We start from the raw sequence: 60948 nt of genomic DNA on the forward strand, positions 1-60948 counted from the left end.
TATGAAGATTAAAGAATTGCTATTTTTTATTTTAAAAAATAGCTATTCATAACTATTTCTCATAATAAAAATACAATCAAACAATGGAAAGGTTATTTTTACTTATATTTTTTAAAAAAATGAATGGTTATTCTTAAAAATTACTATAATAAATGATCCATTACAATGTATCAAATGAGTCCCTAGTTTTTTTTGTGGGGGGGGGGGGGGGGTGTGTTAGCGGGAGGGAGATATGGTCTATTTGGTCATCTAACTTTTCTACTGCTTGTGCTTGTTTTAATCCAGTTATATTCCTTTGTAAAACTACAAAAAAAATTATTCATTAATTACCAATTTAACTCAATTATGTGATCCACAATATTATAATTATTAACCACAAATCAACAACTCGCCATATCATAAAGTAAAATAATAAAAGTAATAAAAGCATGAGGCACACAATGTGTTGATGAGGTAGAAAATTGATGGAGAATTCTCCAAGGGAATACCAATACACACCTACCCAAACTAAGAAAAAGTTTTACAATCTAGAATAAAAACCTATGTACATAAACCCTAAAGTCCTAGTTAGTGATAAAGTAAGGATTTACCTTATGACTTATGGAGGCAAAATTTATAACGACTATGCATGTCTCTATATAGTTATGAATATAGTAGATACGCATATTATGCATTCGCATACATCAAATATGTAAGGCCTTAGAAAGTTAGGGCTCAAGCCCACTGAGAATAATGGTACCATGCCTCTCAAATTAAGTCCAAACAACAGAATTTTGTAAGAAAATGGGTAAATAACTCAAGTGCAATACAAGTATATGGCTAAGTCTTAGATTGAAGAGTCCAAAGTAGTAGATAAGTGCAACTGGAACAAGAATTAAGGATAATATCCTTCTCGAGAAAGTCCAAGGATCAGTTTCTTGTATGTAAGTTTAACATTGGTTTGGGGCAACAATTAAGGATAATATCCTCCTTGGGAAATTCCAAGGATTAGTTTCTCGTATATAAGTTTAGTGTTGGTTTGGCGCCTACTCAAAGAGAGCAAGAGAATCAGGACAACTATAATTCCTTAGAGCCTTGAGGATACGAGAGGAGCAACGGCTGGAGTAAGGTTGGTGGGAGAAAGTTTCTTAAAAGAGATACCTCCCACCTCCACATTGAATACTCTGCACCAACCTTATCAGCTGCATTAATGAAGAAATGATCCCTGAACAGTAATATCACAGCTAACAGCTCTCTCTACTACCTCCAAAAGGGCCCTGATGGGACAATTATCTTAAGTAATCGCCTGAAACTTATAGATGAATGGCTGAGATGCAAGAAAAGAGACTATAAAAGGAAATGAACTCTCCAGAAAAAGTGGATAAACAATTTCTAAGTAAAAGGAGACTAGTGAGGAGAATACAAGGTTACCTTGTAAAGAACCAACACTAAACCTATATACAAGAAATTGATCCTCAAACTTTCCCGAGGAAGATATTATCATTAATTGTTGTTCCAGTTGCACTTATTTGCTACTTTGGACTCTTCGGTTTGAGACTTTGCCATATCATTGTATTGCACTTGAGTTATTTACCCATTCTCTTACAAATTTTGTTGTTTGGGCTTAATTTGAGAGGCAAGATACCACTGAGTGGGCTTAGGTCCTTTCGTTCTGAGGCCTTATAATATATAATATTTTAAGACCAATTTAGGTATAATTTTTTTTTATATACTCATGTGAATACTATTTTAACTTTATAAAACCCGTAAAAATATAACAATCCATTAAATTGGAATTTTTTGTAAGGGTTTAGGGTTTAGTTAGGTTTTACACCTTTTAAGTAGTACCGTCCAATCTAATTATACATTTAAAAGATTAAAGTATCCTTGTTAATAATCTTATTTGAGAAAGGAAAAATCCTAGAGTTTCTATAACAATTTAGTTAATAATTTCGAAAAAGGAAAAAACCTAGAGTTTTCATAACAATTTAGTTAGTGTTTTGGTTTCAAAAGATTTTTTCGGTGGTTATAACTTAAAAACTATATTGGATTTTAAAATTTTAAGTATTTTTTTAGTGGTTAATATTATAAATTATAATGACAATGAAAATTGAGTAGCTAGATTCTGGATATATTTGTATACTATAAATACCGTTCAGTTTAGTGTATATATACATACTAATTCTTAAATTTAGTTAAATAATATTTTAGATATATGATTAAACTTACACATAAAAGGTATTTTTAACTGCCACATAATGGGGTGAAGGAAAATTCCTCTTAGCTAGTTTAGAGGTAATCTTTTTTATCCATTAATATATTACGCAGTTCAAACTGCAAAAACATTTACTATTCTAGGCAACAAAGGTAACAAGAGATTGTAGAGAGAGGCACAAACTTTCACTGGCCATAGATCCTTAAAACATTAACTAGTATAGTCCAGCGCCCCTATACTCTCTGAGATACAGCAAGTCTGGTTAGGAGTCACACAGGCAGGACGGAAGGTACCACACGACATTTTATTTATATGCCACGATTCAAAGTTAAGCAGCTGGAACCTTTCTTCCATCTTCAATAAAGAAAATTGCAGTATCTGGCACCTAAGAAAAGGGAGAACGAAATTGAGGTTTAGATAAACATACCACGGATATAAGTTTAACTTCTTTGACCAAAAAAGAATCCTATGAAAAGAATATGCAATATGATCCTAAACATAACTGGAAAAAACAAAAGGGGGATCAAGCCGAAAGTAGAATTAAGATAACACATCACACCAAAACAATTAGACAAAAACATGGCAAAAAAACTTCTAAATGTTCCTTTGCCGTTACTGTTGAACATATCATATAACCAAATGACAAATACATCTCTTCAGCCAATATCATAATCAATTTCAAAATCATCACAAGTAATACCTGATCTTTAAACAGAACTTGAATATACTAGGAACTATAAATAGAATGCCGTATTCCTTTATTCTATCATTAATCCAAACTCTGGAGTAACTGAAGTCAACATTAAAAACTTCCAATTTTGGCATACCTTAGGTATTCATATAAACCATAGTTTAAACAATAAAGCTAGAGACACAACAAAAATTCCTAAATTAGGCTATCACCTAGAAGGACTATTGTGAATTTTTGTTGTGTCCCTAGAAGGACTCAAAAAGGGAGTGGTTCCTGATAATTATGGTCATATTGGGGCTCAACTAGTGGTTGTACACTGACGTCATAAATAATAAATTTTTAATTAAAGATATGTTGCTAGCCTTGATAACTTATGAGCCTTAACTACTCTTAACTTTACTTTTTCCATTTAACTGAGAAGAAAAGCTTATTAAGCCTTACATTTTGAAAATTGTTATGTCCAATATCAATGTGGAATTTTTCCATCTTAAGAATTAAAGATAAAAGTGAAGAGTGAGTCATTTAAAATATGTAAAACATTGTTAACATGTTTTCAATGTATGACTAGTTTCGTTATAAGAAAATTGTTGGAAGTCTCATACTCTCATATTAGAAACATAAAGAAGTTACGCTTCCTCCTTTATAAATATACATGTTGAAAGTCTTCCTCCCCCCCACCCCCCACCTCCCCGGCGGATTATAACCAGTCCAAATCAGTTTTGGTTTCTGATGTTAATGCAAGACCGGGCTGGTTAAGGTCCAAGATAACAGTTGAACCGGTCAGAGACTGGCCAGTATCGTCTGCTTTTTAAAACAATGATAGAAATAGAATTAGCAGCACTAGTTAAAAACAAGATTTTGTCCTTTTTGTTGGCTCTAAGTTACATGTATTGAGTTCAAAGTAGAATAAATGCATGAAAACTATGATCCTCAAATGTCCTTGCCACAAATTAGGATAACAAATCCCTAACCATGATTAGCCCATGCAAAAACCCAGTTGAGGCTATAGAGAACATGAAATTCATGTCTCATACCTCCCAAACCAAAAAGCTGGTCAACCTTTGTGTGTCTCCAATACCAGTAAAATATTTATCAGATCATTGTCAACAGAAATCAGCAAAATAAATAGACAATAAGAACAGCAAGCATTCAAAACGCATAATCATTTTGCCTAAGATCTATACTTTGGCCAGAGTTTGTTTAGTTTTAGGTTAAAGGGCACATTATTATTAAATGTGTGTTTGGATGCAACTTTTGCTAATTGCTTATTTGTTGAAAGTTGGTTAAAGTTGTGCCTAGAAAAAGTGAGGCTTTAAAAAGTTGTGCATAAATAAATAAGCTAAAAAGCTCAAAGAATAAGTTGATGAAAAACAGACCTAATATTCTTAGGTAGAAAAGCAAGGTTGGTTTGATAATATATTATCGGCAGCCAAATCTGGCTTAGTTTTACATGTTCACTCTAGTTTGGGCTGAAGTTCTCTCTTACAAAAAGGCATGACTTTCTTAAGGCAATGGCAAATAACTATAAAGTTATTGCTTTTTAAATTCAGACAAGATGAAAAAACACATACATTCAATCAACACATAATATCTAAAGAAAGAGATTAGGTATTTTACATCAGGCCAGGTGTCTGTAATGAACTCGACAATGTCATAGGATATGTCCCCTTGAACATCTATCTGCTCTTTCTCAGTCGGGCCCTGGAAGTGGAAAAAATCATTTAAAGCACCATTTTTTTATGAGTGAAAATTTCATTTAAAAGGCCCATTATCATTCAAAATATGTTAAAATATATCAGAACCATTTTCACCAGAACAGAAATCCACACTTAGTGCCAAATCCTACCATACCTTAACAACAGAGGCTCCTGTAGCAAACTTTTTCCCTAGTTTCTTTGAAGCATCACTAAGTTTAACACCTGAATGTAATCAAAGGAACAGGGTTCATTATGATGACAACATTAAAATTTTACAATTTAAAGCAGCATATCACTTACCAAAAAGTTCCAGGCCTTTTACAGTGGTGATGCATTTTCGCTTGTTACGTATAACCTTTTCAATAACGACTTCTTGCTTCTCCTACAGAAAAATCCAACAGTAATTTCAATCATATTGAACTCAATGTTTCCCAACAACAAATACTCCATTATTGGTTTCATGCAAAAGTGCTTGTTCATAAACATCAAATGGAAGAAATATTTGCAAACACTTACTTTTTTCTTTATCTTTCCACCAGGAAGACGTTTTACTTCTTCTTGCTTTGGTGCTTAAGTAACACACAACAGCCCACCAAGAGAGAGAGAGAGAGGTAAGAATGTCAGTATAGTTTGAACTTGCCAAACTCTAGGAAAGAAATAGAACTGAGTAACACCATAAAACATATATATATATATATATATATATTGTCTAAATCCACCCAAAACCAGTCAGACAACATCACAATTACAAGAAACCCATTAATGTCACATCTAAGGGCAGAGAAAAAGGCATTAAACTCCTTGAACCCTTCCTTAAAGTGCCAAAATAGAAAATGAATAAATATTTATGAACTTGAAAAGCATTGTTATCTTCTTTCGATACTAGAAAGACAACGATTTTGACATTTTAATAGCATACAGTGCATCCAGTTAAACTAATAATATACAGCTATCACCTCTTGTGCGGATGTGATTTTTTAAAACAGATATAGCTCATTCTAATGGCTGTATCCCTGTCCAACAAAACAAATCAAAGCCCAGAATCACTTACAAATGATGCCTCATGTGAATGCTATGAGCACTACAAAATTTGTTACTGTCACTCACAAAGACAATATATGTTCTCAACTTAACCCAATACAGCTATTAAGTTCGCTAGTTGTTATTCACGACCGGGTGGCTCTTTTTATGTGAGTTTGGCCAATTAACCCAGATGACTCTTAACAAAAATGGCACGGCTGATTCAGGAATCAGGAGGCATCATTATAAGAAAGGATAAGGGTGATTCCTTTTGACCTCACTCTTTCGCAGATCCACATTCTCTCAGTTTTCAACCATAGAATTGCAAATCACAAAGAGGGGTCAGCTATTTATGGCAGAGCATAGCACATATCATGCAAACTTTAGGGAAGAAAACAATATTTTAGCCAACTAAATATTACAAAATGGCATGGAAGCCAACTTGGAAGTGCCACATCATCCAGTTCAAAAATGTGGCAGCCTACATGATGACAGTGTGCTCAGCACACCAAATACATGTAAAATTCTACAGCACTAATAGGGACACAACCATGGTAGTCATTGGCAGGCCGGGCAAGGTGAGGCATTACTAAGGTGCCTCTAAGGCTCTAGGACAAGGCGCCTTTAGTGAGGTGCTTGCATTTAGAGCCTAGGCGAGTGCCTTGAACCATGAAAAAGGTGCTACGGCAAGAGCCTCAGTAATCATTTTTTTTTTAACAGAAGCCTGTTATAAAATTTATTGGAAGATAAATTATTTATTGAATTTTTGTGTAGAACCTACTGTTAGGTTATTAATTTACAAAAGCTTGTTGTAAAATCTATTATTAGATTAATTAATTTACATAAACTTGCGGTAAACCTATTGTTAGGATAATAAATAGAGCTTAAAGCCCTGAACTACGGTAAGCCTGTTTTGAAATTAATCGACCTAATGTCTTCATGCAACATATGTACAAAACACTTGATAATAATATTTCAATGTATTAGATACATAAAATTTAGCTTATCTATGTATAATAACTATATTTCTTATTTGGCACCTTGCTTTAATTGGGCTAGCGCCTTTTTGTTACTGCACGCCTCAGGCGATAAAAAGGTCTCGGTGCCTCAAGGTCACCTTCCGCCTTTAAAAAACTTGATAAGCCTTCACATGGGCTCATCACTAAGACCACTTGTATTGTGTAACAAATACAACATGCCAACTTTTTGATAAGTAATACAAGTTTTATTAAAGGCGGAAAAAGTACCTAAAACAATTACAAGCAAAACAAATAGAAGATCTTCGTATTGTTCTGTGTTGGAATTCATATATTTTGTTCATAGACCGATCTCAAGCTCGGAAAAAGGAGAGGGTTATCAAAAATATAATAATCACTTTCCATCATAATTTCATCACACATACTACTGTTACAACAATTCCATATAGCCTTATTGCATTACTAAAATATATAATATTAAAAAATAAAAATTCTCAAAATGAAAAGGAAATTATATTATGATGAAACAATAGAAAAACAGTAACAAAGGGATAATACCTGAAGGAGTAGCTCCATCTGAAGACATACCAGTGGACTGTAACTGTTCTGTAACTTTATCAGCTTCATTCGCATTTGACTCTGTGCACCAAAATAAATAAACAATTATATTTAATTTTTTAAATAAATAAAAAAAAGCAGAGAAAAATTAGGGATAAGAATGAATACGTTTGATGAGATCCGGGTAAAGGTCCGGGGCGTTATGGATCAACCAGGGCTTGCATTTCTCGAAATCGGGTCCGAATTCACAGTACTCCGCTGGCATACTGCAAACACCGCAGTACAGAACACGAACTGGTTGGGGCTTTTCCGCCATCAATCTCTTTCTCTTTCTCTTTCTCTTTCTCTATGAGTTTGTGTCGAAGAAATTTAAAAAAAGAAAAAGTGAGAGTTAGGGTTCAAAACGGTGCGTCTAAGCGACGCAGCTTGTTTTATTTGGTGCTTATGCAGTTATGCTAGCGCTGCTGTAGGCTTAGAAAGGTTGCGGATGAGATGAGGTCAGGTATAAGGTATTTCTACTTGTCGGCCCATGGGCTTGTAGTTGGGCTTTCAGAATTTCGGCGATGTAGGCCCAGTAGGCCTTTTTGTCGATTTAGTCAAACTTTTTTTTTTTTTTTTTGGGTTCAAGGTCCACTAAATCATAGAATTCATTTCATAATTAAGATTTCTTTTTTATATAAATTGTAGCAATAAATACATTTCTTTTTTGTAAATATTTAATCCAAACTATGAGTGGAGTCTAATTAACTCAGCTAATAAAGTTTTTTGTTCTCAAATAAGAAAACTATGTTTAAATTTTTTTTATACCAAAAACTAATTGGTGTCTTGACCTAATGATAAAAAAACAATTATCATAGCGCAAATACTATAAGTTAAAATTCTATTATATCTATAAATTATATATATATATATATATATATATATATATATATATATATATATATATATATATATATATACATTGATTGTAATTCTTGCATGCTAAAATATTTGAACTTGTTTCATACCATTAGATGCAAAGATATTTCCATATTAAAAGTGATTTCATACAAAAAGTACAATATAGTTACTGTGGGAGTAAAGTAGATAAAATATTTATTTGGGCCTTAGGCCTGATTTGGTAGTGTAAGTCTGTCCGAGCAAGGCTTTTGAAGCCTACAAGTCAGTGCACACTACAAAGGATGGGGGAGTCGTCCGAGGAAGAGTACCTCTTCGGACGGGCCCAGTAAAGGTCATGGGTCATGCCAAGGGGTTTAAAAATTGAATTCCGGAATATCTGTTGGGTAAAGGCATGATCCACGTACTAGATGGAAGGAAGAACATATGAGAAATATCAGAGGAGAAAAAGCTGTTAATATCGCATTAAAGGCCTTGCACCTACCTCCATAGCCGCATTAATGGGGAAATAACCTCTGAATAGTGAGGTTCAGCCTTCCAACTAATATTTGAAGGTTTCAAGAAGGTGCTGGATGGGACAAGTATCTATTGAAGAAATTGGTGATACACGTGGAAGAAGAAGAAGATGGATACATGAGAAGAAGATGGATATAAAAGGGGAGGAGGGCAAAAGAAAAAGGAGGGGAAACGGTAATTGTAATAGTGTTCTTAAAAAGAAAGAAGAGTAATACAAGTTGTCATCGGCTTACGTCCGATGAGAGTTTCTTTGCTGTTCTTATTTATTGAACACGCTAGTAACGGCAATCTAGCCTGTTTTTCTCTTATCCAACATCCATAGTCTAAGTTTCAAGCCCACACTCTACAAATTGTTATTGTATAAGGCTCTTTGGGCCTGAGTCCACCTAGCGATTGGACCGGGTACAATTGTCCACTTACAGTTACATTAAAATTCCAAGTACTCTATTTTTACTAAGGACGAAGTTTTGTTACAAATTTAGTTCTAATCAATGGTTACAACTCTTTTCAATATCTTTTTATCAGTTGTGAATTTCAATAAATACACCGTTAGATTATACTTTCTTCTTATATCTTTCCTGTTTGCAAAATTTCTAAAAGATCAAAGATCAATATTGCACAAAAAGAGATTAATGAATGAAAAATTATGATACTACCCCTAAAAAAAGCCATATCAAATTAACTAAATAACTAATTTATAAAATTCAATATTAATGTTTCAAAATGTGAGTGATTTATGGGGAAAATTTTCACACTTTATCTATATTTTAAGGAAAAAAAATGTTTAGTACAATAAAGAATGTAAGTCACAATTTTGTTAAGTTCAAGTTAATTTATGAAATAATTTTTTTTTTCTTAAAAATGTTACTATTATATTTATTATTTAGCTGGCCTCCCGAAAAAAATTTATGGCTTTGCCACTAAGAAAGCCAATAACTCAACCAAGGTAGTCTAACTTATCTCACAATGCCTTAAAAGTTATCATAATTTTTTAGTAGAATTTGTGGCGTGCCTTTGTGTCAGACCCATGGTTTTTAAAACAGGAACGATCAAAGAACTAGAAAAGAGACTAGTTCCTAGTTTTTTTTTTCCATTTTTGATCGTTATTTTTGCTGATTCTTGGTTTTATCCGGAACATTTCCTAGTCCGATTCTCAACTATCTGGTCTGGTCTGGTTTCAAAAAACAATTGTTAGAACCTCATTCCATCTCTATCTCTCTTGCATGTGTGTGTTTCTCCAAAAAAACAAAAACAAAAATCATATTAATTTAAGGATTGCCAAGTGGCACATTCCTTGAAAAGGAAAGAAAATTCTTTTAATTTAGCTTTTCACCTCATCAATTTTTTTTTTTCATTTATGTCAATGTATTCATTAATTGCTATGTGTTAATGAGGTAAAAAGCATTTAATTTCATGTATTAATTATCTATATATGGTGCAATAATTAATTATTTATTTAACATGAATTTATGTCGTTATTTTAAAATAATTATTAAATAAAAAATTTATTTGGAATACTTATTGTAGGGTCACGATTTGCACCTAAGCCAAAAAAAGGAAGGGGATAGGTCCAAAGAGCCCAATACAATAAATTTGTAGAGAGTGGGCTAAAATTCTAGATTTTAATGAGTTTATTTAACAATCAAAGTGGGCTAAAATCACAGTAGGCTAAAATCACAATAAGATGAAGCTGGAATAGTTTGTATAATGAAAATTGTCCTCGAACTTAGGCCGAGGAAGTTGATTCTTATATTTCACTCTTATAAGAACATATTACAGATATTGTTCTTGAGTCTACAGTGTTTTCTTTTTCTCTTTCTCCGATTCCCCCTTTCTCATGGGGGACCTTTTATTTTATATAGACCCTTTCAGATGATCCTGGCCTTTCATCTGTTGATTGCACAGGCCATCCCCCAAGTGCCAGTCCCATCTAGCACCTTCTTCGAATCCCTGTGAGATGCAGCAATCAAGGTAGCACTGTTCAAGGGTCTTCTCCACATAAATGCAGCCAAAAAGTTTGGTGGGATGTATTAAATGTGGTAGCAGTCACCAGCTCTTCAATCACATCAGTGCTATCCCCCTTCTCAAAGCTCTAACTACACAATACAACCTCCTCCGATGACGCATTAATGACATGATCATGAAATCCGAGGAGGTGGTCGCCTCGACCCACTAATAGTCCTTCTCAGCCTGGCCGTGACATGTGACATGATCACATTACTCGGAATCCTTGTATCCCACACTTATTATCACAACAAATAATTTATTTTAAATATGACACTTTTTTTTGAAAACCTGAAAATGACATTCTTACTTATTTTTAGTTGTTTTGGAAACAATTGAGACAAAAAACAAATTTAATAATACATGGAATCATATATATATATATATAACGGTATACTTAAATTGCTTAAATATTTTTTTAATTCATTAAAATAATATGTTCATATTTTTAACTATTGGTTATATTAGTCTTAACAATTTTCATTTCCTAAATATTTTTAAAGACATTTAATATATATATATATATATATATATATATATATATATATATATATATATTGAAAAACCCATCGTTGGATTACATGTTGTTTATTATGATAACACGTATACTAAATTTCATGTCATTCAAATGTTCTCTACTATATGATCTATATATTCATTTTATAAACATATATTTTATAAATGATATAGTTATTGATCTCTTATTATCTTAAAATTTTGCATGTATGTAAAGTATAAAAATAAAATATAATCCAATGGTGGATTTGAAAAATTATCATCCAACAAAAAATATATTGATTGATGTAATATGGCTTAATATATACCAAGTGTAAGTTGAACCCAATAAAAACAAATATACGCGAATGCATGCTATGTAATTAAATAGAATATTAATACATGTTGATGATGCAAAGAAAATTAGTAGGCTGGATGCTTCGGACTTGAAAGGACTACTGGTTCTTTCTACGGCCTGAAAAAGAAAGAAAAGCGTATCAAAGGCGACCGGGGCTGCCGGCCAAAAATCCTCCGATGGTAAAGTTAGTTTTTCCTCTAAGTAATCTGAGTTCCAACTTTTTTTTGGAGTAATAAAATGAACCTACCTTTGCCTTGTCTGAATCAGCCTTTATATAGTGCCTTCATAGACGGTTATCGAAATGGGAACCTCTCCTGGATTCGAGGCTGAAACGTAACTGCCATAACCGTCCAGGAGTTACATTTCTATTTCACAACAGATACATGACCGTTATGCGTGGGATAAGGGATTGTCACATTATATTCGGAGATTCTCCCAAGTGTGGTACCCTCGTCCTGAATTTCCTTCGTCGAGTGCACCTGCTGATTCCAAGTGTAAAATCCTAGTCCATGGATCTCCATGTGGACGAGTCCTCTTCAGGGTAAGCTGTGCGCACCCCACGGACGAGGGGTGTAGCTTCGCTATCACCCTCTGGACGTCCTTGTTCGTTACCCTCGTCTTGAGGATAACTTCTGGACGGCTGCAGGGGTGATGACCGTCCACGGACGGCTTTGGGTGGTTTGAGTGTTTTTCATCCCACATCAGTTGCCCCTCGTCCAGGAGTTATACGATGCATCAATAGATCTTAAAACGCACCACGTGTCGCACATCCATAGGAGGTTGGTCAACCGGTTTACTCCTCCGAGGCATGCGCCACGTGTCACCTTCTGATTAGGTCCGTCGTTGCGGTTACCGAGACTTTTCTGCTTATAAATAGTGGTTTCTCTCTCATGCCCCTCTCACTTTTTCATATTTTCCGCTTTGACACTCTCGTCCGTCGATTCGTCTAAGAATATCCTCAGCGTCCTTAGTGTCCCTCGTCTAGAGCCAGGTAATCTTTCTATACTCACTTTAGTTTTCCTTGTTAAGTGTTAGGGCGTTTTCAATGGCCTCCTGCTCGTCTAGCGACAGTGTGGTCAGGGCCATAGACGAGTATCACGACGACTCTAGTTATGACACCTCTAGTAACGCCAGTAGTAGTAGTGGTCACACAACTGAGGAATACACATCTGGTGTTCCTGGAATCCCTGTAGAAACTCTTCAAGAGAGTATTAGGACGAGGACAGCTTCTGGGGCTGACACCTCGACGAGCTCCCCGCCGTCCTCCCCTTTAGACGAACAGGAAACCGTATATAGTTGTGCTCTTGAGGTTCCTTCCAGGACGGACGAGAGAAGGTTAGATTCCCTTAGGACTTGGTTTCAAATTCCTGATGATCTAAACCCTAGGCTAGCTGTCCGAGGCGAGTGGTGTTGCCAGCCTCGTTTTGGAATAGGTGTTTATGAAGTCTATTTGTTAGGGGGGCTTAGACTCCCCTTAAATGCCTTTGCTAGGGAATTACTAACTAGGTTGGGCTTGGGAGTGTGTCAGCTTAACCCCAACGCATGGAGACTAGTTGTCTCCATGCAAGTCTTATGGACGAGGTGTTTGACGGGGAACCGTCCTATTACCGTGGACGAGTTCTTGTATCTTGCTAGAAACCCTCCGAGATAAATCAATCTCGAGGCTTCCATCGCACGACGGGGCAATGACCGTAGATCGATTAAATCTTTGCCCTCGTACGACGAGCGGAAGACGGAGATTTACGTCGTCTCTGGTTTCTGGGCGGGCATCCGTTGAGATTGGTAGAGATTCATTTGCTCCTTATACCGGGAGACATAGGGAACCTTCGTCCGTGAAGGTATGTCACGTTCTTCTTTTTTGTTTCTTTTATATTATACTTTCTGTTTGGACGATGGTCTGACCTTAATTTGTTTCTTCCCTTTCCAGCCGTTGGACGACCCTCTTTGAGCAAGTTCCATCGTGACCGCGTCCACAGGGTCCGTCTACATCCTGAACGAGACTTCCACTCGTTAGTGACCCTTAAGCGTCTACACAAGTGGGGACTCGGCCCTGAACCGTCCGTCGACGCCTTAGCACACGAGCTAACCACCCGTAGACGTGAGTGTTGCACTTTAAGACATTTGTTTTATTATTATTTATATGTCTTTTCTAAAGTTTTTTTTTTTTTTTTTTTTTTTTTTTTTTTTTTTTTTTGGAATGGCAACCATGAAGGGAAACAAGGGGAAGGAAGTTGTCGACGAGGCAGCTAGATCTGAGCCTCAACCCCAACCTCGTCTTGTTTCTGGTGAGAAAAGGAAAAGCTTGTCCAAGCATGTGGACTTGACTAGCTGCCAAGTCGTCGGGGAAGAAAGCTAAGTCCTGGGTCGTCCAGGCTGAAACCGCTAGGCCGAGCCTACTTCCCAACCGCCGTCCCGGTCCTTGATGTTGACTCGTCCACGCCCCTAAGCGCCACTCCGTCCAAGTCCCCCGCTATTGACTCGTCCCATCCCCCTCAAGGGATTTCTACTAACTTATTGGGAACGAGGATCCGGCTTGGAGCGTTTTCAAGAAGCCGTGAAAGGCGAGGACGTGGTGCGTGCTACAACATGTCCTTGAAAGATTTCGAGCATTCTGGCGTCCACGATCTCTTCAAGGTGACTATCTTTGCCTCGTCTTGATTTGCCTATGTTTGCCCAATATTGTTTCTATCATCTAAACTTCCTTTCCTTTTATGTAGGCTATGTCCAAGTTCGTAGCCGCGTCCGAGTGCGGGCCACCGAGTTGGACGGGACGAGGATCCTTCTAGAGAAAAGAATAGAAGAGATCAAAAACGGACCGTAGGACGTGGGCAGAGGTGGCGAACAAGGCCAAGGACGAGGTTGAGGAGTTCAAGGTTTTGGTGGGGGAGGCCGAAGTCGACACCGCCAAGAAGGACGAGCGTCTTGAACTTCTTCAAAAGGAAAATGACGAGTTGAGCCAACTTCGAAGAAAGCTAAAGACGAGGCGGTGGAGGAGTTCAAGGCGTCCAAGGAGTTTGCGGAATTCGATGGACACGAACTATGCAGCGGGGTTTGAGGACTTTAGGATGGACGCTATGGACGAGCTTTCCCTGAAGTTGACTTTAGCGTCATCAAACTCAACCTTGCTCGCTACAAGTTCTCTCGTCCACACAGGTTCAGACGATATCAACGTTGAGGACGACGCTTCCACCAGACCAGCCCAGGACGATCCTAATGCTGATGCCCCTTCCCCTTGAAGAAGTTATTGTTGTTTAGCTTTCTTCTTTTCTCTTTTATTTTATTTAAAATGTATCTGAGAATTTGAAATGTTATTCGAGTACAATTTCCTCGTCTAGAGTATTCTAGACGAGCTTATGAACAATGTCTTTTACTGTTTACTTTATAAGGGTTTTTGGACGGTGGCCGTCTACCCTTTTCAAGTTAAAGAATATCTTTTTTGTTTGTTATAATTTATGTCATTGTTCTTTTTTGTTTGTTATAATTTATGTCATTGTCCTTTAAACTATGCTCTAAGTGTTGAGTGACCGTCTACAATCTTTCTACGGACGACCCACTTAGGACTGATGACGACTGCATTACTTTGGCCCGTCCCTTAGGCAATTTTTATTCGCTGTAAGCAGTTTATAATGTTATGTCTTCTCGTCTTGACGAGTGTTCGTCTCTGGAATGTTATATCTTAAGGCTTACTTTTCCTTCTTAGACGAGTGGGCCTTGGCCTTTCTCTCTTGCTTTATCCTTTTTAAAGGAAAGTTTTGGACGAGAAGGCCTTAGCATTTTTTTTTTTTTTTTCTTTGCCATATCCTTATTTAAAGGAAAGTTTTGGACGAGAAGGCCTTAGCATTTCTTTCTTTGCCTTATCCTTATTTAAAGGAAAGTTTTGGACGAGAAGGCCTTAGCATTTCTTTCTTTGCCTTATCCTTATTTAAAGGAAAGTTTTGGACGAGAAGGCCTTAGCATTTCTTTCTTTGCCTTATCCTTATTTAAAGGGAAGTTTTGGACGAGAAGGCCTTAGCATTTCTTTCTTTGCCATATCCTTATTTAAAGGAAATCTTTGCCTTCGTCCCGAGATTTTATTTGTCTAAGGCTTTTGCCTCGTCCGTGGATATTATCAAGGAAACTGGCATTCAAGTACATAAGAAATCCAAACCATATTATTACATGAACATTGTTCACAAACTTGGCACTCGCTTATAAGCTAGTGCCTTATTAAGATATCAAGTACATAGCATCATCTTTCATAAGCTAGTCTGTAAGTAGTGCAAAAGTTTAAGAACTAGTGCACTTTCATTCATAACACACCATAATAGTAGTAAAAGCACAAGTAAATAGAAGCAAACAAGCAATTCACAACTGAAATTTTGCCACTGACTTTTTGCCACTGACTTCCCTCGTCCCCGCTCATTACTGATAGTACCTTCGCAGATGTTCCACGTTCCAAGGATGCCCTAACTTTCGCCCGTCCAGGGCTTCCAGGTAGTAGGACCCCTGCCTTTTGCAGTTGATTACCCTGTAGGGTCCTTCCCAATTGGGTCCCAGTTTTCCATGTGCTGGGTTCCTGGTCGCCAAGGAGACCCTTTTGAGGACAAGGTCCCCCATACCGAACCGTCTGGGCTTAACCATGGCGTCATGTTGTCTGACCATGAGATTTTTGTACCTTGCCGTCCTTTGTTCCGCATCCATTCTTACCTCATCGATAAGATCGATGTCGAGGCGAAGTTGTTCCCCGTTGTCTTTCTCCTGGTACTCCATCACTCGATGACTTGCCATGTGGACCTCCGCTGGTATGACAGCTTCACTCCCATAGGCTAGTTTGAACGGGGTCTCTCCCCGTTGGAGTTCGTGCGGTCGTCCTATAGGCCCAAAGAACACCCGGTAGCTCGTCTGGCCATATCCCTTTTGCCCCCTCAAGCCGAGTCTTGATGATTTTCAGCAGGGATCGGTTTGCTACTTCTGCTTGCCCATTTGCCTGTGGATGGGAGGGAGAAGAGTAGTGATTCTTGATACCAAAATGATTGCAGAAGTCTCTGAAGGGTGCGTTGTCAAATTGATACCCGTTGTCAGATACTAATACCCTGGGTACTCCGAACCTGCATAGGATGTTCTTCCATACGAAATTTTTCACGTTCTGTTGAGTGATTGCTGCAAGAGGCTCGGCTTCTACCCACTTGGTAAAGTAATCTATTCCTACCACCAAAAACTTCATTTGCCGGACTCCTATGGGAAAAGGACCTAGGATATCCAGTCCCCACTGTGCGAAGGGCCATGGGGCTGTCATTGGGGTCTGATACTCGGACGGCTGTCTGGGCACATTGCTATAACGCTGGCATTGATCACATACCTTGACATAGGCTTTAGCGTCTGCCTGCATTGTTGGCCAATAGTAGCCGGCACGGACGATCTTATGGACAAGGGATCTTGCCCCTGAATGATTTCCACACGATCCTTCATGAACTTCCCTCAGAACATAGTTTGACTCGTCAGGAGCCAGGCATCTTAAGTAGGGTTGAGAAAAGCCTCGCTTGTACAACACCTCATTTATGATGACATACTTGGCCGACCTGACCCTTAACTTTCTCGCTTCATCCTTGTCTTCTGGAAGCCTCCCCTCTTTGAGATAGATTATTATTGGACTCATCCAATTTTCTCCTCCTCCTATCTGCTGTATGTCAGGGATGTCTATGCTCGGCATGTGCGAACGTCGTCAAACTCGTCTATGACTCCTGGCAAGGCGGCTTTTGCCAAGGCGTACGCTTCGGCGTTCTCCTCCACAGGAAGTTGAATAAAACTTATGTTTGAATATTTCCGGGCAATGGGTTTCAGTTTGTTAAGGTACTTCTTCATTCGATCTTCTTTGACATCACACATCCCATTTACTTGGTTAATGACCGGTTGAGAGTCTCCTGCGATTGTTAACGACTCCGCCCTAAGGACTTGGCCAATTCCAACCCGCTTGAGTAGAGCCTCGTACTCGGCTTCATTGTTGGTAGTTGGATACTGCCGGACGGACCGCATACTCCGGCTTGTCACCCTCGGGGGACTTCGGTACAATTCCAACCCCTCCTGTGCATACAATGTGGACGATCGAGTCTACATTCACCACCCACATCTCATTTCCTTCGTCCTTGCTCGGAGGTAGTCTGGTAGGGGTGAATTCCCCGCAATGAAATCTACCAACGCTTGCGCTTTTATTGTACTCCTCGGGAGGTACCGACATCGAACTCGGCGAGCTCAACGGCCCAACCCCGGCCGTCCGGCGGCTTCCAACCTGCTCATCGCCTTTTTTATGGGATGGTCGTCGGGACGTTGATGACGTGTGCTCGAAAATAATGTCTCGGCTTCCTAGAAGCCGTGACTAACACGAAGGCTAGTTTCTCCATCATCGGGTATCGTCCTTCGCCCCTCTCGTCGCGTGGCTTGTGTAATAGACCGGCCTCCTGGACTCTTCCCTCTTCTCGATCAACGGCGGAGCTTCTTGCGTGTGGGGACACGCGAGTACAAGTACAACTCTTCCCCGGGTATAGACGGACTCAACAATGGGGCCGTCATTAGATACGCCTTCGAGGTCTTGGAAGGCCTTTTGACACTCGTCCGTCCATTCAAAAGCCTTCACGAGGACCTTAAAGAAGGTAAACATTTGTCGGTAGCTTTCGATACAAACACAGTGAGGGCGGCGACTCGTCCGATGGGGCGGACTTCCTTGATATTTCTCGGTGGCTCCATGTTCAGTATCGCCTGGATTTTATCCGGATTCGCCTCAATTCCCCTGTGCGACACCATAAACCCTAAGAACTTACCCGACGAAACTCCGAAAGCACACTTGCTCGGATTTAACTTCATGTGGTACCGTCGCAATGTGTCAAAAGTCTCTTGAAGGTCTTCAAGATGTTTATCCTCGTCCTGGCTCTTCACCAGCATGTCATCCGCATAAACCTCCACATTTCGCCCGATTTGAGGACGGAACATATGGTTAACCGGCCTTTGGTAGGTCGCCCTGCGTTCTTCAAACCGGAAGGGCATAACCTTGTAGCAATACAACCCTTGGCTTGTGACGAATAAGGTCTTCTCTGATCCGCTTCATTCGTCGAGATGCGGTTGTACCACGAGAAAGCGTCCATGAAGCTAAGTATCTTGTGACACTGCCGTCGAGTCCACTAGCTTGGTCAATGCGTGGCAATGGGTAGCTATCCTTGGGGCAAGCTTTGTTGAGATCGGTGAAGTCTACGCACATCCGCCACTTGCCATTGGCTTTTCGACCATGACTACGTTCGCCAACCGATGCTGGGTAGTGAACTTCTCGGATAAACTTCGCGGCGACCAACTTCTCGCACCTCTTCCTTAACGGCATTATCTCGCTCGGGAGCAAAAATTCTTCTCTTCGACGCCTTTGGTTTCGAATAGGGACACACATTCGAGTTGTGGGTAATGACGTTTGGATCAATTCCGGGCATGTCCTCATGACTCCATGCGAAGACATCGAGGTTTTTCCTCGAAACCGGACCAAAGCGTGCTTCGCCCCCTGCTTCCATGCTCGCCCCGCTGCGGTAGACTTCTCGGGGCTGGTCATCGTCCAAAGGGACGTCCTCTAATGCTTCGGTGGGCTCGGCCACAACCCTTTTTCCGTCTATGCTCATCGTACGCATATGCTCGTCCATGGCCGGCATGGCTGGGTAGCATTCTGCGGCGGCCACTGGTCTCCTTGTCACACGGCCTACTCAGGTGCTCGGTCGGGAATTTAATGGACAAGTGGTAGGTAGAGGTTACCGCTTTCCGAGCTTGTTCAAAGTTGGCCTTCCAATTATTGCATTGTATGACGATGCACAATCAACAACAAGGAAATTCACCTCTTTGGTTATCTGCTGGATACGTCCGACGACTACGGCAACATGATGGTGCCCACGGGTTGCACCTTCATTCCTCGAATCCTACCAACGACGAGTTCACTAGTCGAAGCCGATCTCGTCCTAGCTTCATTTGTTGGAACGCGGGGTAGTAGAGAATGTACGCAGCCGCCATTGTCTATCAATACCCTCACGGTCATGTAGTCGGGAGATGAGTAAGGTGATGACTATCGCGTCATCGTGTGGATGGTGAATTCGTCTGCCTCCTCGTCCGTGAAAGTAACGGCTGTTGGTCTACCTCCCTCGTCCTAGTAGGTCGTCCGGACCGTTGGATGTTCCTGCACCACCCTCGGTACGTCTTCCTTGATTTGGACGGCTGCACCGTCGAGCTTCCTCCTATAATTACCCTTATTTCTCCTAGTGGGGGGCGTGATGATTCTTCCACCTTGGCCTTCATTTTCTCATCCCTGGTCTCGTCCAAGGAAGTTCCTCAATTTTCCCCTGTCTAATGAGATTTTCTGTCTGTTGCTTCAAGTCGAAAGCACTCGTCGTATCATGCCGTGGTCCACTATGAAAACGGCGAGTACTTTCCTCCTATTACGCTTGTTGGGGTCTCCCTTCATTTTGTCTGGCCACTTCAAGGACGGATCATCCTTGATCTGCATAAGGACACTTTCTAACGGCATAGTCGGGGGCGTGTATTGTTGATTCCTTGCGAGAGGAGCTGGCCTTCTTACCATCCTTATCTTTTCTCTCGTCTACCCGAACCTTCTTCGGACGAGGTCCACAGTCTGGTAGCGATGGTGGCCCACTTCCGAGCGCTCTGCCCTTTTTCTTTTCTTGGCTATGATGGCGTCTTCGGCATTCATAAAATTCTGGGGCGAATGGACAAGCTCGGCCATAGTACGCGGTTCACTCATAGAGCTTATGAATAAACAAGTCGAGAATTGACCCCATTGTGGAAAGCGGCTAGCAATAGCTTGTCATCCATCTCGTCCACCGTTAAGGCTTCTCTGTTAAAACGGGTGATAAAAGATCGCAAACTCTCATTGTCCCCTTGCTCTATGGTCAACAGGCTAGAGGAGGAACGCTTGTGACGCTGTCCTCCAATGAAGTTGTTGACAAACAGCTTACTCAGTTCTTCAAATGATCCCACTGAGTTTGGGGGAATCTTGCTGAACCACACTCGCGCTGATCCCTTGAGTGTGGTGGGAAAAGCTCTGCACATGATCTCGTCTGGGACTCCCTGCAGATGCATGGTCGTCTTGAAAGTTGCAATGTGATCGCAGGGGTCGCGATTTCCATCGTACGAGTCTAGAGAAGGCATTTTGAACTTCGGGGGTAGAGGGTGACCGCTGATGGAGGCTGTGAAAGGGGAGTCCGTTCGATGGACCATATCATCTACTGGGTTTGCTCGCCTCATGTTTTCCCTCATTTCATCCATGGCTTTTCTCATCTGGTCCATTTCTTTTTCCAAATGCGGCACCCTTCTTGAAGCGGTACCCCTTGTTTGATCTTCGGACTCTACATTCTCTCCTCCTTCCTGACTTGGGGCCCTTCCCTCCATGTGTCCTTGACACTGCCTCCTGAAGTTGATCTCCTTATTCAATTCCTGGTTCGACGCGTCGCTTCGCCATAGCGGCAGCCATGGATTGTATGTGCTGCATAGAAGGCGGTGGCACTACAGGTGCTGATCTGCGATCACGAAGGGGATTGCTGGAAGCATCCCTACTCTCCTGGTGGCCTGGGCTGGTAGCCCTTGATCTTGTTCGAACCATTCAACCTTTTGTCTGGGATAGAATAACAAGTTTACCGTTTTTCCCACAGACGGCGCCAACTGATGATGCCAAGAAAATCAGTAGGTTGGATGCTTCGGACTTGAAAGGACTACTGGTTCTTTCTACGGCCTGAAAAAGAAAGAAAAGCGTATCAAAGGCGACCGGGGCTGCCGGCCAAAAATCCTCCGATGGTAAAGTTAGTTTTTCCTCTAAGTAATCTGAGTTCCAACTTTTTTTTGGAGTAATAAAATGAACCTACCTTTGCCTTGTCTGAATCAGCCTTTATATAGTGCCTTCATAGACGGTTATCGAAATGGGAACCTCTCCTGGATTCGAGGCTGAAACGTAACTGCCATAACCGTCCAGGAGTTACATTTCTATTTCACAACGGATACATGACCGTTATGCGTGGGATAAGGGATTGTCACATTATATTCGGAGATTCTCCCAAGTGTGGTACCCTCGTCCTGAATTTCCTTCGTCGAGTGCACCTGCTGATTCCAAGTGTAAAATCCTAGTCCATGGATCTCCATGTGGACGAGTCCTCTTCAGGGTAAGCTGTGCGCACCCCACGGACGAGGGGTGTAGCTTCGCTATCACCCTCTGGACGTCCTTGTTCGTTACCCTCGTCCTGAGGATAACTTCTGGACGGCTGCCGAGGTGATGACCGTCCACGGACGGTTTGGGTGGTTTGAGTGTTTTTCATCCCACATCACATGTAAATACCTTACTTTTGATGATGCAAAGAAAATTAGTAGGCTGGATGCTTCGGGCTTCAAAGGGCTAGTGACTATTTTGAAGGTCTGAAAAAGAAAGAACAAATGATTAAAGGTGACCAGGTGGACTGGCCAAGAACCCTCCGATGGCAAAGTTAGTTTCTCTCTCAAAATCTGGAGTTCCAACTTTTTAGGAATTGTAAAAACTTACCTTTACTTGATGTGAATGAACGTTTATATAGTGTGGTCTTGGAGCAGTTACTTGTCTCATAACTCCTCCTACAAATGAGGAGGTCCGAGTATTCAAGGTTAACTTCCACAACAGTTGTAGGAGATAAAATGTTCTAACTCCTATAACGGTTGTGGAAGTTAATTCCTCCGAAGGAAGTTATAATGGTGAATCCAAATAGTGACAACTGACACGTGGTCCAAATAATTTCTGGAATTATTCTAAGTGTTAGGGCTCGTCCAAGGGTTTTTCTTATGGATGAGCCACATGACTATGTACGACCGTTCTGACAAGGGAAGTCATTCTCGCCCTAGACGACCCCTATGGACAAGCTAGAGTTCATCTATTTTTGCTCATCACCAACTTTCATATATTAATTTTTTACATGGTGTACTAATTATTTATGGGAAACTAATTTTTATGATTATTTTTCTAAGATTTTTATAAGAAAAGCAATTTATTTGAAATATGACATTCATGCTAAAATTTTGCTTTGACCACAATTGAAACAGAGTGCAATAAAGATAAAAGAAAATCTCATTTAATCAATAATATCAAAAGATAATTTTCTACTTAATTAATGAAATAATTAATTATGTTTCAATTCACTCAAGTATTTAGTTCATATTCTTAGTTAATTTTTCTGTCTAATGATATAATATAAAATAATTGAAGTTAACTTCATAAATATTATAACACATAATAAGCATTATAAGTCATAATATATATATATATATATATAAGCAGGAAGTTCATATTTGGCGCTTTTTTTTTTTGAGAAAAATTCATTTTGCCTTCTACCTCGCCTTTAAATTAGTGCTTTGTGTCACTATTCTTTGAATGAAAAATATGTATTATTCATTTAATTTTCAACCTAGACAAAAGTTTAATGAATTGATTCATTCAACTTGCCACCTAAACAAAAAGGTTGAGTGAATTATTGACTTTTTATCAGAAATTTATATTCAAAAATAAATAATTTATTTTCTTAGTATTAAATTTTAATAATTTTTGGGCAACCAATTAGCAAGATATATATATTGCACCATAAAAGCTTACCACCATGTTTATGTTAGCCCAAATTTCCAACTAATAATTTTGTCTCGCGAGTTTTATTTCAGGTTGCAATAGCCTAAGATTTTGTCATGTGGCACATTCCTTAAGAAGAAAAAATAGAAAACTCTCCATTTAGCCTTCCACCACGAATTTGTTGTTTTTACAATAATTAAAACAAAAAACCAGTAAAAAACAAAAGCAAATTAAACAATACACACTATAATAAAATAATAAGTATGCAATTAAATTAGTCAAAATAATTATATATTGTGAGTTCATTCAATCATATACTAAATTTTATCAATCATAATAATTCACATTTTCCACCTTTTTAATAAGATAGTAATATAATAAATTCTCAAATATAAAACCACCTAATATATGCATGAACCATAAAGATAATATTTTACAACCAATTTTCATATAAATTATAATCTGGGACATCCACAGGTCTTATAAGTTATAAAAGACCAAATCCATATAGGAAAGAGTGACAAAGAAATATATATCCATTTGGTCCCTAATTATTAATCACAGGAACATGGCTTATTTTTAGTCTTTTTATTCTTTACTTAATGGAGGTCCGCTAATCGATTCTTTCTTATTGTTCAAAGGCTTTATCAATTTAAGGAAACTTAGCTTCTTCTTCTTTTTTATTACTATATTCAAATGGAGATCTTTTAATAGATCATGAGTTTCTTATCTAATGTCTAAAGACCTTACCAATTAAACCAACGCTCATAACGAATGTACTAGTAATAGCCATAATTTATTTCATTAATGTATTGCTAAAAAGTCAGGATCTAGTTACATAATGACATAAACATTTTTTTATAATTAATCTAATTAATTCCCCCTCAAAAAAAAATATTAGTAGTAATTAATTAATAGAACATCCTCCTCATAAACCATACTACCACGCACCCTTAGTGCAGTGGTAGCTTCATAAATATAAATGTTTGTGGGGTGTTAGGGGAAAAGACCGGGATTCAAGTCTCCAAGAGAAAACTTCACATACATATACACTTAGATTAGGCTAGAATAGAAATTCTATCTTGTATAAAAAAAAAATTAAAAAAAAAACACTCATAAATCATGTAAATGATTTAGTCATTTAGGTGTATTCCTCAATAATTAGGGCAAATTGCATTTTAACACCTTAAAATATACCCCGATTACACTTTGCATTTAAACTTTTCGAATACACATTTTGCACCATAAACTATAATCTTTATAATATTTGCACTCTGACATCAAGTTTGTTGTTAACTTAAATAGAAAAGCGTGATGCTACATAAAAATAAATAAAAATAAAAAATAAAAATCGTAATTGCCCTTTTTCTCAATCCCTTAACAACAAAGGAAAAATTTACATTTTACCACCTTAAACTATACTCCTAATTACGCTTTGTACCCTAAATTTTGAATTTACGTCCAAGTTAACAACAAACTTAATGTCAAGAGTGCAAAATGTAACAAGAATCGTAATTTGGAGTGCAAAACGTGCATTTGAAAAGTTTAAGCTACAAAGTATAATATGGAGTATAGTTTAAGATGGTAAAGTCTAATTTCTCCTGATCATTAAGAATTCTTTTACAAGTGCAGGATGATCATTAATCACTTTGAAGGGCAATTATTTATAATGTCAACCTGCAAGGACTTCTTCTTTTTTATGAAAGTAGACTTAAATTCTTGTTATAGATTATTTTTTCTTTCTTTCTTTCTTTTTTTTTTTATTCCAAACTCTTGTGGAAATTTGTATTCTAGAAAGATAATCCCAGAAGAAACCACATTTATAATACAGAAGGCTCCTTCTAAAATAATCCTCTCTCATGTTTCCTAGAAATACTTTCATACAAACATGAAAAGTTTTTATTATATGGTATTGAATATGAATTGTAACCGTTTAATATGACAATTGGCTCTTTAAAACTTCAAACCACCATATGTAATTAGCGTGATGGTCACTCCAATAAGTGTTTGTGGGATGTGAGAGGCAAGGACCAAGATTTAAGTCTCTAGGAGAGAACTTCATACATATATATACTTAGATAAGGTTATAATAGAATTCTATCTAAGAGCCAAAAAAAAAAAATGCTAAGGTTGAGTTGTGCAATATCTAACCCATTTATATCAAGATACCAAAATATTCTATAAAATCTAACGCGATCTTACTCATTTAACTCAAATTCTAAATGTATATGATTCTTTGTGTTTAGTCCCATTTTATGATATTCACAAGCTCATACCCTCACTTATATGCTGCTGTTTGGTTCAAAACAAAAACACCTATTCACATTTTCTCTTCTACTAGTTTATCTAGTAAGTACTTTTAGAACACAATGAATAGGGAAGGTGGAAATCCTTCTGCTTGCTCCTCATGTAAACACCAAAGGAAGAAATGTGACCAAAATTGTGAATTAGCTCCATACTTTCCAGCTAGTAGGTATCATGAATTTCAAAATGCCCACAAGCTCTTTGGTGTGAGCAACATACTAAAGATCATGAACGCAGTTGAGCCGAGCCAAAGACAAGCCACTGCTGAATCAATCCTAATGGAGGGTAATGCAAGGAGAAGTGATCCAGTAAATGGTTGTTTAGGTATTATCAGTAACCTTAAGTCCCAAGTTGAGTTTTATAAAAAACAACTAAATATTGTGAATCAACACCTTGCCATTTATCGGGGGAGAGAGAAGCTCGAGCGACAAAATCAGAAATTAGAAGACTCGGCAAATATTTCTTCATTTGCATCAAAGCCACCATTGGCTCCAACTCCTGTGCAACATAATCAAATTGATGAATTTAAGCTTTTGTCACCAATCCTGCCTAACCTAGTAAGATTATGATTTTAGATTTTTTATGTTATTATTAAAGAATATATGTTTATAGTTAGGCAAATCTATTATTTGATATTTATGACTTATTAAGCAATCGACATTACTTTTTCTGACCAATTTATTTTGAACAATTCCAGTCTAGTGAATATATAGGTGACAAGAAAAACTCTGATGATGGATATAATTATCCGTCAACGTTGGAAGAAGGTACAGATGTGAAACCGTTTGACATCCAGCCTATAGATCAAATGTTGGAAGATTATCAGCACGAAAACTTTATTACAAATTTTAATGTACCTGGAGAATCTAGGTACAGGTACAATCGTAATCATAATGTTTTTTTGGTTATCGATGATTGATTGCTTTGTTATTATCCTTTCGTGGCATTCGATAACTATTTTTTTTATAGCTAATTAATTATTTTTTATAATTATCACAACTCTTCTTTGTGTTATATGTCAATCTTCATCTGAAAAAAAAAAATCATTATTTTATCACTCACTAAAGATTCAAAACCTATAAAAGGAAAGGAAAAAAATTGTTGAAAAGAAATAAAATATTAAAGAAACAAGAATTTTTATTGAAATGCAAAATATATATATATATATTACCTGTACAATAATTTATTCTTCTTCATGTGAATTTGTGTAACAATAATAAAATATAAGAATGATTAGTTAATAAACTACAAAGTTTAATATTGTTTACATGTTAACTCCAAAATTTTAAGTATATATATGTTCACAATATTGTTTTGAGAAAATTACAACTTATATATCAAAATGGCTTATTTATGTGTGACATATCTCTAGCAAATAAACATAATAAAATAAGGACAAAATTTGACTACAAATTTAGTTGTAAACTATAACTAATAATCGAAAAATGACATATGATCACTTACGAAACAACACTTGAGTGATTGTATACAATCATTTTTATGTAAGTCATGTTTATTGCAGATGATATTTTCCTTTTGTTGTTTGTAGCAAAACTATATATTACTCACATAAATGATTTTTTTTTGAAAGAATTATTTATTATTTATATTGATCTCAACTACTCTAGTGTATGTGCTTATAAATTTTGTCTTTCCTGACAATAAATTCCAATTCTGTCACTAACATTACTTTTATAAGATATTTTCTTATGGATCATGTATAATAATTATTATATGTTATAATAGTTAAGAAATCAATTTAATTATATTACATGTCATTAGAAAGAGAGTAAAAGAAGTTCTCAAAAATAATAAAATTATGCTTTCTAATATTATGAAAGAATTTTTGTGGCACTAACAAAAATATCACTATGTTATTAGTTTCTTCTAATATTTTAATAATTTGTGTCAAGTCTTGTAATCCAACTAGTTAACTCCTCCCGGTGTTTTCAATGAAAACATTTAGAATTCAAATTGCCTTACCCCCCCCCCCCCACAATCGATATACGAAAAAAAAAATATTTTAATAATTTTTCTTGTAAAAAAATTGTAATTTTTACAGTAAGAAAATTGTAATTTTTACTGTTCTTTTTTATAGATAAAATACAAAGACAATACAAGTGTATAATGATTTGATCATACTATATGTGTTTTACAAATTTGAAAATTGCATGTGATGATGCCTAAAAGATCAACAGTAAGCTGCTAGTACTTTCCCGATTTGAAGCAACACCTGCGAAGGAAAAAGGTAGGTGATCGACAGAGAGCACCGGTGTGGTGCCGGCCAAAGACCCTCCGACGATCAAGTTAGAATCTTTTAAACAGCCCTAGAGTGCCAGAGTTGAGGTAATTGTGCGTACCTTTGGGTCATGAGGGTCTTGGGGTATATATAGTGGTGTGTGGCCGAAATATGCGCCTTGGTGAAGAAGTACTTTCCTTTTTAAAAGAGTAATTCGCGGATCTTCGCCTATTGTATCGAGCCCTTTCCTTATAGGAATCTTCTTAACTAAGTCGAACGCGTAGCGCAAGGAATTTCCTTATATTCACATAAGCAGAGGTCAAGATAGGCTAAAAATGAAAGTTGGGTTATTCCTTCAGCCTTCACCTGCCAAGGTCGTCAGCCCACGTGTAACTCCTATACTGTCGTCAGCTTACGTACGCCAACGTGGTCCGTCAGCCAAGGACATCAGCCAAAGACCTTACAGCCAAGGTCGTCACCCCTGACTCGTCCACGTGATCCGTCACCTTAATGTTGCTGCGTGAGGGGCATGGCCATGAATGCTAAAGGGGTGTCAATGACAGTAGTTGACGGATAGCGTATTGCCGTCAGCTTCTTAACGTGCATTCAGTATGTAACAGGTGAACTTCCGTCAGCTTCTTAATGTGCCGTCACCTTGTAATAACGTCACTATCAGCTGCCCCCCACTCCATTATCCCGTCAGCTATGGGCGACGGGTCATGGAGTTGGTGTTACTGGGGAAATGGTGTTTGCATGGTGATTTGTGCCATGTTCATTAAATGGTGGGACACATGTCATAAGCAGATTGGCTCCGCGTCTGGACGAGTGTGTCGCTTCGTCTTTCGCGCCTCCTCTCTCCTATATATATCTCACTATTTACCTTTTTTCCACTTTTTTCGCCTTGTTCATCTTGAGAGAAAAAATTCGTCACTGCCAGTTTTACCACACCGTCGATCGTGCTGATAGTGACGTTATTACAAGGTGACGGCACATTAAGAAGCTGACGGAAGTTCACCTGTTACATACTGAATGCACGTTAAGAAGCTGACGGCAATACGCTATCCGTCAAGTACTGTCATTGACACCCCTTTAGCATTCATGGCCATGCCCCTCACACAGCAACATTAAGGTGACGGATCACGTGGACGAGTCAGGGGTGACGACCTTGGCTGTAAGGTCTTTGGCTGATGTCCTTGGCTGACGGACCACGTTGGCATACGTAAGCTGACGACAGTATAGGAGTTACACGTGGGCTGACGACCTTGGCAGGTGAAGGCTGAAGGAATAACCCAACTTTCATTTTTAGCCTATCTTGACCTCTGCTTATGTGAATATAAGGAAATTCCTTGCGCTACGCGTTCGACTTAGTTAAGAAGATTCCTATAAGGAAAGGGCTCGATACAATAGGCGAAGATCCGCGAATTACTCTTTTAAAAAGGAAAGTACTTCTTCACCAAGGCGCATATTTCGGCCACACACCACTATATATACCCCAAGACCCTCATGACCCAAAGGTACGCACAATTACCTCAACTCTGGCACTCTAGGGCTGTTTAAAAGATTCTAACTTGATCGTCGGAGGGTCTTTGGCCGGCACCACACCGGTGCTCTCTGTCGATCACCTACCTTTTTCCTTCGCAGGTGTTGCTTCAAATCGGGAAAGTACTAGCAGCTTACTGTTGATCTTTTAGGCATCATCAGCATGATATAAATAAACATGTTTAATACCCACCCAAGAATGAAAATATCTTTTTGATAATATAAAAATGCAAATATCCTTTAAATATTTTTTTACATTCTTGATTTTGTGTTTTATTAGTTTTTTTTTTCTTTTTTTTGCACTTTTTTTCTATTATTGCAAAAACAACTAGATTTGAGTAAGAATATCATATTTTAAATAAATTATTTCTCATGTAAATCTTAGAAAAATGACATCAAAATTTCATTATACTTAAATAATTAATAAAACAAAGTAAATACATTTATCCTATTAGTAATATTTTAAATTTCCTAGAATAAATACTAAAATGTGGGTTATTATATGATGGTTAAGATTAATCTTAGTAAATTCACAAATGTTTAAATTTTGATGGTTTTTATGTCAATTATTGTAACTCAAAGCAACTAAATATGAGTAAGAATGTCATATCTTCCTCTTCATATCAATTTTAGCAAATTCACAAATAAAAATAGTTTTTTAATTTATAAAAGTAATTATATAAATTCCTTTAATATAAATAATTAATGTACAATTATAAATAATTAATATATGCATTTATCTATTAGGTAATTCAATAAATTAATGTTTTGATATAAATGAAAACTTTGTTAAGGTAGAAGCCTAAATAAAGAGAATATAAAAGAATGCGTTACATGACAAAATCTCATATTCTATTACATGAAATTTATGCTTATATAAGGAAAAGTTAAAAAATGCCCTAAATGCATTGGGCATTCGTTTAGGATATACTTTTAGGAACTTGTTATGGTAAAAGAAAAATTTTTTTGACTTTTTTTTATTTCCCATAAAAGTTATGTCAAAATTTTCCTTAAATGATTTATTAACAATTTTTCTAAGGACATCCATTAACGTAACTCATATATATTATAGATTATGAATTTTGTGCACAAATATACATGTTCTAATACTTTTTGTTCAATTAATATGAAGTCTCACTTTCAATAAATTTGATAATAATTCATCTTTATCATTACTTTGCAGTGCTAGCTCTAAAACCCATGGTAAGCGACCTATGGAGTATGTTGGAGAGGAATATACAAATGACATCGTCAGATTTTCTGCGAAAGGGAAGGAAGATCAAGAGGATGAATGAAATTTCTCTCTCTCTTTCTCTCTGAGATTGATGTGCAGGAACTTTTATTTTTATATGCACAAAGGAGTGTCTAAATTAAATTTTAATGTGGGTGGATCTTCACTCTGGACTTCATAGCAATTTATATAATGTGAATCAATGGATTTAATTTAAGTTTGAAATGCTTGCATCTTATTTTTCTTTGTGTTGATCTTCTTCATCTTATCTTAGTTATTTTATGGTAATATATTTATATTATACATATAATAATTTATACTGTTATAATTCAAAATAATATAAAGTCTAAATTGTTAGATCTAAATTATCTCTTTTTTCCTTGTATAAAAAAAAAAAAAGTATAGTTTTTTCTATTTACTAAGATTGAGACATTCAAAATTCAAATTCTCTCATCTCCAAATTATTGAATTAATATATATGGGTTGAGTTCAAGTTATATTTGGTGTAATTTTAAGAAATGATACACCATCTAATAACTTATTATAGAATTCATATTTTGAAAATTTCACCGTTGAATTACATGTTCTATATATTCTTAACACTCATGCCAATTTTCATGTCAATTGGATATTATTTACTATTGGATCCATAAACTCATCTTTTTAAATAATGTACAAAAACTTGAATTTAAACAATTGATTGATGACATAACTATTAATTTTTTATCACCTTAAATTTTCCAAGTATGAAAAATATACAAAGAGAATGTAATCTAACAGTAGATTTATCAAAATTTGCATCCAATTAAAAAATATTGATTGGTGTAATATTACTTAAAATTACACCAGGTGTGATTTGAATCCAATCATATATATATGGATTAGGTTCAAGTTACACTTGGTGTAACTCTAAACAATATTACACCATTCAATATTTTTTAATTAGATGCGAATATTGATAAATTCACCGTTAGATTACATTATCTTCGTATATTCTTTATGCTTGCAAAATTTTGAGGTGATCAAAAATTAATAGTCATGTCATCAATCAATTATTAAAATTCAAATTTCTGTAGTTTAAAATAATGCATAAAAGATGAGTTTATAAATTAAATGGTAAATAGCATTTGATTGATATTAAGAAAATATAGAATATGCAATTCAACGGTTGGATTTTCAAAATATTAATTCAATAACAAGTTGTTGGGTAGTGTAACATTGTTTAGAGTTGCACCACCCAATAACTTCTATTGAATTAATATTTTGAAAATCCAACCGTTAAATTACATTTTCTATATATTCTTAACATGCATGCAAATTTTCATATCAATCAGATGCTATTTATCATTCGATCCATAATTACAAAAACTTGAATTTAAACAATTGATTGATAACATAGCTATTAATCTTTGAATTTAAACACACACACACACACACATAGAGTTACACCTATTTTAGACCTTTGATTCTCATTAAATCTAATGGCCAGCAAAAGACTACATCTCACATCATTAATATGTAATTATTATTTACCATGTCTAACTCATTTAAATTAAATTCCCCACATTCATAGCCTTACTATTAATAATCATCTTCCTATCCATCAAGCAAATCACCTCGGCAAAGATTGAGGATTGGCAAGCAGTATTGATATTAGATGCAGCTAGTAGTTTCAAGAGGTTCATTGAACAAGTAAATTCAGCAAAACACCTTGGCAATGATATTAAAATTATGTACATTCAAGCAATGCAATCTGATTCTATCGACCAATAGTTCAATACTCTAATATACTAATGTGAATTCCAGCAATATATTCACCACCAATGGTCCAATATTACACCAAAGAAGGAGAAGAAAAAAGAACTATTCATGAGATGTTTACAAACATCTTCTATTAAATTCAAGGTCTATAGACCTAATTGAATAGAATTAGAAGTGGGGGGGGGGGGGGGGAGAATAAGATTTATTTATTTATTTAATAAGTGGAAAATGATTATATATTATGGAGAGAGAGGTAGTGAATGTGGGGGAATTTAATTAAAACGAGCTGACCTATCAAATAATAATTACATATTAATGATGTGAGAGGTAGTCTTTTGTTGACCATTAAATTTAATGAGAATCAACGGTGTAAAATAGGTTTAATTCTAATCAAGTATATATTGTCTTTGCTTAGATTAAATGGTGCATTAAATTAGGGCAAAATCAAGTACACATTAATTTGGGGAATACAATGGCCCTAGCCTCTGCCAACATTTTGGCTAACAACAAAAGAGAAGGTTCATTACAAAGGATGAAAGAGCCATCAAAGTGACATCCTTTCTCTCCCTGTAAATCCTAGTTGCCTTTTCTGTGATTTCGTGCGAGGATCTTTGGACTAGAAACCGAAAAAATCATCCCATAAGGTTAGAAGGAGGTTACCAAACCCAACAGTCGAGAACTTGACGATTGTAATCTGTAGTAACGTATATAACATCTTCGTTGTACAATTCCACAACCACAAAATAAAACAAAGACATTTACTTTGTACCAATATCTACAAATAAAACCACTATACCTTTTCTCATATAACTCCGACTATTTACTTTAACTAAACAGGAGGATTTCCACTTCGCATGCTACAAATTCTACCAGCTGATAATCAAAATAGTTGCCACATGAATCCTCATTACAGATTCGTTAAACCCTGATTGAAATCATGTGTCCTTCTGTTATGAAGTTTTGACGTCAATGTATTGCTGCAAACTAGGGTGGAGATCCTCAAGGGATATATATCCTAATCCTTTTCTTACTAGAGGTACTGAAATTAGTAGAACTTCAGAACTAGAGCTCATGAATCGGAAAATGGAAAAACACCAATTTCAGAAACACTTACCTACAGAAGGGCAATATTTTGATGACAAACCAGAAGGCAGCAAGAGAGTCCGCCTATGGGCAAACAGCCCTTTTTAACGGCCCCCTTGCTGCCTTGGGTAAAAAAGCACCACATTTTCTTTTTGTTCTCAGAAAGTACTCATCAGTATTAGTTTTACTAAAATTTGAGCAAAATATTAAATGGAGGTAATAGTTTTACTAAATTGAACATGACCCGGAAAGGCCCAAAGTAAACAGCCATTGCCTGGCCTGAATCTGTGGAGACTCAAGAAATTTCCTACACCCCTATCGTTGTCACCTTGAATGTCTGCAGAAGCATTACTACAAAACCATTGCTAGCAATTTCCCCGCCTAGATACAAAAGTCTCTAAATCCATATAGTAAGCTCCTACAAAGATTTGCTTCCTGTTAATGTTATTTTACAGGTGCTCAAATTTTTCAGGACTCTCGAGCCTTTGAAGCACAAGAAACCACATGTGACTTGAATTTCTCAAGCTCTGCTAGAACCTCCTCTTCAGGCCTGTAGATCAGATCGCTCATCCGCCATATCTGCACAAATTAATTTATTTTGCACATCAATTGAAGTCCCCTGAAAGAACTCAAGGAGAACTTTTCTATAAAACTTAATTACAAATCAAAGATAGGACTGGAAAGGAAAGAGGTGTTTCCTTTTTTTTGAATAGAAGTGGATTGAAAAGGTTACTATGTAAAGTTTTTCCATCTCACCACATTCAAAAAATTAAAAGAATATACTGGGTAGGACAAGCATTTATGAAATACTAAGTTTTAAAATTTTCATCACTATAACTCTATTTTAACGTTATTCTTCTTGTAAAACACTTCGCAACCATCCTGCAAAAAATTTTGCTCAATGATATTGCAACGAATTATGGGATATATTCCAAGCTTATTTCCTCCAATTGCATCGATCCTAACTCCATCTCTCATAAGTTGCCCTTCTTTCCCAGTGTGCAAGTTTAAATGACAAAGAATTCTTAAATTAATTTCCCTCCTGGTCACCTACATATTCATATTTTAAAAGCTTATGCAAAGAAATAATTAAATGAAAATCAACATCCTGATACCTGCAATGTCCCTCCTCCACCAGTGGTATCACAATCATCAGACACACTAACAATTGTCCATGGATCAAATGCATTCCAATGGAAGTCAACAACTTTGTCCCTGCATGAAAGTGAAGACTTTATGAGTAAATCAGATAAACAAACAATTCAAATAACTCTAGCTATAAACCTCAAAAAAATTCATAATTATCTGACCAAACCAGATAAGCCAAGACTTGTAAAAAGTGCAACACTATATGTTAGGCATCTCATAACATGCATTGAAATTCCCTAAGAGAGAAGCAATCAAAGATGGACTTTTGAAATTGGAATATATTAACCGTTATAGACAACATACATCAAATTGTCTCCTAATTTGCAAAGGTTTCTGATGCCACATGGAGATCTTAGCATATCTCATTCAGAAAAATATACTTTTAAAACAACCAATACCTCTAATAGTCAAGTTAGCAAAGTAAAATTACCATGATGATACTTTCAATGAAGAGCAAGATTAGCTTTTCATAATTTATAATTGCAAACCACCCCCGCTTGGATGGTGTATTAACATCTATGTCAGTTTTTCTGTTTGAAAGCATTCAAAATAAAACTCACTTTATAGATGACCCCAATAGAAGAAGGGGGGTTAGAACCACCCTTCTAGTTACTTCGTTCTCTATCTCTATTTGAAAAGAATCCTTAGGAAAAGGATTTGTTTCCACCAAGCTAAAACAATATAATACGTCGATGTCTCTAGTAAGCCAAAGCAATTAGTTAACAGCTATTTTGCTCGTAAACTAAATATACATATGGATGAAGATGAGATGACAGAAAATACAGGATAAGAAGAAAGAAATCCAATAAAGATTGAAAAATAATAAGGTCGAAGAGATATGAAACAACAACCAACAAGCTCACTAAGGAGCATTTAATTGCCAATGAGCTCTAGCTCAACTGATACATCCACCCCTTATAAGTTCTAGGGGGAGGTTGTGGGTTCACAAACCATTGGGTGGGTGACCCCACACCTATGAAGCACGGGTGCGTTTCGGGATTCGGGTGCGGGTGCGGGAGCGGGTGCGGGACTCGGCAATTTTTGAAAAAGTAGGGTGCGGGTGCGGCGAGGTGCGGCGATTAAAAAATTATTAAAAATATTTTTATTTATATTTTTAATATATTACTAAACATACATTTTTTATATTATATAAATATATACCAAATTTAAGAACAATGGTAAATAATAACTAGAATACAGAGAATAGGAGAGAGCCTAGTTGAAGAGTGAAGGTAGAGAGTGGGAGAGAGGCTCAAGAAAAATGAAGAGGGAGAGGGTTGGGTCTTGGTTTTTTTCCAAACGGTGCGTTTGCACCTCTTCTTTTTTCTTTTCTTTTTTCCAGCCATAAGCACCTGTTGTTGTTTTTTTTTTTTGAATTTCGGCCGGTATCGGCCGATATCGGCATATTTCGGCCGGTATTGGCCGATTTCGGCCGGACCGATTTCAACCGATACGGACCGATTCGGACCGAATCGGCCCGATTTCGCGCGCGTCGGCCCGAATCGGCGCGAATCGCGCCGAAAAAAATGATTTTTTATTGCCGGACGCGGCACAGACGCGCAGGCAGCGGCGTCGCCTGCGCGTCGCCGCGTCCGGCCGCGTCCGACGCGGGTGCGGCGGCCCAAACGCCACACCCGTGCTTCATAGCCCCACACCCACACCCAAAGAAACACTAAGTGGCATTTGATTCAGGTCAATAAGTCAAGGACAAAATAAATTAATTAATATATCAAGTTGATTAGAATATACATGATAGCTTGGTTCAGAAGAAGATTTGGTCGAAGGTACAACTGATAGTAGAAAACCAATCCTGTAGCTAAGACCTCATATAGCTGGAAAGTCTTTCATGAGTAAGTCAATGGGGTGAGAAAAACATATTCAAACCTGTGCCCAGCATGCTGGAAAAACAAGCCAGGTGGAGAACTTGGACTTCTTGCTGCTCGCTCTACCTTCTTACCAACCTGCAATATCCAAATAAGAGATTGCCAAAGAGAAAGAAAAGATCATACATTTTAGCATACACACCCAACATGAAAAGTGGCAAAACGATCAATCAGGCACACAACCAGAAAAGATGCTGCATATGACTTTAAATGTAGGGCACATGTTATCCAAGACACATGTAATAGCAATGAAACTCAGATAAGTACAGGTCAAAGTTTTTACCTTCTCATGATCCCAGATGTTCAGGAGACCATCCTCTGCAGAACTTCCAAAGACAGATGATTTGTCTGGAGACCACTGGAATAGGAACCCCCAGCGTAGAATAACAAAGATACAGATTAGCACTTCAGGAAACAAATAGACCTCCAAAAAAGTAGACGAATGAGAATTAAGAAAGACAACAAGAAGATCCATTAATACCTGAACACAGAGAACAGCAGCTCTGTGACCCTCAAATTTATAGATAGGTGACCCAACTCCATTTGAAGAGAGATTTCGGCGATCAAACATACGAACAGAGTTATCTGCCGACCTGGACAAAAAGTACAACATTTGAATTTATCTACTGAATTGAAGTAACTCCCTACCAGTGCAAACCATAAGGAAGCACCATCAAACCCAGAAGAGAATCACAAGCCCAAAATACAGAGAAATGGCAAAATTGAAAGAAACATGAGATTATAACATACCCAGTTAGAATAAGGTTATCATCATGGGGATTCCAATCAACACAGTGAAGATCAGCATTATGTGCCTTTTCAACCTGTCACCAGAAACAAACCAAAAAAAGAGCCAAATTTAATTTAACAGAAGCCAAGAATTTATCTTACAAAAAATCTCAGAGATTCAAAATAGGCATTGATGATAATGCATAACCAAAAACCCCAAATCAAAAACAAAAAATAGCCATCGTTGAAGGAGACAAAAAAAAAAAAAAAACATGGGGCACATAACCTTAACAGCTGGGCTAGTACCAACTCGTGCATCCCATAATATGAGGCAAGAATCATCACCTACACTACAAAACTCCTGTGCACTTCAGCAGAGATATAAAGGTGTCAGAAATAGGAACAAATTTTAAACCTTAAAAGCTAATCTCTTGCTGTGATTAATATGAAGAATAAACCAAAAGCACTTCACTAGAAGTTGCAACCTAGGAATTCAAGATGGGGATTGCTGATTCTTAGAAACTGACAATATTTTATTTTATTTTATTTTTTGACAAGATTCCTGGGAATTCCAATCACATGAGCATATCAATTCCCATGATATGCAAGAATTTCACCTTCCACCTCTGATACAGGGAACACCAATTCTCACCTTAAATATGGTGTGTAGAGAATAGTTTTAAGCACATCCAAGCAATAACAATGTCAAGGCTTGGGTTTATAATTAGAAAGCATGAATAAAATCACATGTTTAACATGAAACTTAAAATAGCAAATTCTGAGAGAGAATTAACAAAGCACTCCTGGAAATGCATTTTACAAAGATCATGCAAATGTTACCTCGATGGACAGAATGCCACATCTTCAACTGTATCCTCATGCCCAATGTAGACACCCCGCGGTCCAACGGAAGGGCCATCAGCAGTTTTATCATTGCCTTCCCCAGGTTTAGAGTTTTGCTTAGTAATTGAGCCCCCAGATCCTGCAGAGGTTGATATATGGTCCTGAATACTCCACAAAACCACGGACTTGTCCTTCCCTGCAACAAGAATCTTTCTTCAGATGAAGACTTTCATAAGTATTTTTTTTCTTCAGATAAAGAAAAAAAAAAACTCATTTCCTCTAAACATAATAAGAATAGGAAGGACAGCTTGTGCTGGAAGTCCAAATAATTTATAGGGATCTGACATTCAACAAGATTTATCAAGGGCCACAGGCTATATAATGCTTGCATATTATAAAATGTAATATCACAAAACTTACACTTCCACAACAAGAAAACTCCACTTGAACTCCTTTCTATTAAGCATAATAAGAAAAAGGACAGTTCGTTCTGGAACTCCAAAAAACTTACAGGGATGCAACATTCAACAGCATTCATCAAGGGCCACAGGCCCACAATAATATGTTACAAACAAGACTTCCACAAGGTAACTACACTTGAACTATTAAACATAACAAGAAAAGGACAATTTGCACCGGACTCAAAAAACGATTATAGGGATGCAACATTCAACAAGATTCATCATGAGCCACAGGTCCACAATGCTACATTACATATTATAAAACATAAAATATCACAAAAACTACACTTCCACAACAAGCTTACCACACTTGATCTTATCAAAAATGCCAACAAAGGTAAAAGATGACTTAATCATCATATGATATCCAACAGAAAATAAGGCACAGTTAGCTCACTCAAATTACAATTATGTTTTATCTTAGATATCAAAAGGTGTTAATTCATATCATCTATGGTTGTAGAAATAACTAGACAAAGATTTTCCCAACAGTTTCAACACCTAATTGAAATAGCAGAAATAATTAAAAATAAATAATCCACCTCCAGATAGTACATAGGGTTCAGTTGGGCACATTGCAAGAGCAAATTCTGCATTATCTTGATGTCCGGTCAAAATCTGCAGGAAGAATATTTCAATGTCCATATCATAAACAGAAAGAAAAAAAAAATACAGGCCATAGAGAATTTACAGGCTGACATTTTTTTTTAAAATAATATCAAAATATTCTCAAGAAATATAATTATATTATCTCAACAGGTTGTGATGCAAGAATATCCAGAAGATAAACAAAAGAGTTGTGTTGCTACTGCTTTTTTTTTTCCCAACAGATTGCCTATGTTACTTCTTTGGGCTGTTCGCGTACTGTGGTTATCATTCCCTCATATATACAAAGAGCTTCAGAAACAATATACTGAATAGACAGTTCTTTGTTTTTGGATTAAATTTCCCACACCACTGTCAAATTTTATTTTTTGTAAAATATCTCTTACTTACAGGAATGTAAACAACTGAATTTATTGGAAAATAGCTCACATTCCCAAGGCTTGAACCCGTAACCTCATCCACAACCCCATTTATTATGAGGGCGGTGATGCCATTTAGCCCAAAGGCCATTAGCTAAATACATAAATAATAAAATCTAAAGAATAGAGAGGATTCCTCAAGTAATCAAGTACTACTCAAGAATCGATCTATAGTGGTTGGCAACTTCAATAAAAACAAAAACTGAGGTCAATTTTACTTGAGTCTATGGTGGAAATCGGCCAACAACTACCTAACTTAGACTAATCCTAAGGATTAGTTTCAACTTCTGAGTTCTGATATCCTTTTTACAACCCACAGGGGCAAGGACTGGGAACTTCTCCAATCCAATGTTACCCATCCAAGTAGCATGAGACCCAATGATTGAACAAAGGGCTGATTTCCACGTGTCCCCTAAACCAAATGCACTCAGCGAATTTGCTTTTTGTAGTGGGATTAATCCAAAGTGAAGCCCTTTGTTCAGATAATAATGGATGAATTTTCCATTAATGGTAATTTAAGAAGAAATTAGAAAATAAAAAATAAAATAGGCACTTTATAATGAGAAAAAAGACTTTCTGACAGTAAATATGTACCAAATCTGGACGAGAATTCGTAGCTCCAAGGACAGCATGACGGTTTGGTTGAGCTTCAACATCCCAAATGAGAACCTGAGTTTTGGTAAAATCTAACGATGAGAAACATTAAACATTTTAATGAAACATAGAAATCAAAGACAACTATAATTTCCTCAATCCAATATATATATATATATATATACACACACACATGACGAAATTAGTAGTTTAGTACAGCACATACATCAGGACTATCAGTATGAGTGGCCACTATCTTAGAGTTCTGTGGCAGTTCCCTGATTCTGTTCACCTGCAAAATGGTACTCAATAATTACTGCAATGAGCACCGAGTGATTCAATAATATGTAGGCACCTCCATCATCTATGACAGTAGAGCCAAAAACGAATAAAATTGGATAAAGACTCAATGCAAATAGCCTTTTCATAGGAATAGTTACAAACATAACTTCGTAAAATATCTACTTTCCACTGGTTTGCACAAAAATAACGGTGGCATGCTTTCATATTAGATTCAATACAAGGTAGGACCAAAAATAGATATTCCTTTTTATTTTTGTGCAGGTTGGTGAACTTATATGTGCAATTAATGAATGCACAGCTCATACCTCTCCAGGATGAATGATGGTCTTGAACTTCTTAACAAACGGTGAACGTGCTTCTTCATTGAACTGAAAAATAAAGAAATTGATGGTAACAGAAAGAATTTAGCTGTATTGCATAACCTCATTGAAAATAAAGTATTGCACAAGAAGGAAAATATATAATAAAGCAGAATCATAACATAATAATGAGTCACCTGGGATATGTGCTCTGCGGCTGCAACCCTAGGTTTGACCACTTCACAATTTGCAATGACCAGAGTATTTGGAACACTACCATCAGTCTGACAACAAAAGAGAAGAAAAAAAAAGGCCCATAAACTTGTTTAATACAAGAAAAGCTAATAACAAATTGCAGCATTAATGTCAGAACAGAGTTCAACAATAGATCATATGAGTGTTAGAGATTTACAATGATAAGCACACACGCACGAGAAACACTTGTATATAAAAAGCTCTTTTAGCACAACTAGCACCTCCTGGTGTTTCCAACGGAGACATCTAAGGTTCAAATTCCCCCTCTCTCATTGTAACTATTGAATTATCAAAAAAGCTCTTACCTTGACTGTTTATTGTCAAAGAATACATTTTAAGATTCAAATCATCTAAAAACCAAATTGATTCCTTGTGTCTTACAACAGGTAATTGATATTGAGAAGGGAAAAAAAAAAAAAAACAGTATGCATGAAATTTCCTAGCACTGCCTCAATATTTAAAATAGGATTATGATTGTAGAATAGTCAATTTATCTAACTGAGACAATGAGAAAATTTTCAAATTCATAAACTTGTTTAGCCAATCAAACATACTTAAGTGGCCACATATTTAATTTAACAATTAGAGCACTGCATCAGTGCTTGTATAATAAAAAATGTACCACATTTTAGCCAACCAAGCCTAAAATTCACCAACATTAGGCTATTTTAGTAACCATGTAAATTTACACCAATACTATTCATTTTGTATTTAGTTTTTTTTATTCTTTCTTTATTTGAAAAGAGAAACAATTAATAAAATAAAATATTGATATTTTAATGAAATGTGACGTAAAATAGAAAGAGAAAGAGCAGGTTGTTATGCTAAAATAAACAGGAATTTTTGCACGCTATTAAATTAGATCTCTATCCTTTTCATTTTCTTTTTTCTTTTTTTCTTTTTTTGTAAATAAGTAACGAGTTCAAATTAGATATCTATCGCACAGTAATTATAGCTAATAAAGCAATTAATTGGATTGAATAGATACGAGCAGAAAATACCTGTTCAGAGAGATAGAGACGCTGGCGATTCTTGTAAGTAGCTTGCTCCAGCTGAGGGCCCCACCTATATTTAAATCATTGAGTTCAGTCAAGTCTTAAAATTTTTTTAATAAATCAATAAAGCCCTAACAATATAAATAAATAAACAAATAAATAAAAAGTAAACAGAAACAAAAACCCTAAGAAATGAGAGAAATGAGGGAGTGAAAGGGAAAAAGGAAATGAAAACCCTAGAAATAGAAAGTACCGGCAAGAGAGAGAAGGCCAAACGAGGTTGTGGTTGGCGAGCCAGTCGTAGAGAACAGGGACGAGGGTTTTCCACTGAGTGTACTTGTCGTCTACAGCGGATTGTTGCTGTTGCTGCTGCTGCTGCTGCTGCTGTTGTTGTTGTTGTTGTTGTTGCTGGTGCTGGGCCTTCTTGCCTTCCTTGGGCTTCGCAGATTCGTCTTTCTTGTCTTCCTTGGGTTTCGGCTTCCGGCCCCGAGTCTCCTTCTTCTTCACCACTGGACCTTGCTGCTGCGACTCCATTTTCTTCTTCTTCTTCTTCCTCTTCCTCTTCTTCTGCTTTGCTCAAAGAAGAGAAGAGAGCGAGTGTGTGTGTGTGTGTTTGTGTGTGAGTGTTTATGCTTATGCGTGCGTGCCTGTGCGTTGCGTCAAAGTCAAGACTCAGAAAAGAGTTAAAGCCTAAGAGATAATTAAAGACTAAAGACAATTGACAAGTCGTCCTCACTCATCTTGAGTGGCCTGGGCCTGGGCCTGGGCCTGGGCCGGCTTCAACCGCTTATTAAAATAAAAAAAAATTATGCAAATTTTACTTTCTTTGACCGAAACTTATTTCAAATTTTTTATTTTATTTTTGTTTAGTTGATTCTTTTAAATTTCAAGTTTATTTAATTCTTATTTTTTGAAAAAAATTTATGTCTACATTTTTTTCAAAATTATTTTTATTGAATATATAGATTTTTTTCATGTCAAAAATCTTATTTTATTAATTAACTGTATACTTAACATCAATTCTTTAAATAAATTTAAAATTTAATGAACTCAATTTAATAAAATTAAAGTTAAAAGTCCAAAATTAATTTCAGTCAAACTTAGATAATACAATTTGAATTTTAGCCAAAATATTCATGTATTTTAAGGTGTGTTAGGATAAGATCAATTTTTTTTTTAAACAGTTTATTTCAACAAAATAAACTAACGAAAATAAACTAGTCCAAACATATTCTTTGGAAAATCTTATTTTTTAAGGATTCATTATTACCAAAATAAAAAGTACAATACCAATTTTAAAAAATAATTTTTTTTATATTTAGATTCAAATAATTTTTTTTCAAAAAAGAATATTTACTTTTCAAACATTCCTTGGATAAAAGATAAGTTGGGAAAGCTACAAAATTTGTATCTTACGCTTTTGAAATGAATACTCCAAAACTGGCGAATTTCCTTCCTCGTGATAGATGCACCCAAAACTAGGACTTTAATCTTGGCCAATTTTTTAACAAACTCCTAGACGATAATATTCATGCAATGTAATTGGGAAGATTGTTAATAGAATTCCATAATTTCAATTTTAAATCGAAGTAGTATTTCCCTCTCTCTCTCTAGATCATTTCTTACTCTAGCAAACGCAAGTATCATTTTCTTTTCTTTTTTTCTTTTTTGCATCATAATGAGTTACATGAATCATCACACCAACAATATCATAATCTAGGAGGATAGAAAACCATGTCATTGTAAAAAAGAAAGGTCACGTTCAAGCCATTATGGGAAACATTCCCTTCCATTTAAATCCTCCAACTTTCTCCAAGTCTCTTCCATTTTTAACGAAACATTAAACACATGCTTGCCTATGATATTATAAATGTCACTTATCTCAACTGGGCTAAAAACTAGAGAGAATTAAAGGATTCACATTGGAGGGAAGAGCCTCTCCGAGCTATTTTAACTACTAGATCAGCCTGAAGAGAGGGCGCACAGACCTACAACTTGGTAATTTTTTGATACATCCTCTTATGAATTGGCAGACTCGACAATTATGTCTATTTTCTTATACATTTGATCTATTGTGATGACAGGGATGCAAAGCAATTGGCATCATTCACCTTCCAATGCACTTCGCATTTGTGAACAATGACACCACTCAAGGCAGTAACAGAAAAACAACAATCGAGAGGGGCCTAAATCCAGCATTGTCTAGTATCTTGCCACATATTCACTAGAGGAAATACTCACCTCATGCACAACTCTTGGAATAAACAAAAGCACACCACAAAGAAAATAGATTTAAACGTGCAGATAAGACAACTAAGAGGGCAATCAGGAGATTCAGGACCAAGCATTTCTGAATCTGATTGTAATAGGGAAATGGTAGGCACACAGCCTGAGTAGAAGAGGGTAAAAAACTCCTTCCTTTACCCATAAATAATTACTTAAGCAAGTTTTCAAGAAGAAGAAGCAATTCATTACTCTCATTTCCAAATTAATAGCAACCTTAATAATATTTCTGAGACAAATTATGCTGAAAAGCTACCACATATCACTTCATCTTTCTTCTGCCAACTGACACAACAAAACATTAATGTTTTTTATGGAAACCATCTTAATTTCATAAAAACCATAAAGTATGTTTAACTAATAATGTCAAAAGTAACACCCTCCATGTAAAACTAATCCTGCTTGACAAAATTCTTTATATCCATCGTTCAAAAATCAGACATAAACACCAGAAGCAAGCAGCAAGAACAAGGACCCAAAACCCTGCACCAAATATATTGATATTTAGCATCAGCAATAAAATGAGATTCGAATATCCTGCAAATAATGACAAACTAGAGAGTGCAAGCCACAGGCATACCAAGAAGACAGATGCCACTGCTCCTGTTACAAGCTCCTTGGCAAGACTGCGGGTTTTCCTGGAAGAGGTTGCTTCATAGCTGCAAGTGATACTGCTGTTAAATACCATCTTTAAAGAAACAAAAATGGTTAAATGCAATACCTAACAATGCTATTGAGCTAAAAGAAGAAAAAAATGATTCTCTAATGTGTCACCCCATTGTGGGGACCCAAAAGGCCAAAAGACCTCTTAAGCAGGATGAGGTGGGAGAAAACCAAATCTTGACTGAGTCCCACATCGCCTAGGTAGGGGGAGGGCGTGCACCTTATATTCAATATGCCACTCCCAAAAAGGGAAATATCATAACAATGATGAGTTAAGGCATGATAGAGTGGCTAGCATCCATAGATGATAGCCATTACAATGCTTGACCATGCAATGGATTAGTAGCATATGCAACTATTGGAGTGCCTAGCTTAAAGCTATCTAAATTAAATGTTAGGAATGCTATAAGCATATGGATAAAAATTGTTACATTGAGATCTAGTTAGTTAGTTGGTTACAATTCCAAGCATGTTAATCAAATATAGCACATGTTGGAATTATTAATGCACATGGGGAATAATAGAACCAAAAGGATGAGGCCATGCGGGCCAATGAGATTAGAGTTATTCTCCTATAAATACATTATTGTAATCCAATATGAGATATCAATTGAAGAATAAACCAACTTCTTAGTGCATTCTCTCCCTCTCTTAATCTCTCTCTTTCTTTATGGAGGATGACTACCTTGAATTAAATCAATTTCCATACAATTCCCATCAATCCCCCTATAATTCCTATCCAACCCCATTAGGAACCGCCGGATTCCTAACATTAAATCACATCACCAGTGATCATAATAAAATAACTCCCACTAGAAATGTTCAACAATCAAATTCTAGAACTAAAACAGGTTAATACTAGGTAACAAATCAAACACATAGTGTAAGGGAACCTGAATTAAGAATTCTTCAAACTACATGTTTGAATTTAATTGAGAAACCTACTTTTCCCCTTTTTGATAAATTAATTGGGAAACCTAATGCACTGCACTTAAGTCATTGTACGTAAGTTTTGTCCTTGCATAAAACTCAATCAAGTCTAGTAGCTGTCTTTCACTAGAAGGATAAAATTTTGTTTGTAAAAAAGTGTTTCAAATATCCAAATATTAAAAAAATAAAAATAAAAATAAAAATAAAAAAGGTCTTACCATGCCTTGTATTCAGTAACTAAATAAAACTTAAAGTTCCAATTTCTCAAAAACGGGGAAATTTTTTTTTTTTTCACTTCACATTTCCCAAATGCTCATTAGATTGACCACCTCCTCATCCATTGCTCTATTGCTTTTGATTTATGGTCTATGGTGTTTACTCTGTTTGGCATTAATTGGGTTAAGCCAAAAACAGTGGTGGAGTTGTTGGCTTGTTGGCAAGGAAAGTTTGGGAGGCATCGGAACTCTGCTATTTGGATGGTTGTGCCCCATTGTTTGATGTGGAGCATTTGGAGGGAAAGGAATAACCGGCATTTTGAGGATTTAGAGAGATCTGTTTCAGATCTTAAACTCTTCTTCCTTAAGTCTCTTCTGGATTGGGTTATAGTGTTTGGCTTTCGTTCTTTTTCTTCTATCCATGGTTTCATGGACTTTTGTACTTTATGCACTTGATTTTTTTTTGTCCTTGATGTATACTTCCTGTATACTCATCATGGCTTCACCATAGCTTTTTTTCAAAAATGTTGGAGTGTGGTGGAGGTGGATGTCATGGCTGTTTTTGAACACTTTCATAGGTACTCAATGTTTGAACGGTCTTTAAATGCCTCATTTCTCTCTCTTATTCCCAAGAAAAATAATGCTATTGATGTTAAGGATTTTCATCCTATTAGTTTGGTAGGGAGTGTGTACAAGCTTCTGTCTAAGGTGTTGGCCAATAGATTGAGGGTTGTGCTAGATAGTCTTATCTCTGAGTCTCAAAATGCTTTTGTTGGTGGGAGACAAATCTTGGATTCATTACTTATTGCTAATGAGTGTCTAGATAGCAGATTGAAGAGTCATGTTCCCGGGGTGGTTTGTAAATTGGACATTGAGAAAGCCTATGATCATGTGAATTGGGATGCTTTGTTCTATTTGTTGGATAGAATGGGTTTTGGGGTGAAATGGAGGGGGTGGATAAAGGCTAGTATAACTACTGTTCGCTTCTCTGTTATTGTGAATGGGTCTCCGGTAGGTTTTTTTGGAAGCTCTCGTGGGTTAAGACAAGGTGATCCGCTGTCCCCTCTTCTTTTCCTTTTAATTATGTAAGTACTAAGTAAGATTTTGAAGAAAACTGAGGATTGTGGTCTGCTTCGTGGTTTTCATGTGGGGCCAACTAACTCTATAGGGGTACGCATTTCACACTTGCTGTTTGCAGATGATACCATTTTGTTTTGTAATGCTTCTAGAGATCAGTTGTTGTCCATTAGGCTGGCTTTGACATGTTTCCAAGCATTTACTAGTTTGAAAGTTAATGCATGGAAGAGTGAGATTGTTCCGGTTGGGGAGGTTGGAAATATAGATGCTTTGGCTACCATACTTCGATGTAAGGTGGGTAGTCTGCCTATGAAATACTTGGGAATGCCGTTGGGCACCCCATACAAAACAGCATCTATGTGGAATCCAATATTGGAGAGGATGGAGAAGAAACTTTCAGGTTGGAAGCGTCTTTATTTATCAAAGAGGGGTAGATTGACCCTGTTGAAGAGTACCCTTTCTAGCCTTCCTACGTACTATCTATCCTTATTTGTCATCCTTGTAGCTGTGGCAGATAGATTGGAGCGTATTCAAAGAAACTTTTTATGGGGATCTTTCGAGGAGCGTTTTAAATATCCTTTGGTGGCTTGGGAGAAGGTGTGTTTACCGTTAGAAATGGGTGGTTTAGGGATCAAGAAGTTAGTGCATTTTAATAAAGCCTTGTTAGGGAAATGGTTATGGAGGTTTGGAAGAGAAGGCACTCATCTTTGGAGGAGGGTTATTGCAAATAAATATGGAGAGGGTCAAGGGGGGTGGACAACTAAAATATGTAGAAGGGCTCATGGATGTGGTCTGTGGCGTGGTATTCATGATGGTTGGGAGAGTTTCTCTAAACATGTGGCCTTAGTGGTGGGTGAGGGCACTCGTATTCTTTTTTGGCATGACAAGTGGGTTGGAGATAACTCACTTAAAATGCTCTACCCTCAGTTGTTTCTGTGTTCCAATGACAAGGAAGCTTGCATTTCTGATGTGTTATGCTATCAGGAGGGTGGAAATGATAGAATTTGAAACTTGAGATTTTATAGGGATTTTCATGAAAGGGAATTAGAGGCTGCCTTCTCGTTCCTTGAGTTCATTCAATCTCGGATTCCTAGGGGTGGTGGGAGTGACACTTCATTGTAGTGTCTTAATGGGAATGGCAGGTTTAATACCCGCTCCTATTACAATAACATTAGGGGTGCAGCTGCCTCCAATTTTCCGTGGAACGATGTTTGGAAAGCTAAGATCCCTAAGAGGGTGGCATTGTTTGTGTGGACAGCGGTTCATGGATAGATCCTTACATTGGATAATCTTATGCTTAGGGAGCGCATTTTGGTGAATCAGTGTTGTATGTGCCATTGTAACGAGAAAACTATGGATCATCTCCTCATCCATTGTCCAGTAGCTTACTCACTATGGGTTCAGATATTTCAGATTTTTGGGATCCAATGGGTCATGCCAGGCTCTGTGGAAAGTTTGGTGTATTGTTGGAGCTGTTGGCTGGGAAAATTTAATTCAGATATTTGGAATATGGTTCCTGGCTGTTTGATGCGGATTGTTTGGACGGAAAGAAATCGGCACTCCTTTGAGGATACCGAGAAATCCTTGGTTCAATTACAAGCTCTATGCCAGAAGACTTTATTTAATTGGTCTAGGTGTTGGGGCTTCTCGGATTGTTCTACTATCTTGGAGTTTCTTTCTTCTCTTAGTATTGCACTTTAAGTTTTTTTCTGGTTGTTTGTTGTTGTTTGTTTGTTTGTTGCATTTCCTTGTGTTCACCATCATGAACACCTTGTATTTGTTTTCTTCTGTTTTTCAATTTGTTTAATAATACTCTTATTACCTATCAAAAAAAATATATATATATTTTTATTACTTATCAAAAAAAAAAAATTAAGTGATTAAACTCTTTCCATTATCATACCCATAAGATATGACAAGTAAAGGAGGGAACCCCACATAGTCATAGGGAGCCGGTAACCTCAACTAAAACTAAGCCAGCAACTGACGCAACCCTCAACTAGAAATTAACACAAGGAACTGCATATGTTCACTTGGAACCAAGGAGACATGGGATATTTAAATGCATATACAAATCCTCCGACTGCAAATCCTATGACTTAACCAATGGTGGCATAACCCTAAAGGTAAAATGTCAAAGTAGTGGAATATAAAGACACCACCAAAACATAAAGCTCCCATAGATAATGAAATTGGCACGAATTTTTTTTGTTTTTTTATGACTCAATCAAGAAAATATTTTCTCCAAATTTAAAAGCTCAGGATCTGGAAAAAATGATATGCAATTCAATAATCAAACAGAACAAAAATAAAAAGTGACATTGAAGATATCATAAAATGTCCAAACACCTAGAATTTTAAAATATAACATTAGACAAAAATTGATTCAGAGAACATTTCGATAGATAGCTTGCATACAAAACTTGGACAAGTTCATCGGCTAATTTTCCAAAAAGAATTAACAAGATTAAAATCCAAGTCGTCAACTTTCACAGTCAACCATGTCCTAACACATGAGATCACAGTAACAGTCAACATAATCTACTTCAATAAAACTTAAAAAATATAAAAAATTAAAACGCCATAAGCATTCGAATAAAAAATGCTTCCTATAGATCTCAACCAAAAAAAGTGCATACACCTAGAATTTCAGATTATAACAATAACATTTGGCCATCAATTGCTTCACACAAATTCGACATGTTCACAATCTATTTTTCCAAAAAGAATTAACAAAATTACAATCAAAATTGCCAATTTTCAGAGACAACCATGTCCTCCTAAGACCTCTACGCGCTAGATCACGGTAACAGGCAACACAATCCACTTCAATAAAACACATTGGATAAAAAATGCTACCAATAGATCTATAAAAAAAATCCAAAAAACCTCGAAATTCAAATTATAACATTTCACAGAAAATGCTTCAGAATAAAATTAGATAGAGCTCTTGCACACACAAATTGAACATGTTCACAGGCTAATTTTCCACACAAAAAAAAAAAAAAAAACAATTAACAAAAAGTAAAATCCAATCAAAATTTAACACATTGAACCAAAAAAGAAGCTTCTAATTCTTCGAATCAAATAGTATTGGTATCGGAATCGAGCTTACATGAAGAAAGAGGCGGTGACGACGAGTCCGATCGCGAGCATGAAGACCGATAGGGTTGGGTACCACGCGTCTGGGATGGGACTGGCTATCGCTTTCGGAGCCTACAAACAAAAAAAAAAAAAACAAACAAACAAACAAACAGAAATGGATCTTAGAGAAAATCGCAAACAAAGAAATCGGTTGCGAAATGAAAGCGTGTGAGAATCAAGCGGTTGTATACTTACCATGGCGCAGAGGAAGAAGAAGAAGAAGAAAGAATGATATTATTATTCTCTCTGCTTGGGATCGAGAGGACTGTGACTCAGGGCGCTCGTGTTGAACTAGAGGTCTGGTCTGGGTCAATATGAATGTTAAGCCCGGATTGGGTTCCTTGGATAAATCTAACGGTGCGTCGCTTGACACGTCGGCAAAATAACAGAGGGAGCTACCAGGAAAAGAAAAGAAAGAACATAGGGATTGGAGGTAATTATTGATTAAACGTACAAAATGCCGGTGAAGAAAGAAGACAACTTTGGTAAATTAATTATAAGATTTTTAATTAAAATTAATTATTGTAAAAAAATTTAATTGAATTATGAATTATTCCAAAATCCAATAAAATTTATATAATTATTAGACATAAAAATTAAAAAAGACGGCTTGTGTTTAGCATTAGTGCACTAGACATGTTGAGATACTGACTAATGTTCAAAATTAGACATGTGTCTACGTCCTATCATGTTCAATACAAATAATCAGTGTTTGTCTATAATTCTAAATGAGTAATTTTAAGCGAAAAGGAGCAACAATTAAAAGAAAGTGCAATTTGATTAATGTCCTCATTGATGGAGGAGATGGAGCAATGAGGAGTGATAGCCGTGTTTTTGTGTGATCATCCCCTTCAACTTCAAAAATGAATGTTGTTCAAACCCAAATTACGAGTCAAAGAAATAGCCAGTAGGGCAGGAATTGTTTCAGCCCAAAAAGGATCTCCACTAGCTTCTATTCTAGTCCAAGCATAGTGGAATTTACCAACTTTTAAATCAACTTATATCGATTCTTGTGCTAGCTTGAGTGGTGTGGAGGGGATAAGAGGGCGTTTGGATCCAAGTCTGGTGTCTACGTCCACATTTTTGGTTTTTTTTTTTTTTTTTTTTTTAACCCAGCCATAGATGGACTTTTCAGTGATGAACAGTGCACAAATGCACGAGTCCAAATCTTCTGTCCCACTTGTCCTACTCCACTCTATACTCCACCAATAAAAACTTGTCACGTGTTCACCTAATTAATTAAATACTATCATTATTGACTTATTAATGCTACCGTTATTAATTAATAGCAGCATTTAATTAATTAGATGAACACGTGGCAAGTTTTTATTGGTGGAGTATAGAGTGGAGTAGGACAAGTGGGACAGAAGATTTGGACTCCAAATGCACTGTTCACGGGTCTCATAAATTTCACTTTTCAGTAACTTTTTCATTAAAAATGGGTCCTACAGCACTATTCACACATTTAAAAATTATTTTGCTACAGTGTTTTCAGTTTTCAGTTTTCAGTTTCAACAAAATAAGTTCTATCCAAACAGACCCTAAGGGTGGTGAGGGAGGGGCTTTTATTGAGCTTGTTTCTAGGGAACAAGAGTCCGTTTGGATAGAACTTATTGCTAAAAACTGAAAACTGAAAACACTGTACAAAAATAATTTTTTAATGTGTAAAAATTACTGTTCATCCTAAAAAGCACTGTTCATTGGCCTAAAATCACTGTTCATGACCAATGAACAGTGACATATGCGCGTGGAAAAAAAAAAAAAAAAACGTGGACCCAGCTGGAAAACGCTGCATCCAAACGTATTCCAAGATTTGGTCACAAGAACAAGCTACAAAAAGCAAGAACAAAGGGGCCTCTTCAAGAGAGGTTTAGCTAAGTACTTGGAGATGGGTAGTCTATTTATTAGGTGGATTGGCCAAGAGGAGGAAAGCCGAATTGATTGGGTAAATGGGCTCTGTGTGAATAGGTGGAAGGCTGTCTCAGATTCATTATTTCACAGGATGCATGGTTGCTCAATTCATTGTATGTGTGCTGCTTGGTTGGCTTTAGTAGGAAGAATATATCATGCTATCTTCCACAGCATCAACTTGAAACGCACACAGATTTTTGCATACCATATAGAGTTTCATTGGCTAAGGTAATACAAATAACTTGCAAGTTGCAACTAACTAAATATTTTTTTTGCCAAAATTCAAATTATATCAAGTTAGGGTTAATTGTTTTTTCATTTTTATCCTTAAATTTTAACGTTTTTGTCAAATTAGTTATTTCGTCCATTGTCGTCTATAAAATTTCTATTAAATCTAGTAAAGCAACATTGTATCACATATATAAATTGTAAAGGACATTGGATTGAGGGACCAATTTAACAAGAATATTAAAACTAAAGGACTAAAACAACAACAACAAAATTAGGGACAAAAAACTGACAATTCAGCCAAAGTTGAAGTATGAAATTTGGATTTCAACCTTACATTATTGTCTTATTAACACTTTAAGGCTCTGTTTGGTTTGCGTTTTTCATGGTTTGCATCTGCGTTTGCGTCTGGTAGCTTTTTTTTTTTCTTTTTTTTTACTAGCGCCTGGTGCACTGTTCATGGGACATGAACAATGCATCAAGGCAAATGAAAAGTATTTTTTTAGTGTGAACAGTAATCGGAAATTATTTTTTTATTGTTTTCAATTTTCAGTAAAATAAGCGGTATCCAAACGCACACTAAATTGGTTGTTTTCATTTTGATCATTCATGTTTAAAATTTCTTATTTTCATCTCTCAAGAAGTTTGATATCGTTTTCGTGGGGTGTCCGAGGACCAAGAAGAATAAGGAGCAGGATGTCCTTCACCAACTCATTTGTAAAACGCCATTGACTCAAGAAGTTGGTCTACCCGAGAAGAGGATGGGGAAAGTGCATAATGTCTTATGAGCACCCGAGTGGGAGAAATAGCATTCTACGAGAGGAACCGTGTAGTGGGAGGAAGCTCCTTGAAAGGGTATACCTACCACCACCGCATTGAATACTCTGTAACAACCTTGTCAGTTGTATTAGTGAAGAAGTGACCCCTGAACAGTGTCTTCACAATTAGCAACCCCTTCTACCACCTTTAGCAGAGTCTTGATAGGACAAGAATAAAATGAAGAGTTTTGGGGCGTACAAATGAAGGGTCAGGATGCCAAGAAGAAGGATTTATAAGAAGAAAGAAGTTTTTGAGAGAGAGAAAATAAAAAAATAGAAAAAAAAGAATAGTGTATTGACTGATATAAACCCAAGAAAGATTTATATAAGAACAATTCCTCAGAAGGGATCAAGGAGATTTTTTTTTCAACAGTTGCTTAACTCATTCTTCCTTAGCTTTGAACCACTTCACTAGCTTAAAGCTTAACGAGCAACTATACTGTGATTGTCTTCTCATCTCTGCATACAAACAACTTTATTATTTAGGCTTGGGTTGAAGTACAAGGCACCACTATTCTAAGTGGGCTTAGGCTTCTAATTCCAGTTCTTACAATTGGCATCGTTTATTAGTTAGTTCTCCTAAGTCATGGCTAATTTGGAGCACAATAGGAAGGAATCTATTGGTTCTCAGCGCGAGGATCATTTTGTTAATCTAGAACAACAAAGGATAGGGAGAATAATAGTGTTAGAGTAGAAACACAGCATACAGAGCACACTGAAAGGAGTTACTCCAGGTCGGAGAGTCATGCTTCGCATGAACAAGAAACACGAAATTTGAGGTTGGAAATTGATCATTTGCGCAAGAAATTGCGTAGGAAGGAACGTAGTAGGAGAAATTTCACACCCCCATCAAGAGAAGGGTCCGAAAAGATGGAAGATAGATCTTATCGGCGGAGATCCCGAACCCTTCCCAGTGAATCTTTCTCTGCATCTTTGCAAAATGATAAATTTGAAGAGCGTAGGAAGGAGCGCGGAAAAGGGGAATGGGAGAAAATTCTTCCCCTTAGAATATGGGGAATGATGCGATGAGTAAGGCTCTTCGTCAAATTTCGAAGTCACCCTTTGTGAGGAGAATTGATAGAGCCAAGCTACCTCATCACTTTGCGCAGCCCACATTCACCATTTATAATGGTAGAACCAACCCTGTGGAGCATGTGAGCCACTTTAACTAGAGGATAGTCGTTCATTCCAAAAATGAAGCTCTCATGTGCAAGGTATTTTCTTCCAGTTTAGGCCCTGTTGCGATGAGATGGTTTGATACTCTAGAAGAAAGTTCAATAAGATCTTTCGAGGAATTGACCCGAACATTTAGAGCTAGATTTGTAACATGTAGTAAAGTTCCCAAGCCTTTGGATTCTCTATTATATATAGAAATGAGAGAGGGAGAGACTTTTAAGACCTACTTGGATAGGTATTGGGAAACATTTAATAAAATAGATGGGGATTTTGAAGATGTGGCCATAAGAACCTTTAAGGTTGGACTTCCAACGAAGCATGATTTAAAGAAGTCACTAACAATAAAGCCTACTCGCAACATGCGTCAAATCATGGACCCCATTGATGAGCACAAGCGGGTCAAAGAAGATCAAACGCAAGGAAATGGTAAGGCCAAAGTGTTTCCGGAAAAAATGGATCCTCGGGCAGGAGGATATAATCAAAATAGGCAATGAAGGGATTTTTCCAACCAATCACCGAGAGATAGTGTGCTGATGGTCAACTCGGTGTTTAAGGAGCTAATCTATCAAATCCTTGAAAAAATAAAAAAATGAGCTTTACTTCAGGTGGCCCAACAAAATGGGGGGACATCCATCTAAACGAAATCAGAATCTCTTCTGTCATTACCATCAAGAAAGGGGATATACAACCAAGGATTGCAGAACTTTGCGCAATTACTTAGGTCAATTGGTAAAGATAGGAAAGTTGAAGCAGTTTTTACATCAACCCGCAGGCCCGGTAGGGCATCCTAGAGCAGGGTTTCAAAGGGATAGTGCTCCTTGGCCAGCGTTGGGTATAATCAACTTAATTTTTGCTACACTTGAGAGTGATGCAAATTTGCGAATTGGGGACATTCTAACCTCATGAGGATGCTCTTGTAATAACTCTACAGATTGGGGGTATGATGTGAAAAGGGCCTTAGTGGATCAAAGGAGCGAAGCCAAGATTATGTATCCAGATTTGTATAAAGGGTTGAATCTTAAACTTGAAGATCTGGAGAGATATGTTCACCTTTAATAGGATTTGATGGCAGAATGGTAATCCACCGGGAAAGGATTAGGCTACCAGTGCAAGGTAGAGACGAGGAGGTGCAGGTTAACTTTATTGTGGTGGAAGCCTACTCCCCTTACACGACAATTTTGGCGAGGCGTTGGTTTCTTGCCATAGGAGCAGTGTCCTCTACCCTACATTTGAAGGATAAGTATCCCACGCAAGGATGTGTTGGGGAAATTGTTGGAAGTCAGGCAACAACTAGACAATATTTGATAGCTACTGTTAGGCAATACTCGGTGGGTGAGACGCGAGTAGGGGAAGCGCAAGTCCTATAGCAATTAAATAAAGCCGAGGAGGGAATGGGATTCAAGACGAAGGAATTACTATCCAAAGAATTGCAAAAAGTTATAATTGATCAAGATGAAGAAAAGTACCCTTAGATTGGGGCTCGGCTACCTCTTCGAGAGAAAACAGAGATGGTAGCATTTTTAACAAACAATGTGAACGTGTTTGCATGGAGTACTTAAGATTCTCCGGGAGTGGATCCTGCGTTTATTTGCCATCAATTGAACGTGAATCCTGGGGCAGTACCCAAGAAGCAACCACCCCGGTGCTTTTCCAAATAGCATGCTAAAGTAGTAAAAAAAGAGGTAAACAAACTTAAACAGGCAAGGGTAATCAAGGAAGTTTTTTATCTTGAATGGCTAGCCAACACCGTAGTAGTTAAAAAGAAGAATGGGAAATGGTGTGTGTATAGATTTTATTGTTCTAAATAAGACCTGTCCAAAAGATCATTTCCCTATCCCTAGGATTGACCAGTTGGTGGATGCGACGATTGGACATCCTCGGATGAGCTTCTTAGATGCATTTCAGGGAGACCACTAGATACCTCTGGCATTATCCGACTAGGAAAAGACTACTTTTCGAGCCCCCACAGGCAACTACTATTACCAGGTGATGCCCTTTGGTTTAAAGAATGATGGGTCCACATACCAAAGAATGGTGACACGAACGTTTAAAACGCAGATCAGGAGAAATGTGGAGGCGTATATTGATGATATGGTGGTAAAAAGTAAACAAACTTCAGAACATCTAGAGGATTTGAAAAAAGTGTTCTTAGTGCTCAGGAGACATAGGTTGCGCCTGAATGCATCTAAGCATTCTTTCGGTGTCAAATCGAGAAAATTCCTGGGTTACATGATTACACGCCGAGGAATAAAAGTGAACCCTGACCAAATAAAGGCTATTAAAGATTTGCATCCTCCTCGGAATCCCAAGGAAGTGCAAAGGTTAACTGGGATGACAGCTGCTTTGAACAAATTTATTTCGCGGTCAGCAGATCGGTATAGACCATTCTTCTAGCTCCTCCATAAGTGGAAGAATTTTGAGTGGACCAAAGAATGTGTAGTAGCCTTTGAAGAGTTGAAGTGTTATCTATCTCATCCACCTATCCTATCCCGACTCGAGAGGGAGGAAGTGTGGTATGCATACATTGCAGTTACAGATCATGCAGTAAGTTTAGTCTTAGTTAGAATGGAGAATGCAATCCAAAAACCCATGTACTATGTAAGCAAATCCTTGCAGGAAGCCAAGACTCGTTTCTTGCCCTTAGAGAAGGCAGTACCGGCCATTATACACGCCACAAATAAGCTACCTCATTATTTCCACCACACTGTAGTGGTGCTCACACAACTTTCTTTGCAAGCATTATTGCAAAAATTGGGATACACAGGAAGGATGGCCAAGTGGGGAACCATGCTCAGGGCTTTTGATGTTAAATATATGCCTCATACCGCTATAAAGGGGCAAGTCCTGGTAGACTTCATCACAGAATTTACCGAGGATGTTGGGGAGGATAAAAGGTTAGGAATAAGTACTATGATGGTCTCTGCCCCATCTTCTTCAATTTGGGAAGTGTACACGAATGGAGCAGCAAACCAAATGGGTTCTAGAGTGGGAATTATATTGGTGACACCCAAGAAGCTGGTAGTCGAGAAGTCTTTACAATTAGGTTTCCTAGCTACGAACAACGAAGCTGAGTATGAGGCTTTACTAGCAGGGATGGAGATGGTTGCTAGATTTGGAGGGGAAATCCTGCACATATACTCGGATTCTCGCCTGTGGTTGGGCAAGTCAATAGAGAATTTGAAGCCAGGAACCAAAGAATGCAGGGGTATCTCTGTAAAGTTAAGCTCGCCCAATCTAGCTTTAAACATTTTATCCTAAAGCAAATCCCAAGAGGGCAGAACTCCCATGCGGACTCACTAGATATGTTGGCAACTTCTTTAAGATCAGGCCTACCTTGAATTATAACAGTAGAAGATCTGATATCTTCTAGCTGTGATGGTCAATTTTTTGTCCAAGTAAACAACATATAGGCAAGCCCAAGTTGGATGGATCCTATAATTTTATTCTTGAAAGAGGGGCTATTGCCCGAGGAAAAAGATGAAACTAAGAAAATACATAGGAAGGCCCCACAATATTAGCTTTCTGAGGAGCAAAAGTTGTATAAACACTCCCACTCAAGACCCTATTTGCTATGCGCTCATCCAAATGTCATGGAACCGTTGTTGGAGGAGCTGAACGAGGGCATATGTGGTAGTCACACTGGAAGGAGATCTTTATCCCATAGAGCTCTCACCTAAGGGCATTGGTGGCCAAGCATTCAAAAAGCCCCACAAGAATATGTTCGGAAGTTTGATTAGTGTATACCTCTTATATCCATCAGCTAAGAGGGGTTCTAAATCCGCTCACCAACCCATGGCCCTTTGCCCAATGGGGCTTGGAAATAGTTGGACCCTTCCCAAGGGCCACAGGAAATCGACGGTGGCTCTTGGTCGGAACTGATTATTTTACAAAGTGTGTGGAAACTGAGCCTCTCTCCAACATTAGAGATGTAGATGCGAAAAGATTTATTTAGAGGAACATTGTTACTAGGTTTGGAGTCCCTCACACTGAATCTTAGATAATGGACTCCAATTTGACAGCAAATCCTTCAGAATGTATTGTGAGAAGCTCGGTATTACAAATAGATACTCTACCTCGGCCTATTCACAGGGGAATGGCCAAGCGGAAGCAACTAACAAAACCATAGTCTTGAGATTAAAGAAAATGCTAGATGACATGAAGGGGAAGTGGTTGGATGAGTTACCTCACATGTTATGGACGTATCGTATTACGCCCCAAAGATCGACAGGGGAGACTCATTTTTCAATGACTTATGGGTCCAAAGCGATTATACCTTTCGAGGAAGGTTTCCCAACCTTGAGAACTAATAAAATTAGTAGGGAGGAGAATGATTGTTTACTTTCCACAAACTTAGAATTAATTGATGAGAAAAGGGAAATGGTCGTGGTCAGAATAGTGCATTACTAGCAAAAGCTCAGGCATGGGTATGATAAGAAAGTTAAGGCAAGGCCACTAGCGCCATGAGATCTGGTTTTAAGAGAAGTTGTGGGAACGGCGAAGAATCCCTCGTGGGGAAAGCTGGGTCCAAATTGGGAAGGTTCGTACAGGATAACCTCAGTAGTAGGAATTAGGGCTTATTACTTAGAAGACTTGGATGAAAATGTGATTTCACGCCCGTGGATTGTAAATAATCTACGACATTATTATTATTATTAATATGAAGTTTTTTTTTCATTTCTTGTTCATTTACTTATTGTTGTAGTTGCAAGTTAAATCATGATGACTTCCACTTAATTATCTAAGTGTTAAACAGAATCTCGGTCTTGTTCGACTCCTCGGGTCACAAGGCTTGGGTAAATTAACCCTTATGTGAAATTGTCTAAGTGTTAAACAGAACATCGGTCTTGTTCGACTTCTCGGGTCACAGGCCTTGGGTAAATTAACCCTTATATGAAATTGTCTAAGTGTTAGATAGAACCTATGTCCTGTTCGACTCCTCGGGTCACAGGCCTTGGGTAAATTCACCCTAATGTAAAATTGTCTAAGTATTGGGCAAAGCTGTGATCTTGAATATGGCTCTGTGGGTTTTAAGGCCTTAGGTGAGTTTGTGCCAATGAAACAGAATTCAAATTCGAATTGAAAGTAAGGCAAAAGTAAGTCTAATGTGCTTGGTAATATGACACGCTATTTGCTTTCATCTACGTAGTGTAGCCATTAATGATAAAAATAGGGAACTTACAATTAAGGAAAGTTAATAATGCCAAAAAAAAAAAAAAAAAACTTGCATATATTTCTGTTCAAAAGTGGATGTCACAAAAAGTACATGTCTTTTTAGAACCCATTGCCCTACAAAATTACCCCAAGTGCTAGAAACTAGAGGATCCTATTCAGTTACATCTTTGGCTTTCTCTTTCTTCTTCTTCTTTTGCTATTCAACTTCAGTAACCTCTTCTAGTCTGAGTTCCACAACAGGAGATTGAGGTTGTTGTTCTTTCTCCTTCTTGGAAGAAATGACAGAATTTGAAGTTAGATTAGGCTTGGGCACTGAGGAGGTGGAGCTTGGGTCGAAGGGAGTAAGAGTAGGGCTAGGAGCAATTCGGAGGGGCTGAGGGTAATAAACTTTCTCTACCTCCCTTAACTTGGAGTCCGCATTCACCCTTGTAGCATTGAGAGCTTCACCCCAAACTTCTGCATAGAAGGCTCGAGCAACACCCCTAAGTTGGGTAGTTAGGCTCTAAGCAGTCTTTGTCATGCCAGCGTCATACGCGGCCTACTCAGCCTTTGCCTTCTAAGCGTCTTTCTCATCAAGCTGCCTCTGCTATTACTAGGTCTTCTCTATCGCCAAGGCCAGCTACGTTTCAGCTTTCATTAGAGAAACTTGCGCCTCTTCAGTTTGTTTCTCGAACCCTGCCAAGGCCAATTCAGAATTCTTGCATGCTTTTTCCACCTCAGCCAGATGGAATAGGGTGTCTATAAGTCTTTTCTCTGAGTTGGTGTGGGCCTTCTCAGATGGCTCCAACTTAGTTTCTGCTTCATGGGTTTTGGACAAAGCATGATCCACCCATTCTTTAGCAACGAGGATGCTTGCACAACCTACAAAAACATGTATGTGAGTACATGATTAAAAGTTTTGGACATATAAAGATAACGAATTAAGTGTATACCTTGGCAAGGCCCCTCTTGAGTGATAGAAACACCTCACGCTTCCGCAAGGACTGGAGTTCATGCATGTCTTCGGGAAGAAGGAAAGTCTTCTACTAACACTTGGATAGGATGCCAAATCTACCTTTCTGGGGGTCCCAAAGGGTGGCATCATCAATAAATGGATCCCCTGAACTCAATATGAAAGCAGGGTTCCATACTAAGGCCTTAGAGCGCTACTCTCCCTCGGAACCTTTGGAGGACCCAGTAGGCATGCCCTTTTTTTTCTGTTGATCCATCGTGACTCTAGACTCCTTGGCAGATGGCTGCTGTGTTGGGCGGGTTATTTACCCTTCTTTGGTGCCTTCAGATCCCTTGCCCCTCTTTCTTCTTCTTAAGAGTATCATCAGAAGGAGCACGCGTAGGGGAAGGGTTAATGGTCGAGGCACCATAGGAACAATGGAAGCATTACCGCCAGCATGGGCAATGAGTAAAGCTAGCAAATTCGAAGTCTTCTCTTCTAGAACCATTGCTTCGAGGATGTTGGATGCTTCTTGACTGGTACTAATGGAAGCAACAGGAAGACAACGATGTGTGGGGGCTAGGAGATCCTTGGTGTCTTCTTGATAAAAGACTTTGAAGTCTTTATCTAAGTCCTCTTGGGTAGGTTCGGGCGTGCACTCTTCCTTCTCGTCGTTAGAGGGGATAGGTTGCTCTTGGGAATAAAGTAGC

The 60948-nt window shown here is 37.3% G+C and overlaps 4 protein-coding genes across 4 annotated transcripts; 1 reads left to right on the plus strand and 3 right to left on the minus strand.

Moving 5' to 3' along the window:
• Nucleotides 1-2243: 2243 nt before the first annotated feature.
• LOC142615116 (translation machinery-associated protein 22) lies at nt 2244-7620 on the minus strand. The gene is made up of 7 exons (XM_075787812.1): nt 7306-7620; nt 7138-7218; nt 5099-5151; nt 4883-4964; nt 4737-4804; nt 4503-4586; nt 2244-2579 (listed from the first exon to the last, which is right to left on the minus strand). Exons 1-7 carry the CDS (start codon nt 7451-7453, stop codon nt 2523-2525), a joined length of 573 nt encoding a protein of 190 aa, XP_075643927.1. The 5' UTR covers nt 7454-7620; the 3' UTR covers nt 2244-2522.
• A 25740-nt stretch (nt 7621-33360) lies between these two features.
• On the minus strand, nt 33361-42382 carry LOC142613655 (WD-40 repeat-containing protein MSI4). Its single transcript, XM_075786099.1, has 15 exons — nt 41944-42382; nt 41697-41760; nt 40638-40724; nt 40447-40509; nt 40065-40130; nt 39839-39913; nt 38762-38837; nt 37756-37954; nt 37202-37283; nt 36937-37010; nt 36668-36779; nt 36470-36544; nt 36188-36264; nt 34270-34369; nt 33361-33733 (listed from the first exon to the last, which is right to left on the minus strand). Exons 1-15 carry the CDS (start codon nt 42222-42224, stop codon nt 33623-33625), a joined length of 1542 nt encoding a protein of 513 aa, XP_075642214.1. The 5' UTR covers nt 42225-42382; the 3' UTR covers nt 33361-33622.
• A 1755-nt stretch (nt 42383-44137) lies between these two features.
• Nucleotides 44138-50448, minus strand: LOC142613622 (uncharacterized). Its single transcript, XM_075786060.1, has 4 exons — nt 50198-50448; nt 49974-50074; nt 44554-44632; nt 44138-44456 (listed from the first exon to the last, which is right to left on the minus strand). Exons 1-4 carry the CDS (start codon nt 50198-50200, stop codon nt 44409-44411), a joined length of 231 nt encoding a protein of 76 aa, XP_075642175.1. The 5' UTR covers nt 50201-50448; the 3' UTR covers nt 44138-44408.
• Nucleotides 50449-56700: 6252 nt separating this feature from the next.
• Nucleotides 56701-58014, plus strand: LOC142630229 (uncharacterized). The gene is made up of 2 exons (XM_075804208.1): nt 56701-57340; nt 57896-58014. The coding sequence occupies exons 1-2, from the start codon at nt 56701-56703 to the stop codon at nt 58012-58014; spliced, it is 759 nt and encodes a 252-aa protein (XP_075660323.1).
• The last annotated feature ends 2934 nt before the right edge of the window (nt 58015-60948 follow it).

This window comes from Castanea sativa, chromosome 1, assembly GCF_040712315.1.
Source record: "Castanea sativa cultivar Marrone di Chiusa Pesio chromosome 1, ASM4071231v1".
Lineage (NCBI taxonomy): Eukaryota > Viridiplantae > Streptophyta > Magnoliopsida > Fagales > Fagaceae > Castanea > Castanea sativa.

Coding starts and splice junctions, on each gene's coding strand:
- LOC142615116 (XM_075787812.1), bottom strand. CDS start 7,453: ATGGCGGAAAAGCCCCAACCAGTTCGTGTTCTGTACTGCGGTGTTTGC. Junction 4,587..4,736: donor CAGGAGCCTCTGTTGTTAAG/GTATGGTAGGAT, acceptor TTCCACTTCCAG/GGCCCGACTGAGAAAGAGCA. Junction 2,580..4,502: donor TTACAGACACCTGGCCTGAT/GTAAAATACCTA, acceptor CCCTTTTCTTAG/GTGCCAGATACTGCAATTTT.
- LOC142613655 (XM_075786099.1), bottom strand. CDS start 42,224: ATGGAGTCGCAGCAGCAAGGTCCAGTGGTGAAGAAGAAGGAGACTCGG. Junction 38,838..39,838: donor CGAATTCTCGTCCAGATTTG/GTACATATTTAC, acceptor TTCTTCCTGCAG/ATTTTGACCGGACATCAAGA. Junction 36,545..36,667: donor CTGCTGTTCTCTGTGTTCAG/GTATTAATGGAT, acceptor TTCCTATTCCAG/TGGTCTCCAGACAAATCATC.
- LOC142613622 (XM_075786060.1), bottom strand. Junction 44,633..49,973: donor GTCACCGCCTCTTTCTTCAT/GTAAGCTCGATT, acceptor TATCACTTGCAG/CTATGAAGCAACCTCTTCCA. Junction 44,457..44,553: donor CAGTGGCATCTGTCTTCTTG/GTATGCCTGTGG, acceptor TATTTGGTGCAG/GGTTTTGGGTCCTTGTTCTT.
- LOC142630229 (XM_075804208.1), top strand. CDS start 56,701: ATGGAGAATGCAATCCAAAAACCCATGTACTATGTAAGCAAATCCTTG. Junction 57,341..57,895: donor AGGAACCAAAGAATGCAGGG/GTATCTCTGTAA, acceptor TATATCCATCAG/CTAAGAGGGGTTCTAAATCC.